Source organism: Rattus norvegicus, chromosome Y (assembly GCF_021556685.1).
Source record: "Rattus norvegicus strain SHRSP/BbbUtx chromosome Y, alternate assembly SHRSP_T2T, whole genome shotgun sequence".
Lineage (NCBI taxonomy): Eukaryota > Metazoa > Chordata > Mammalia > Rodentia > Muridae > Rattus > Rattus norvegicus.
In genome coordinates this window covers 43,118,100-43,190,188 of record NC_141555.1, presented here as the reverse complement: position 1 = coordinate 43,190,188, position 72,089 = coordinate 43,118,100, and the positions used below count along the sequence as shown (strand labels likewise).

At 39.5% G+C, this 72,089-nt stretch overlaps 1 pseudogene; it reads left to right on the top strand.

Annotated features, from left to right (window-relative positions):
• Positions 49,082 to 58,217, top strand: LOC103694777 (Y-linked testis-specific protein 1-like; annotated as a pseudogene).

The window sequence follows — 72,089 nt, the reverse complement described above, 5'->3', positions numbered from 1 at the left end:
TGTGTATAAAGCTCTCTCTAAATGCCCATGTTCAAATCAGAAACAGTGACAGTCACCTTCTCTGTGTAATAAACTCAATGATTCCCCCCTGTGGTTTAGTAGGGGATCCAGCTTTACCTGAATGGAGGTCTCTGAGTGGTACAGGAAATGCTCAGGCTCTGACTGCAGTATCCAGTGTCCCCTCCACTGCTGACAAAGGACAGGTCCCTCCCCACTGGTACCACAGACCCCAGATGCTGGTGCAATAATCGAGCCTCTTGATTTCCCTCTCTGTGAGGTAAAGGTATCCATTCACCTGGAATTCATCCAGAACCTTCAAGAGTCAGAAACATCCTGCAGAACAAAGTAGCTTCTCTGGCCCTCTCCAAGGTCCTGAGAACATACCTGAAGTCCAGTTCACTGAGAAGATGAGGGCACCCTGCCATTGCCACATCCTCCTTGCTAACAGAGAGGATGGGGAGAGGAGGCAAACACTCTCTTTTCCCCATTCCTCATGGTTCCCATTCCTTACATATTAAAAATGCAACTTGCAGACTCATCAGTCAAAACACCAGGGCCTGGGAGATGGCTCATTATGTTAGGGATTCAATAATCAGAATTTAAATTCTCAGCAATGGGCACTCTGTCTGGAGCCACAGTCATTCCATTGTGGGCTCTGCCAACAGGAAGACGTCCGGCTGCATTGTACAGGGCAATACCGTAGCCCCACCTCCTTTCAGTCTTTCATTCACTCACTAACCAATAATCATGTGGCTCAGTACAGAGGCCACTGGCTTGAAGTAGAGCATGAGAACATTGAGTGTGTGTTAATTCTGCCTGATCACACGATGTTTCTGTGATGTCAGAGCCACGGTCTCCAGGATACCACCTGGACCCATTCTCACTCTGATTTAACACCTTTATTGGAAAGAACATAAAGGGAGGATACTTGAGAAAGTCCAGGGTAGACAAAGTCTTGCCACGTCCCCTGTAGTGAAGAGGTTCCCCCGCCACAAACCCATTTCACTGCTCCTTCCAATTAAGCCTGTGATTCCTGAATGATATTAATACAAACCAACCAGGCATGGCCATGCCTAGGTGCCATGTCCAGAAACAAATGTTTCCTATAGTGGTTGTATTACAATAACCATAACCCAAGAATGCAGCCCAATCATCAGTGCCAGATCACCTTCACTAACAAGGGTGGTGGTGGCGCTGGAAATGGCAGCTGGAACTTAGGCTGTGCTTAAGCTGGTCCTGACTGTAATTGATCTGTTTCTTGCAGAGGGGAAAATGAGGAATGTGAATAGTTTCAGATGTGGATCTCTAAGCTCTGATATTGATGACTTTGTTAGGCAGTGTCTGAGATGGCCCAGAGGCCCTGGGGAATCTGGCTTGGGACAGGACAGATGCTTTTCATCCCAATTCACCATGGTTCCCCCAAGTTATGACAACATGGTTTGCCTGTTCACTTGATGCTGTCCTGGCCAGTCTGCTGGCTAACAGAGGAGCAGCACCTCTTCCTCTGCATCCAGCAAGGTCTATTCAACCCACTTCCAGCCCCAGACATGCTTCTCCCATTTCCTCTGATCACAATGAATCTGTAAAGAATTTTAGGGCCACTAAAATGAGGGAAACCATGTGGTATATGGCCATTTAGCTTGGGATGGGCCCTCCCAATGTAAGCACTTCTCTATATAAAAGATCAGATACCAAACAGACCCACACAGCCATATCTCTACCCAGAAGCTCAGGAAAATACTCAAGTTTGAGAGAATCTTGAAACCAATCTCACCACCCTGTTACCTGCTATGACCCAACACGTGAACACACACACACACACAGACACACAGACACACACACACACACACACACACACACACAATCTGGGTGCCCTTTCTTCTCCTAGCATAGAAATTGTAGGTAATAAGTTTTGCTTTACATGTTCCCAAGGATCCCTGTGCCATATTCTATCTGACCACTGACATGACCTGATGACTTAGAAAACATGACTTGCAAGAGCTCTGGTTCTTGGTGTGGGGGACATGGAGTGGGCACAGTGGCCAAGCTCACTGTCCCCAATGCTATCTGCTTTGGTCCTAGTTTCCTTGTACAAAGACAGTCTGGTGTCTACTCCTCTCCTGGCAAACCATGCCCACAACTGCACCTCTGAAATTCTTTCTCTTCCTCCAACGAAAGGACTTCTTGGTATTTGGAAGGCTGAAGCAGGGGAATCATTGCAAGCATGAGGCTAGCCTAGGCTATATAGTGAGACACTGTCTCGAAACGGTGAGTGGAGGTAAAAGGGGAAGGAAAAGGTGCAGAGGAAGCAGAGGGGTAAGGAGGGATAGAGGGATGGGGTGCTGTAAACATCTATCTCCAATGCTCACCAACACAGCTACGGCTTTCATAAACTCCATGAAGAATCCCAATGTAAGGGTGCACAGTCATTCACCAAACACACACACACACACACACACACACACACACCACACACACACACACACACACACACACACACACACACACACACACAGTCATCTAATGCAAAGCCTCCATCCAAAGAGAGAGCACACAGCTTAGGCTCAGAGCCTCTCGGTGAATGGCAGTCAGCCTGAGCATTTGGCAACCATACCCATGGGACTCAGAGGCAACACATCAGAGGACACCTGCACACCATGCTTACTGTGGCACTATTCTCAGTAGCCAAGATGTGGAATCTGCCTGTACCTCCATCCATAGACCATTGAATAAGTCCTGGTACACATACACAATGGAATTTTATCTAGCCACATAAGGGATTGAATTAGGTCTTTGGTAGGAAAACTGGAGACCACAGCATTAAGCAAAATCAACCAGACGCCGAAAATCAAATACTGTAATTTTTGTCTCCTTTGTGAGTCCTGTAATTCTTCACAGAATCTTTATGGGTTCTTAACAGATCCGAAAAAAAAAATATGTCCATATGTCACGAAGGCAGACAAAGGCCTGGAGAAAGAAAGAGATAGGCATGGGGATGGGGGATGGGGGTGAGCAGGAAGGTCAAATAGGGTAAAGCACATGACATGGTTAAAGGAAGTGGTCTTGATGCAACCCAGCACTGTGGATAATGAATAGACACTGATATAAAAAAAACATGAAGAAGGAAAAAGAAAAAGAAAAGGTTACAATTTCAGCGTCAGAGACACTGATGAGGCTGAGGACCGCCACCTACATGCAAAATGCACCAAGAGCCATGGCCCCCTGGCCTGAAATGGTTTAGGAATCTTTCCTTTGCAATTTCAAAACACTTGTTCAGTCAAATATGAGCATTCGACATACACTACAGAAGCCAGGGAAATGGATCCACAACTAAAGCAGTTTCCATGGAAACACAGAGACAGAGGTACAACTCCCCTCCCCTGGAAACCCACATAAATGGGGGAGGGGTCAAAGGGGGTGGGTGTGGAGGTTGCCTATAATTAAAGCCTGGGACAGCAGAGTTAGGGAATCCAGAGAGGAAAGTTGCAATCATAACTCGTCATATCAATGAGTCTGCTTTTGACTGAAAGACCTTGCTGCAGAGAATCTGAAAGGAAAACAATGAAAATCTATAACATCATATCACACATACACACATGTCTGCACAATACACATTCAAACACATGAGTACACATACATATCTCTCTCACACACACACACAAAGAAAGAAAGAAGGAGAGAAAGAAAAGAGGAAGGGAGAAAGAAAGGAGTAAATGGATAGATAAAATACAGAAGTAGAAACTGAAGTTAGGCTCCTTTTATCCGTTTTTGATGTAAAAAGAAAGGGGTTGGTTGAAATACCCTGTTTTGTTCTTTAAGTAGCGCTGAAGACCAAATCCAAGACCTTGTGCAGCTAAACTGTCTTCCTGTAGCCCTATTAGTCGCACACGAACCTACAAAAGGGCAGGTGGCCCTCTCAAATTGGAGGGATATGTCTGTGCCCAAGTCAGAGGTGGATGCAGGTCTCCCAGGTGAGATCTCACGGAGATATCGTCCCTCTGACTGGCGCTAGAGGGCGCATGTGGCCTGGAGCCCCACTGTGTCTTCTTGGATCTCGGATAGTCCAGGCAGGGCTCTCCAAACCCCCACCCTCAACCCACCCTAAACCCGGAAGGTGTGGACAGAGCCTGAAACAGCCTTGCAAATGTCAAGATGGGGGGACCCTGCCTGCTCCCTCTCCCGCCACCCCAGAGCTGGTGGGAGGGACTGGAGGAAGGTTTTCCTTGTGCACCCTAGAAGAGACCTCAACTCGTACAGAAGTTTTTTCTACGTGCACAGTGGAAGTCAAGTCTTAGATATCTTGATGATCACTTTTGCTTTGCTATCAATGGGTGGGGGTGGAGATTTGGAACAGTGTCTCTGAGGATGTCTTAAAGCATCAGACATACCGAGAGTGAATTTCTCTCTGCCCTGTCCTTTGCTGTGTGGACCTGAACAAAGACATCTCTGAATTTCAGTTCTTTCTAGCCTGGAGACAGGATGAGTACCTCTTAACTGTAGGCTTGGGACAAAGACTGTATACCATCCTATACCTACAGGTGGCTCAGAGAGCACCTTTAGAGACAGGAGCCTACAGCTACGCACAAGCAGCTCCAGTGTTGATTTTTCTGCTTAGGAAAAGAAATGCTTACTTTTCATTCATCCATCTAATGGCATTGTGTGGCTAATCAGCCTGATCTCCATCCTATTGTTTGTCTGCAGTTAGATCTAACTGTTGATCTAATTACCCAGGTCTAGAATTAGACACTCACCCGGAGCTGAGAGAACTGCTTCAACCATCTACTCCTTCTAATGAAAACCTTTCTGAGACTGACAGCGTTCTCCCTGAAGCCTCAAAGTTGCCTTGAGCTAAAATGGCAGGTAGCAAAAGAAATCTTATTTCCCCCCCAAGCCGTAACTAATTACCGGATGTCATCACAGCCCGATTAGTATTTACCCAACAATGTGCTGATTCCTGATCCTGCCAGCTTAACTGCGTTTAAATGGAGCACAATATTTAAATCTTAATTTCATTACTTGCTGGTAATAATCTTCCAATTATAAATGCAAAGTATCACTCGGAATACATTTTCATACATAAAAGAATCTGTCCTCATTTTTGTTCCATGGCACACATGGCTGTTGTTTTGACTTTCAAACCAGAGCTGAATATCCTTTTATGTAGAAAGAGATAAAGGAATTTTTCCCTGAATCGAAGACTGCTTAGAGAGGGAGAGGAACACATCCACATCATAAAAGCGCATCTGGGCAAGCACAAGTGCCATGACTGTAACCTGTGAGATATGTTCTACCTCTGTGTGGTTTACTGATTCTCTCATATTTCTGCTGTCAAGTCAGTCAATACAACAAAAGCCACTTCAGAATTCCCAGACATTTAACACTAATTGTCACAGAAGGGGCAGTGGAGACTGTCAGCCTCTGCAGAACTCCCAGGCTGCCATGGCCTTGATGCCTATATTCTGGCTGTTACATCTCTAGGGCAATTTTCTCCCAGAGGAATAGAGGGTTTGCGGGCTTATCAGCACACGTGTGTGCACATGCACAGAAAAGAACCATCTCGGCAGCTGGGAGTCCTGCACCTGTGGAAGGGGAAGTCTCTGGTCCTGCCAAAACTGAACTCCCCAGGAAATGGGATTGTTGGGAAAGGGCAGAATGTGGGGATGCATCAGGATAGGAACACCCCAAAAAAAGGGAGTGGGAGGTGCTATGGAGATGTTAGCCTGAAACCAGGAAAGGGAATAACATTTGAAATGTAAATAAGAAATACCCAATTTAATAAAGATGGAATAAAAAAGACACTCCTTCTGGAAGAGGAGAATGTATGATTTCTTTTCAGGATCTGTGGGAAGACTTTGGACACCTGGGCAAATGTGGAATGACCTATAGATCCTTGGAAACATTTGGATAGTTCCAGAAACTCCTGGAAAAGTGGAAGATCCAAGATCTCTATGGCAAGAGAGGAAGGCTTATGTGAACCTGGAATGTGTGGGGAAATTGCCTGTCCAAGTTTGTCCATAGAAGAGTCAGCAGGAGGTGGGCCAGGCACAGTGTGATCTTCTTTGAATCTTTCACTGTTCTCTCCAGTACTGTGTTTTGTAGCTGAGGCAGGCACTCTGAATACCAACTCTTCAAAGTCCACATATTCTTCAAACCCAGTAGACATAACAGGGCTTTTTTTTTTTTTTTCACCTTCCCAAGAATGGGCACTAAAGGTGTGGCCTCTCTTTTTCTAGTAGCTGGATGTAAGCAGATGTTCTGGTATCCCTGGTCCTCAGCATCAAAAAGTATTTAAAAAATTAAAGCACTTGTTTTATGTGTTCCCACCACACCTGGTATTTACAATATGTGTCAAAGAATCCAGACTCATCCCTAGTTAAATACTTCTTTAGTTGTAATAATACGTACCTGTGGAATCTTTTATTTCCAATTACTCCTTCCCATGTGCTCTAACTTGCTGTCTTATTTATATTTACTTCAGATGTGAACATATATTGATATTATTTCATGTTACAGAGCAATCATGACTGAAAATGTTAATTTTAGTCCTGTTTTAAATACCATGTCCCTCATGCACTGATTTCTGTGTATGGATATGAATTTCTGACTCATTATTTCGTCTCCTTAATTGATTCTTCTGTAACATTCTTTTTTTTTTTTTTTGATTCTTTTTTTCGGGGCTGGGGACCGAACCCAGGGCCTTGCTCTTCCTAGGCAAGCGCTCTATAACTGAGCTAAATCCCCAGCCCAACATTCTTTTTCAAAGTCTACTTTTTAATTTTTAATTATCTCTATGTGTTTTGGTGTATATGTGTGTGTGTGGTGTGTGTGTGTGTGTGTGTGTGTGTGTGTGTGTGTGTGTTTGTGTGTGTGTATACACATAAGAGCATGATGTCCAAGAAAGCCAGTAGGGGGCTGTCGATCCCCTGGAGCTGAAATAACTAGGGGTTGTGTGTCACAGGGCACTGGAGCCTGAAATCAAACTCAGATCTTCTGTAAAAGATGTGTGCATTGTTAATTACTATGTTGTCTCTGTTGCACCATTTTATCATTTCTTCAATTAGCCCAGTTTTTTAGCAATTCCATTAGATGTTGTCTGGGAATAAACAAAACTTTTTAAAAGTTTTATCTTTAATAGGAACTTTATTTCTTCTGAGCACAGAATTGGAACTTTAGGGTTATTTATTTGTGCCATCCTCCCTATTTTGCAGTGGGCATGATTTCCAGTATAACCACATCTGTATCTTCTGTTTTGATTCTCTGTTCTTTCCTTGTTTTCTTTTTCTGTCTTTCAAACTTTTTCCACTACCAAATATTTACTATATTAACATATGATCGTATTAATTATGTATCTCTCCCAGCTCAGCTTTTAACTCTCAAGAGCACTGAATGCTGTGTCCGGCTGTACCCTGTGTTCAGAACCTAGGAGTGCTCCCGGGTCTCAGCAACATTAAGTGTTTGTTAAACAAAGGGGCTTTTTATTCTTATTTTACAGATGAGATACCTAAGGCACAGAAAGGCTATGGTAGCGGAACACAGTGAGATTCCTAACGTGGTTTCTGAGAGACTTAATGAGTTGAAGACAGATCAGGAGAGCCTAGGTTAGTTAGGGTTTTTCATACAAGGTCTCAGCCACAGAGGATGAAAGGTAACACGTTCAGTATGGCGAGAACAGTTCAGATTTAGGTTACTACAACTCACTGTGCATCTGCTCACATCAGCACTTCCCTGGATGTGTGGGTTGCCTGGAAGAGTGTTAAGACAATTGTACATGGAATCCATTTCTGACATGCAAGCATAAATGTTGAGGACAAATAATCTTTCTATGATTATAGCTATAAATTTTATTTTTCTTGTGTTTATTATATTTTATTGTATTTATTGTATTATTTGGCACTTTATGTTTGAGACAAGATCTTACAATGTAACATTTGCTGCCCTGGATCTTATTTTGTAGACCATGCTAATTAGAAGAGAATCTTTAAAAAACATTCTTAGGAACAAGTAAAAGCTAGCCTGGTTATTGCCCTGCCATGATCTACATTGCCCTGGAGACCCATGTTAAAAAGTAATGTGTCAAAAATACTGATTAACTGTTATTGATCCTCCTCTATGACTCTGCTGGGAAGTAGGCAATAGAAAGCTCACAGCCACCATACAGCCAGGTAGAAGAAAGGACTGAAATTGAAATCTTGAAAGAAGAGCGTAGGGACAAGGGCTTCTATCCTGAGTCCATGTGCATATTCCAGGAAGCAAAAACTAGCCCATAGTGATAAAGGCATCATCATGGTTTGAATATGCTTGTCCCAGGCTTGTCCCATGCCTGGCAATCTAAGTTTGATACCCAGGACCCACATGATGGAATGAGAGAGCTGACCCTCACAAGTTGCCTGTGGACTCCCGTGTTTGTGTGTGTGTGTGTGTGTGCACTTACAGATTAAAAATCGACTATTTCCTAGACAAATACCAGGCACCAAAGTTAAATCAGGAACAGATAAACCAATTAAACAACCCCATAACTCCTAAGGAAATAGAAGCAGTCATTAAAGGTCTCCCAACCAAAAAGAGCCCATGTCCAGACGGGTTTAGTGCAGAATTCTATCAGACCTCCATAGAAGACCTCATACCAATTCTATCCAAACTATTCCACAAAATTGAAACAGATGGAGCACTACCGAATTCCTTCTATGAAGCCACAATTACTCTTATAACTAAACCACACAATGACCCAACAAAGAAAGCGAACTTCAGACCAATTTCCCTTTTGAATATCGATGCAAAAATATTCAATAAAATTCTGGCAAACCGAATCCAAGAGCACATCAAAAAAATCATCCACCATGATCAAGTAGGCTTCATCCCAGGCATGCAGGGATGGATAAATATATGGAAAATCATCAATGTGATCCATTATATAAACAAACTGAAAGAAAAAATCCACATGATCATTTCATTAGACACTGAGGAAGCATTTGAAAAAATTTATCACCTCTTCATGATAAAAGTCCTGGAAAGAATAGGAATTCAAGGCCCATACCTAAACATAGTAAAAGCCATATACAGCAAACCAGTTGCTAACATTACACTAAATGGAGAGAAACATGAAACAATGCCACTAAAATCAGGGACTAAACAAAGTTGCCCACTCTCTCCCTACTTATTCAATATAGTTCTTGAAGTTCTAGCCAGAGCAATCAGACAACAAAAGGATATCAAGGGGATTCAGATTGGTAAAGAAGAAGTCAAAATATCACTATTTGCAAATGATATGATAGTATATTTAAGTAATTCCAAAAGTTCTACCAGAGAACTACGTCATTTAATTGACTGGGTATAAAATTAATTCAAATCAATCAGTAGCCTTCCTCGACACAAAAGAGAAATAAGCCAAGAAACAAATTGGTGAAATGACAGCATTCATAATAGAACCAAATAATATAAAGTACTTTGGTGTGACTTTAACCAAGCAAGTAAAAATTTTGTACAATAAGAACTTTAAGACTCTGAAGAAAGAAATTGAAGGAGACTTCAGATGATGGAAAGATCTCCCATGCTCATGGATTGACAGGATTAATATAGTAAAAATGGCCAATTTACCAAAAGCGATCTACAGATTCAATGCAATACCCATCAAAATACCAATCCAATTCTTCAAAGACATAGAGAGAAAAATTTGCAAATTCACCTGGAATAACAAAAAACCCAGGATAGCTAAACGTATTCTCAACAATAAAAGGACTTCAGGGGAAACACTATCTCTGAACTAAAGCAATATTACAGACCAAAAGTGATAAAAACTGCATGGTATTGGTACAGAGACAGAAAGACCAATGGAACAGAATTGAAGACCCAGAAATGAAACCACACACCCACGGGCACCTGATTTTTGACAATGCAGCCAAAACCATTCAATGGAAAAAAGATAGCATTTTCAGTAAATGATGCTGGTTCAAATGGAGTCAACATGAAGAAGAATGCAGATTGATCCATACTTATCACCCTGTACAAAGCTTAAGTCCAAGTGGATCAAGGACCTCCACATCAAACCAGATACACTCAAACTAATAGAAGAAAAACTAGCGCAGCATCTCAAACATATGGGCACTGGAAAAAATTTCCAGAACAAAACATCAATGGCTTATGCTCTAAGATCAAGAGTCGACAAATGGGATCTCACAAAACTGCAAAGGTTCTGTACGGCAAAAGACACTGTGGTTAGGAAAAAATGGCAACCAACAGATTTGGAAAAGATCTTTACGATCCTACAACAGATAGAGTGCTTATATCCAAAATATACAAAGAACTCAAAAGTTAGATTAAAGGGAGACAAATAACCCTAGTAAAAAATGAGGTTCAGAACTAAACAAAGAATTCACAGCTGAAGAATGCCAAATGGTGAGAAACACCTAAAGAAATGTTCAACATCTTTAGTCATAAGGGAAATGCAAATCAAAACAACCCTGAGATGTCACCTCACAACAGTGAGAATGGGTAAGATCAAAAACACAGGTGACAACAAATGCTTGCGAGGATGTGGAGAAAGAGGAACACTCCTCCATTGTTGGTGGGATTGCAGACTGGTAAAACCATTCTGGAAATCAGTCTCGAGGTTCCTCAGAAATTTGGACATTGAACTACCTGAGGATCCAACTATATCTCTCTTGGGCATATACCCACAAGATGCCCCAACATATAAAAGAGACATGTGCTCCACTATGTTCATAGCAGCCTTGTTTATAATAGCCAGAAGCTAGAAAGAACTGAGATTCCCTTCAAAAGAGGAATGGATACAGAAAAGTGGTACATCTACACAATGGAATACTAGTCAGCTATCAAATCAATGCCTTTATGAAATTCATAAACATAGGGTTGTTACTGGAAAATATCATCCTGAGTGAGGTAACACAACTACAGAAAAGCACACATGGTATGCACTCATTGATAAGTTTCTAGTACCCCAAATGCTTGAATTACCATAGATGCATAGAACACATGAAACTCAAGATGGATGATCAAAATGTGAATGCTTCACTCTTTCTTTAATAGGGGGAACAAGAATAACCTTGTCAGGGGATAGAGAAGCAAAGATTAAAACAAAGACAAAAGGAACACCCATTCATAGCCTGCCCCACATGTGGCCCATACATATACAGCCACCCAATTAGACAAGATGGATGAAGCAAAGAAGTGCAGGCCGACAGGATCCAGATGTAGATTTCTCCTGAGAGACTCAGCCAGAATACAGGAAATACATAGGTGAATGCCAGCAGCAAACCACTGAACTGAGAATAGGACCCCCGTTGAAGGAATCGGAGAAAGAACGGGAAGTGCTTGAAGGAGCTCGAGACCCCTTATGAAGAGCAATGGCAAGCAATCAGAGCTTCCAGGGACTAAACCACTACCTAAAGACTATACATGGACTGACCCTGGACTCTGAACTCATACGTACCAATGAATATCCTAGCAAGATCACCAGTGGAAGGGGAAGACCTTGTTCCTGCTAAGACTGAAGCCCAGTGAACGTGATTGTTGGGAGGGGGGGCTTTAATGGAAGAGGATGGTGAGGGACACACCCATATAGAAGGGGAGGGGGAGTTGCTAGGGGGATGTTGACTGTGAAAACCAGAAAGGATATAACAATCGAAATGTAAATGAGAAATACTCAAGTTAATAAAGAAAAAAGGAAAAAAAATTCTAACATAATTATGCATATCATTCATTCTACACTCGAGGGGTAGTGAATTTCAGTGGGATCAGGTTATGGGTTGTTTTCTTTCTGAAAATGTGTCTGCAAGTGGGTTAAAACAAAAGGCTTTTACATGTCCTTATTTAAATTAAAAGAAATTAGTAGTCTATTAAGAGATATTTTGACAGAGCTTGACAGTAATAAAGAGGGTCTAACTTCAGCACACAGCCAAAGGGATACAGGGAGAGGGTAATTGAAAGTGATGGGTACTCAAAAAAAAAATTGGAGAGAATTGCTTTGTCAGTTGTCAACTGGTTTTTGAAATTACATTGGCAGAACAATGGAATGGAGATGGGGTATTGGAGGAGACACATTAATGAATCAACTTACCAAAGTTTTGGAATTAATTCATCTCAAGTATATATTTAAGATAGAGAAATAGATCGCACCTGCAATAGTCTTAAAGTACTTCTAGAAATTTTAAAAACAAAATGTTGGAAATCATCTAGAATCTTTCCCCAAACTGAACAATGATGATTTGCATCCTTTCTCTCTTACAAAGAAAATGTTTATGGAATGGGTTTTGGGAAGGCTTCATTTCCAAACAAAGGAGACTCACTGAGATGCAGGCCTAGGCTATGATGAGGTTCGTTTGCATGTGTTCCATTACACATTCAGACATAGTTACTGTGTTTCTATGACTCTTCAAATGTAGGCTTGATTAGTCTAGATACACTGTTAATTGAGGACATTTTCTCATCTGTGACATAGACGAAGTACATTGATAATTGTGGATATTATCTCATCGGTAACATAGACTAGGTACACTGATAATTGAGGACCCTTTCTGATCTGTGACATACACAATGTACACTGATAATTGAAGACCCTTTCTGAGGACAATTTTTCATCTGTGACATAGACTAGGTACAATGATAATTGGAGGACATTTTCTCATCTGTGACATAGTCTAGGGAAACTGATAATAGGAAGAATTTTTTTTTGATCTGTGACATACTGTAATTCTGTCTCTTGCCAGAGTATGTCCTGTGCAATGGGAACCTCTCTCACTTATTTTTCTTCATTTCAGGAAGGCAGTTGCCCTATTATGTTTAGACATAGCACCTCCTCTGGCGTGTGATGTGCAGTGAACCATTTCCAAAGAGGGTCACTGAGATTGGGTTGAAAAGCAATCACCTTCTGCTACAGTAAACCATTCCTCATCATGCTGGTCACCTCGGCTCTTCCAATGCAATTCCGAGTGTGGAATTTATTTTTATACAAATGGCTAGCACTGTAACTACATTTCAGGACGTTCTTTATTCTGTCATTAGACTCAGGACAAGATTTTAGATTTATAAGGTATGTTTAAGTCTGGGTCTCAGAAACTTTTTTTTGTCAACTATAACATCAGAAACTTCCAAATCTACCCCTAAAACATGCATTGGGTTAAGGAACCCAATGAGCTTTTTATTATTTTGATCATTCGTACAAAGAATTTCTCTTCCATCTAACTGATACATACATGAATTGCACTGTTATAGTGTTGCCTCAGTGTCCCCTACTGCATTGCACCTGGACAGAGGATTCACAATAGTCCAGCTCTGTAGCAAATCACAATGTTCCATCTCCAAATACAAAAGTATCCCCATCCCCTCTCCTTGAGTTTCTCACTATCAAACATTCTGTTCTATTCTTCAAATCAAAATTTATTATAGGCCACATAATTACTGAAGTCATCTTGAACATTTCAGCATTTAAAATATAAAATTTATAACAAAGAAACAGAAGGGCAGGGGATGTTACCATTTGGTAATTAAAAAAACAACAAACTTAAAAATATACATGATGAAAAACGGGACATAACTATTTAAACATGCAACTTAGCTCTGATATGTCCTGAAATGATCACCACTATTTTTATATCAAATATTCATGTTTATTTATTTCTCAATATTTTATGCCATGTTTTAATTTCTGATTATGTGTAATCAGAAAAAGAATGTATTATTCTTTAAGTCCAAGGAAATTAAATAACTTACCTTCTGATACATAACACTGAAATTCTACATTTTCATGAGGAATAATATAGCGTATAGGTAAAATTATTGTGTCTGTATGTAGATTAGAAATTAAGTCTGTTATAAATATAAAGTTGGGACAAGAACTTACCTTACTGTGAAAGGCAAACTAAACTTGAGTATCTACTCTGAACAAAGATGCATTATCATCCTTTCTCATGTGTAGGTCTGATTTATCGACACCCTTGCTAGTTTTTTCATGTAGGGACATGAAAAAAAGTGAAATTAGTGTCTCAAGTTATTATTTTATGTTAATATAAACTATGTAGACATCCTGGAAAAATATACTGATACATTTATACTTCACATCATTTCTTTAGTGGTACATTAATATGATTTTAAAAGAGATGTTGGAAGGGAGTTAAAAATGGAATTAAGATAAGAGTAACTGCAGGTCAAGTTCCATGACATGATTGGGTCCATGATTCGAGGCTGGAAAGTTGAAGTCTATTTATCCACCTGCGAACTGTGACATATACATGTGCAGACATATATGCAAATAAACATAGAGATGTACACACATTCATATATGAAGGCACACACATTACAAAAAACAAAGACTTTCAAAGGTGGTTTTGTTTCATTTTCGTTGCTTTGCTTTGCTTTCATTTACAAGTAATGACTCATGCCATTAATTATACCATAAAATCTGAGAAGGGCTGACAAATAGGACGTCAGAGCTTCACAGGTGAGAGCTTCAGATCAGTTAGTACAAGGCTAACATGAAAAACGTGAGAACTTTTCTCAAAATCCTAATCGCTTGAAATATAGATCAGGGCCTGCCTGGCACACAGTAGGTTATGGCTTTGATCTTCACAACTGAATTTTTTCATTCAAATTTCAGGTATTTCTCTATTGAATGATTTTCAAATAACTTAATTGTGATTAATTTTTAGAATTCGTTTTGTGTTGAAATGCAAATCTCCTAACTCTAACTTTATCTCTGACTTTCTAAACCAGAAAAAGAATAGGAACATTCAATATATCTGGCCTTATATGTTGTATATTTTAATTTTAAATAGCTTTCTTTGTAGCATTATAGTGTTCCTGGGATTTACAGATAACCTCCTTGGAATATTAGGGGATACAGATTTAGAACCATTGGGTGAGACCTTCACTGGTTCTTTCACACAATTTATCATTCCTCTTTCAGGAGACATGAGGAGCTATTTCTGAGCTGTGGCTAAGACTGAGTGTGGATTACCATAGTGTCGACACCCTTCTCCAATGTGAAGCCATACATGTTCCTTAAACACATTCTTGAACGATAATTTCCATAATTCATGGAGTTTTCATTAGATAGCTACATTGTTTCATTTTTGGAGGATGTTTTTGAAGACTATTCTGGCAGTTATGTCAATTGCTATCCCTCCTTCGTGGGAAATTTCTGTTTCTTTTCTGGATGCTTCTAGGAACTCTATTTCTGCTGTTTGCCGGGTTCAGTTTGATCACCTGGGTTCAGATTTCTTTTTATTTATCATACCTGACATTTGTTTGGTTGAGAACTATATTGTTCTCATTCTACAATACCTTCATTGTTATGCCTGCATACTTTTCTCTTCTTATTTTGACTTTTCCTCCTTTTAGTCTACTGTAGATCCATGGCTCTTCCACCTGCATGAAGCCTGGCTATTGCTTATCACTGTTTCTCATGTGTGAGCTGTTCTATAGAGTTATTAGTTTTCAATTTCTAAGATTATAGATTCTAGTTTTTGGTATTTATGAAATTTGCAGAGATCATAACTTCTAGAATACCATGATATCCTTACCTTTTCATTTTTTAGTTTTTCTGGAATGATTAAAATTAACAATTATAGAGAATAACAAGCATAAGAAAAATGTATATTGTGAACATATTTTTGCAAGAGTTCTCATGTATTGATGCAGCTGAAATAACGGGATATGCCATGCTCTCTGTGACTGCCCCCACATCTCCCTTCTCCTTTCCCAAAGGTGATAGTATTTACTCATTTACTTTTCTTCTCCACTTAAATTTGTTTATTCAATTGTTGTGTGCTCAAATGATACAGTATTCTAGTTAGGTGAAAGGACAATTTTCAGAAGTGACTTAGTAGCTTTTGCCATGTGGGTCACAGGGATTGATCTCAGCAGGTCAAGCTCAGGTTGGCAAACAACCACCCTTAGCCAGGGAACCTTTATGCAATCCCAAAATTTAATATATCCTAATGCTATCTGAGAGCATTTCTATGACTTCAGAATTAGTATCTGGATTATTTTTGTGGAAAGTGATTATTTGGGATTAATTTTGTACATTATAGCCACAGTGCTATAATGCTACCCATTCTTCTATTTTATGCACTACTCATTATATTTGTTTTAAAAAACCCTGCTTAGACAACAATCACAACCTCTGCTGATAATAGTATTTAGCTTCCTTATGTTGATGGCTATGTCTCTACATCATTTTAAGCTCACTGTTTTGGCAACTGATTTCTCTTTAATTTATATTTATGATGCACATCATGGAGACCCTTTTGTTTTGGCTCTTTGGATGATAGTATTTTCCCTGGTATTATTTCAATGAGGACACAAACACTTACTGAACATTCACATAATTAAATTTATAGTGTACATTTTTGTCTGGTGATTTGACTATACTATTTATGGTGAAGCAGAAAGTAATCTCTAGTGAAGTCAAACAGTGTTTAAAAAATTGACTACCTGTATTCTTTTTATCTATAACTTATTTTCATAGTAAGATACAAAGTAGCCTCTCTCATCCTAGTATTTACACTTACTTATGTAAAAAATTATTTAGCAAATTAATTAAAATTATTTTAGAACAGTAATTTTTCTATGCTTATAATACCTAGATGTAATACTTTAGCCATGAGCTTTCTGAACTCTCCTGCATTCTATAGTGTAAATACATTTAGTGTGCATGTGAACTCCACATAAGAGGCTACAAAAATACCTCAGCTTTTAAAGGCTTGTGACCCAACCAAAATGTCAATGAAACTGAAATTAGTCACTGTATATTAGGTATTTGTATTGAAATAGTCACATATTAGCTCTTTGTAATTCTCTACATCATATCAGGTCTAATTATAATGATAGTGAATCCATCCAATTACAAAATTCACCATTTTAGGTAATAACTTATTTGAATTATTTAACATGTGTTTTGGTTTTATCTTCCTATCCTATACCAAAGGAAGCATAGTTCATGCTCTCTTATAATCAAATCGCCACATCGTCTGCGGTAATCTGTTATGTTAGTAAAATATCAAAATCGGTTTCTTTAGTTCATTTACTTTGGAGATATCTAATCTCAGCAGAAATGCTGAAATGGAATATAAATAAAATAAACAAACTGAATAAATATACATCTTTATAAAAGATAAATGATATAGTAAAGTAAGTTATAAAACACAGAAATAAATTACAAAATTCAAACTCAGATTACCCCCACCGAAATCCAGCTCTATGAAAATAAAGACCATGAACCCATTAGATAAGTAAATACCTGTGAGCACATGCTTGACAACACTGTAAGTTCTTTCTCTCCCTTTACAATACGGGAGCAGAGGTAATGATTTCCCCTATGTTCTCTGAATTATCCATGATTCTGGTTAAGACACAACCAAAAATCTAAAATGCCTGTTTATGGAAGATTAGTTTTTTTTTTTTATTTGCATCCTTAATGTATCATAATCAATGAAATTCTAGATTCCTAGTGAAGATGGGTTATATAAATAAATGATGAATTAGATTCGATTTAAAATGATATTATGTTTATTAGAAGAATTTTTCCTCTCAATTTCATAATCCATTTTACATCATACAGACTCTGTCATTCTTCTCCACAGATTCCAGTCAGGATGTATGTTAATACACTTTGCTTATTCAAGTGTATTTTGTATCTATTTGTATCCACCTCCCCATGTCAATGCCCTCAATATATATTTCATATACTGGAAATGCCTATCCTGATATTTCCATTTATTAGGAATAATAAATATCTTGTATCAAGAAGACACAAGCTTCCTGTTTCTGGTTGCGCCCAGAGATGACATAGCACAATAGCTCTCTGTACCCAAATTCGGTGGGGGAGAAAGCTGGACTCCCAGAATCATGGACAATTCTGAGAACTTAGAGGAAACCATTTCCTCTGCTCACATTCCTGTGCTGTGAGGAAACTGCTTAGAGCCCTATGGATAAAGGAACCTTGGGAGAGTAAGGGAGGGGATCCATCCAGTATCTACCTGTGTCCAGAGATTAAAGACAGTGGCCAGGAAAAGTAACACAACTGAGAACACAAGCGAGACCAACCCTTCTGTTCCAAGCAACCAGGCTGGAGGCCTCAGGACACAGGAAACAAGAGCAGTCTGGGACAGGACACTTCCTGTTTCTGCCTGCACCCATTACTGATCTGGTCCTACATATCTCTGTACCCACATCTTGGTGGGAGAAAAGAAGTCTATAGGAACAGTGACATAGAATTTTACAGGATGGTCATGCCACTGTCAGAGACAGCAAGACCACAAAACACCAGAGAAAACCTGATGACAAGAGTCAATCACAGAAACCTAAGCAACAGAAACTAAAACTACTTGGCATCATCAGATCTCCCTTATCCCAAGAAAGCAAATATTGGATATCCCAACAAACTGAAAACGCAAGATGTGGATTCAAAATCATTTTTCATGATGATGATAGAGGACATTGAGTAGGGAACATATAAAACTCTTCAAGAAATACAGGACAAAAAAGGTAAAAAGTAGAAGCCCTTAAAGGGGAAACACACAATTCCTTCAAGAATCACAGGAAAAGACAAACAGATGAAGGAATTTATAAAATCTAGGATCAATAAGTGGAATTAGAAGCAATAAATAATGCACAAAGGGAGACAACCCTGGAGGTGGAAAACCTAGGGAAGAAATCAGAAGTCATAGACAGAAGCATCAGAAAGAGAATACAAGAGATAAAAGATAAAAATCTCAGGGGCAGAAGATACTGTAGAAAATATTTAAACAACCATCAAAGAAAATGTAAAGCTCAAAGAGCTCCTAATGGAAAACAACCAGGAAATCCTGGACACAATTAGAATATCAAACCAAAGGATAATGGGTATAAAAGAGAACGAAGAATCCCATATAAAAGGGCCAGTAAATATCATCAAAAATTATAGGGGAAAACTTCCCTACCTAAAGGGAGAAATGAATATAATAATAAAAGAATCATATATTTCTCCAAATAGATTGAACCAAAAATAAATTTCTCCCTCCACATAATAGTCTAAACACCAAATCACAGAACAAAGAAAGTATATTAAAGGCAGTAAGCGAAAAAGTCAGGTAACATATATAGGCATATCTATAAGTTTTAAACCAAACTTCTCACCAGAGACTATGAAAGTCAGATCCAGAGTGGATTTTATAATACTCTAAGAGAAAATAAATGCCATCCCAGGCTACTATCCCCTGCAAAACTTTCAATCAGCGCAGCTGGAGAAATCAAGATATTTTATGATAAGCTAAATTTACACAGTATATTTTCACAAATCCTGCCCTATGAAAGATAATAGATGGGAAACTCCAACACACGGAGGGAAATTACACCTTATAAAAAGCAAGAAAGTAATCCTCTTTCAACAAACCATAAAGAAGACAGTCACACAAACATAATTCCACCTCTACCATAAAATAATAACAGAAAACCACAAACACTATTCCTTAATATCTCTTAGCATCAAGGCAAATTTCTCCAATAAAAAGACATAGACTAACAGACCGTATACATAAATAAGAACTAGAATTGTGTTGCATTAAGGAAACACAGCTAAGTGACAAAGACAGATAGTATCTCAGAATAAAAGGCTGGAAAACATTTTCCAAGAATATGATCTGTTGAAACATCTTGAAGCATAGATTCCAGTATCTAATTCAACCAAAGTTATCAAAAAAAAAAAAAAAGATAAGGACGGACACTTCATTTTCATCAGAGAAAAAAATACCACCAGGGTCAATTCTCTATCCTGAATATCTATACCCTACATCCAACGACACCTAAATTTGTAAAGGAAACAGTACTAAAGCTCAGGCGAACGAAATAGTCGTGGGAGACTTCAACAACCCACACTCAGCAATGGCCAGATCATGGAATGGGAAACCGGAGACACAGAGATATTAATAGATTTTGAACGAAATGGATTTAAGAAATATCTTTAGAATATTTCATCCTTGAACAAAAGGATATACCTTATTCTCAGAATTTATGGCACATTCTCCAAAACAGATCATAGAGTGGGGCATAAAAGAGGCATCAACAGATACAAAAGACTGAAATAATCCCATGCATTTTCTCATACTACCATGACTTAAGGCTGGACTTCGATAACAAAAAAAATGTAAGAAAGGCCAAATACACATGAACGTTGAATAATATTTTACTCAGTGATATCTTGGTAGAGGAAGAGATAGAGAAAATATTTAAAAAATGTTTTAGAATTTAAGGAAAAGTAAGGCACAACAAACTCAAATTTGTGGGACACAATGATAGTATAGCTAAGAGGAAAACTCAAAGATCTGAGAGTATGCAAAGTGAAACTAGAGAGAGCATACATTAGCAGCTTGACAACAAATATAAAAGCTCAAAAACAAAAAGAAGCAGATACACCAAAGAGGAGCAGAAGGCAGGAAATAATCAAACTCAAGGCTGAAATCAACTAAAGAGAAACAAAAAGAACTCTACAAAGACTCAATAAAACCAGGAGCTGGATCCAAGGGTAAATCAACATGATAGATAAATCGGAGCTAGAATAACAAAAGGGCATAGAGAAAGTATCCAAATAAGAAAATAAGAAATGAGAGGGAAACAAAACAACAGAATCTGCAGTAATTCAAAACATCATCATACCTAGTATTACTGAAATTTATATTCAAGAAAAGTAGAAAATCTGGATAAAATGATTAATTTTCTCTACAGTGAACAGTTACCAAAGTAAAGTCAGGGTCAGATAAAATATCTAAACTGTACCATGAATCCTATAAAATTAGAAACAATTATTAAAAGGCTCCCAATTGGGAAAAGATCCCAGGACCAGATGATTTTAGTGGAAAATTCTATCAACACTTCCTAGAACCTAATACAAAATATTCCACAAAATACCAACAGAGGAACATTACCCAATTCAAACGATGAAGCCACAGTTATGCTTTTACCTAAAGCAAACAAAGACACAATAAAGAAAGTGAACTTCAAACCAATTTCCCTTATGATTATTAACAAAAAATAGTCAATCAAATCATTGGAAACCAAATCCGTGAACACATCAAAATGATCATCCATCACTATCAAGGAAACTTCTTAACAGGAATGCAAGGATAGTTCAACATGGAATTCCATCAACATATTCCACTAGATAATCAAACTGAAAGAAAAAAATACATTTTGATCTCACTAGATGCTGGGAAAGAATTTGACAAAATAAAACATCCCTTCATAGCCAAAGTCTTACAATGATAGGAATTCAAGGCCCATACTCAACAACAGTAACGTAATGTACAGCAATCCAGTAGACAAAAATCAAACTAAATGAAGAGAAACTTGAAGCTCTCCCTCTAAAATCAGGGACAAGAGAAGGCTATGCATTCTCTCTCTACTTATTCAACATAGTACCCAATTTGCTAGGCTGACCAATTAGACAACAAAAGGAGTACAAAGGGCTACAAATAATAAAGGAAGAAGTCAATATATCTCTATTTGCAGGTGATATGATAGTATACTTAAGTGACTTCACAATTTCCACCAGAGAACTGCTGCAGTGATAAACAACTTCAGCAAAGTCTTGGATATAGAATTAATTCAGGCATATCAGTAACCTTCCATGAATAAACAGAAAAAAGAAAGAAATTAGGGAAATGACACACTTCACAATAATCAGAAATAACAAAAAATAACTCCAGTAACTCAAACCAGGCAAGGGAGAGTGCCATATGAAGAAAACTTAATTTCTCTAAAAGAAGAAAATCTCAGAAGATGGAAAGACTTTTTCATGTTCATAGATTGGCAGTATTGATATAGCAAAAATTGCCCTTTGCCAAAAGCAATTTACAGATTCAACACAATCCCCAAGAAATTTTCAACAAAATTCTTCATACAGTTAGAAAGAGAAATGTGCTAGTTCATTTAGAATAAGAAAAAAAAAAAACAAGGAAGTTGAAACTATTCTCAATATAAAGAAATTCTGTGGAAATCAACATCCCTAACCTCAAGTTAAATACCCAGGAATAGTAATACAAATTATATGGTTTTGGTACAGAGACAGACAAGTAGAACACTTGTGTTGGATCATCTAGATGTCAGCATGTAAATTAATGTAAATCCATCCATTCTTATCACGCTGTACAAAGCTGAAGTCCAAGTGGATTAAGGGCATCCAGAAAAAAGAGATATACACAAACCAATAGAAGAAATAGTGGGGAAAAGCTTGAACACATGATAACAATGGAAAATTACTTGAACAGAACACCAAACCAGTGGCTTATGCTTTATGATGAAGAGTTGACAGATTGGATCTTGTAAAAATGCAAAGTGTCTGTAAGGCAAGGAACATTGTCTTTATGACAAAATGGCAACTAATATCTTGAAAAAAGATCTTTGCCTTCCTTTATCTGAAAGAGAATTAAAATTCAATATGTACAAAGAACTCAAGAAGTTATACTCCAGAAAGTCAAATAACCCTATTTTAAATGGGGTACAGATCTAAACAAATAATTTTCAGCAGAAGAATTTTGAATGGCTGAGAAATACATAAAGAAATGTTCAAAGTCATTGTTCTCAGGGTAATGCAAATCAAAAATAAACCAGGCAGAATGGCTAGGATAAAAAATTCAGTTAACAGCAAATGCTGGTCACAATGTGGAGAAAGAGGAAGACTCCTATATTATTGGTGGGATTGAAATATGGTACAATATTCCGGATATTACTCTGGGCTTTCCTCAGAAAATTGGCCATAGAATATGCTGAGAACTTAGCTATCCCTCTCCTGGGTATATTCCCATATGATGCCCCAACATATAACTAGGACACATGTTGTACTATGTTTATAGCAGGTGTAGTCATGATACCCAGAAGCTAGGAAGAACCCAGACAATTTGACCACATAAATTGATACAGAAAATGTGGTTCATCTACATAATTGAGTTCAACTCAGTAATCAAATACAATGACATCATGAAATTCATAAGCAAATGAAGGAAACTATAAAATACAATCCTGAATGAGGCAACAAAATAACACACACACAAAAAAAAGAAAAATAAAACACACACACACACACGCACAAACACACACACACACACACAACCCCAAAACCTTGTATTACAAAACATACAATTCACATACCGTTTAAGTTCAAGAAGAAGGATGAAACAAGTGAGGATGGTCGGTCTTAAAAGGGGAAACAAAAATATTCATAGGACATGATATGGAGATTAAGTTTAGAGCAGAGATTGAAGGAATAGCCATTCTGAGCCTAAACCACCTGGTGATCCAGCCCACATACATACAACCCCCAAACCTAAACAATATTCCTGATGCCAACAAGTGCATGCTTACAGGAGCCTGATATAGCTGTCTCCTGAGAGTCTCTTCCAGATCATGACAAATACCGAGGGTGAATCTTCCAGTCAACCATTGAACTGAGAACAGGGTCCCCTTTGGAGAAGATAGAGATAGTGTTAAAGGAGCTGAAGTGCCTTGCAACCCAGTAAGGACAACAGTGGTCACAAACCAGATCTCCGCGGGACTAATGCACTTCCTTAAGACTGAACATGGACAGACTGGTGGCTCTAGCTGCATATGTAGCAAAGTATGACCATGTTCTATACCAATGGGAGAAGCCCTTGGTCATGACAAGGCTGGACCTTCCAGGAAATAGAATGTCATGCTGGGGAGGCAGCAAGGGGATGTTTTTGCTGAGTGGAAACACCTTTGAAGAAGACAGGGCAGCGGAAGAAGATAGGGATAGGGGGCTTATGGATGGAGTCCACACACATACAGCCTTTATATTTTTCTATGCCTTTAATAGCTCAATGGCAAGGACACTTCCTAACCTCCAAGTAGCTAAGCTATCCCACACTGATATTCCCACGTTATTATTTGCTAAAATCTATATCACATCTTTCTTGCCCTGGACACCATTGGGCAGCTCTCCTGGGCCTGCTTATTCTCATCCTCTTCTATGTCAGCTGCTTCTCTGTCCTGAAAGTCTGTCCTGGAGATTCTCCATGTCTTCTTCCTCTCTGGACCTTTGTCCAAGCATCCTGAAACTCCTGCTCTGTCTGCCCTGCCTAGACACTGCCTATCAATATTTCTATTTTCCAATCAGAACGAACTGAGGCAGGGTCCCTAATTCATAAGTTCAGGACACTATGAAAAGCATGAGAATAAAATCAGCTGCAATAACTATTTGTATGTGATTTTATGGGAACAATATTCCCCAAACAAGAAAGAGATACCTGTTAAAGTACAAGAATCATAGAAATTATCAAGTAGACACATAATAATAATATATACATTTAAATAATTTAATATATTATAATAAAAGTGATGAAAACAATAATAAATATAATAATTATAAAAATAAATTATAATAAAAATAAAGTAATCATCATCATCATCCTCACACTCATCATCATCATCAAAGCATAACTGAATAGAGAAATAAAAATAAAAAACTGTGAAGGAAAAAGACTAAGTCACATGTAAAGCTGATCAAATGAGACTAACACCTGGATCTTCAATGGACATTCTAAAATATAAATGGGCTTGGTTCACCTTTTAACATGTCTTCAAAGAATACAGATACTAGCCTAGAATTTATTACTGAGCAAATGTATCATTCACATCAACAAAGAGGAGAAACTTTACATAGCCTAATCATTAGAAATCCATGTCTCTTCAGCAATCTTAGTCTAAAAATGGTAAACCGCGTTCTGAAAACAAGGGATAGTCTCAAGAGGACAGAAATGGTAAATAACCCTGTAGTAATTCATCGGAATAGGGAAAAAGAATATGGCAAAAACAAAATAAAAAAGACCCATAACTACTCCTCATTAATAACGCTAAGAATTAACTGTCCCACACTAATAATATACAGGCTTTCAGTTTGTATAAGAAAACAGGTTTACTTCTCCTGCATCCAAAAAGTAAATTTATTTTAGATGCAATTGCATACTCATGTTTAGAATGCAATTGCCCAAATTTCTTTTTTTCTTTTTTTCTTTTTCTTTGTTTTTCTTACGTATATTTTTTGTTCATTAGTTTTTTATAATAATCTAGTAGACTTTCATTTTAATTTTAAGTATAGAATTTTCATTAAATGTATTTCTTTTTTTTTTCTTTTTTATGGAAGGGTGTTCCCCTACTCATTTCCCCCCCTCTTTACCGCCCTTCCCGCAACAATCACGTTCACTGGGTGTTCAGTCATAGCATGACAAAGGCCTTCCCCTTCCACATATTTATATATATGTATATATATATATATATATATATATATATATATGAAAATATGTTCTGTATATTTTTTCAAAGCATTGTTTAGATATGTATACTAGATTAAGCATTCTAATTTAATTTTTAGCTTTTTCCAACAATAATTTTTATCATATTAGGTGTCTGGACAGAAATACATGGTAGCATGAATCATCTCAACTTCAAATGTTGGTACACTCAATGTTATATCTTCCTTTTAAACATGATTGTTCATCGTTGGTCATATATATACATATATATATAATTTATTTGCTCTATTTATATTAGAAATGTGTGCTACATTGTATATATGTATTCGTTGATAACTTCCCCCTTTGAACAAATTTTAAGAATAAATGACTTATGTACATTATTATAAAATCTAAGATCATTGAGTTTTTTCCGAAATCAAATATCATAATGCATAAATATAAGAAGCATTTCCTGACTGAGGCTATTAACAAAAAATATTTGATATACAATTCTTAAAAATTTATTTTGATATTATCTATTCAAGTTTCTTCAAGGAGTTGTCCAACTTTTAATAAAGGGAAGTCAGCAATTATGTCAATAAGTTTTTCATTCCATATTCCTTTAAATTATAAAATATATTTTTATTTAAATAAGTCATAACAAAAAGGGAACTATTAAATAGACAGCAAAAGAGACCAAAGGAAATTAGTACCAAACTCTAATATTTGTGTCAATATCAGAAATGGCGAATGATAATTACTGTATTATTAATTAAATGAGACAAGATATCATTTTTATTTAATAATTTTTCCTGAATATTTTATGTATTTACATTTCAAATGTTATTTCCTTTCTTTTTCTCCCATAACATCCCTGCCCGTCTTCTGTGAGGATTTTTTAATTCCCACCAATCTACTTCAACCTCAATGCTCTGGCATTACCCTACATCGGGGATACAAGCCTTCACAAGATTAAGGGCTTTTCCTTCCAATGATGTTAGACAGAGCAATCCTCTGCCACATATGTGGCTGGAGAAGTCATAAGTTCAGTACACTTATGACTCAGTACTCACTAGTGGATGGTTTAATCCCTCGAATTTCTTGTGGGTCTGGTTAGTTGATATTGTTGTTCTTCCTGGGGATTTGGAAAGCCCTTCATCTCATTAAGTATACTCTCTAAGAACTTCATTGAACTCCCCTTGTTCAATCCAATGATTAGCTACAATCATCCTCACCAGACTCAGTAGGGTTCTGTCAGTGTCTCTCAGGAGATATCCATATCTGACTCCTGTCAACAAGGACTTGGTGGCATCAGCAATAGTGACTGGTTTATGAGACTGCATATGGGACAGATCCCCACATGGGGCAGTCTCTGGTTGACCCTCTTTTCAGTCCCTGCTTAACTCTTTATCCTTGAATTTCCTCCCATGAAAATTTTTTTTTAATCCCTTCAAAGAAGGAATGTAACATCTACATTTTGGTCTTCTTCCATCTTTAGCTTCATATAACCTGTGAATTCTTTCTTATGTATTCCAAACTTTTGGGCTGATACACAATTCCAAGAAATGTATACCATTTGTGTTCTTTTGTGACTGAGTTACCTCACACAGAATGATAATTTCTAGTCTATCCTATGAATTTTATGCAAACATTGTTTTTGATAGGTTAGAAGAACACAGGTGTGCAAATGTACCATATTTCATTTATCCATTATTATGTTGAGGGACATCTGGTTTCTTTTCAGCTTCTGGCTGTTATAAAAATAAAGGTTGCTCTCAATCGGTAGCATCATGTGTCCTTCTTATATATTGGACCATCTTTTGGATATATATCAAAGAAATGGGAATGTTGTATCCTCAGTTAGTACTATATCCACCTTTGTGAGAAAATTCCAGACTGATTTCCAGAATGGTTATAGCAGCTTGCAATCTGACCAACAATGGAGGAGAGTTCCTGTTTCTCCACCTCTTTGCCAGAATCTGTTGTGAATTTCTTTTCTTAGCCATTATGAGTAGTATTCTGTGTAACCTCAGAATTTGTTGACTTGCATTTATCTGATTGGTTAGGATGTTAATATTCCTCAGTAGAGAATTCTTTGTTTAGTGCTATTCACCATTTTTGAAAGGACTATTTGATTTTCTGGAGTCTAACTCCTTGAGTCTTTGTATAGATTGATTTTAGCTCTATATCAGATGAAAGATTGGTAATGATCTTTTCTTAACCTATTGATTTTACCTTTTTCCAAATTCCAGTGACCTATGCCTTACAAAAGCTTTATGAAGTCCCATTTGTCAATTCTCGATCTTGGATCAAAGCCATTGATGTTCTGTTCAGTAAATTTCCCGACTTTTTCTTCTATGAGTTTAAGATTATATGTTTCTTGTGGAGAGACTTGATTCACTTCAACTTGAGCTTTGTACAGGCTGATAAGAATTGATTGATGTCCATTCTTCTACATGCTAACCTCCAGTCGAATGAGAACCGTTTTTGGAAAATGTTATCGTTCCATTTGATTGTTTCGGTTCACTATCAAATATCAAGTGGCCATAGGTGTGTGCCTTCATTTCTGGGCCTTCAATTATATTCCATTGATCTATCTGACTGTCTCTGTAGCATTCCCATTCAGTTTTTATTATTTTTTTTTATTAACTTGAGTATTTCTTATATACATTTCGAGTGTTATTCCCTTTCCCGGTTTCCGGGCAAACATCCCCCTCCCCCCTCCCCTTCCTTATGGGTGTTCCCCTCCCAACCCTCCCACCATTGCCGCCCTCCCCCCATAGACTAGTTCACTGGGGGTTCAGTCTTAGCAGGACCCAGGGCTTCCCCTTCCACTGGTGCTCTTACTAGGATATTCATTGCTACCTATGGGGTCAGAGTCCAGGGTCAGTCCACGTATAGTCTTTAGGTAGGGGCTTATTCCCTGGAAGCTCTGGTTGCTTGGCATTGTTGTACTTTTGGGGTCTCGAGCCCCTTCAAGCTCTTCCAGTTCTTTCTCTGATTCCTTCAATAGGGGACCTATTCTCAGTTCAGTGGTTTGCTGCTGGCATTCGCCTCTGTATTTGCTGTCAGTTTTTATTATTATTGTTCTGTAATACAGTTTGAAATCATCGATAGTGATTGCCCCAGAAGTTCTTATACTGTTGATGTACGTTTTCCCTATCATGGGGTTCTTGTTATTCCAAATGAATTTTCAAACTGCTCTTTCTAACTCTGTGAATATTTGAGTTGGAATTTTGATGGTGATTGCCTTGAATCTCTTGATTTATTTTGGCAAGATGGCCATTTTTACAATATAAACCCTGCACATGCATGACCATGGGAAATTATTCCATCTTCTCACGTCTTCTTCAATATTTTTCTTCAAAGACTTGAAATTCCTGTCATACAGAAATTTCACTTGCTTGTTTAGAGTCAACCTGAGGTATTTATGATTTTTTGTGACTATTTTGAAGGCTGTCATTTCCTTAATTCCTCCTCAAACTGTTTATCCTTGAAGTAGATTGCTACTGATTTGTTTGATTTAAGTTTACATCCAGCCACTTTGCTGAAGTTGTTTATCAGCTGAAGGAGTTCTCTGGTGGAATTTTTGGAGTCACTAAAATATAAAATCACATCATCTAAAATCATGATATTTTAACTTCTTGGTTTCTAAATTTTTCCATTTTGCCTCGTGTTTTTGTCTAATTTTTGTGGATAAGACTCCCAGTACTATATTGATGGAGTAAGTAGAGATTAGGCAATCTTTTCTTGTTCGTGATTTTTTTGGTATTACTTCAAGTTTCTCTCCAGTAAGTTTGATGTTTGCAACTGTTTTGTTTTTTTTGTTTTTTTTATTTTGTTTTGTTATTTTTTTGTTTTTTTTTAATATTGCTCTTATTATGTTTAAGTATGGGCGTTTAATTCCTAATATTTTCCAAGACTTCTAACATGAAGAAATATTTATTTTTTTTAATTTTTTTATCAGCATCTGAAAAGATGATCATTTGCCCCCCCCCGCGAGTTTATTTACATAATTGATTCTTCTATATGGTGACATAGAGTTGAACCACAATTTCTTGAAAATTCTGTCTTTTTTCCATTTCATGGTTTTAGCACCATTGTCAAAGAAAAAGAGACCATAGGTGTGTGCATTCATTTCTCTATCTTCTGGCTAGGATATCTGGTGAAATTTTCAATTACCATGGATCGAGAAACCAAGATATTCCATGACAAAGCCGAATGTCACAATATCTTTCCACAAATCCAACCCTACAAATGATAATACATGGAAACTTCCCACACAAGGTGGGGAACTACACCTTAGCAAAAAGTAGGAAATTAATCTTTCAACAACCCAAAAGATGATAGCCACACAATTTTAATTACATTTCTAACAACAAAAATAACAGGAAGCAACCGTCCATTTCATTTAATATCTCTTATCATCAATGGACAAAATTCCCCAAAGAAAAAGACATAAACTAAGAGACTGAAAACATAAAGAGGATGCAAGATTTTGCTGTATACAGGAAATACACCTTAGAGACAAAGACAGAGAATCTCAGGGTAAAAGGATGGAGAAAAATGCTAAGCAAATGTCCCCAAGGAACAAGTTGGAGTATCCTTTCTAATATTGAACAACTTTGACTTTCAAAAAAAAGTTATCAAAAATGATAAGGAAGGGAACCATACCTGTCAACGAAAAAATAATACTAAGATGAACTTTCAATTCTGAACAACTATTTTTCAAATGCAAGGACACCTAAATTCATTAAAGAAACATAACTATATCTCAAAGCAAATATTGCACCACACAGAATAAATTGTTGGAGACTTCAATTCTGCACTCTCATCAATGGACAATTTATGGAAACTGTAACTAAACAGATATGGTTAAAATAACAGAAGTTATTTTAGTATCTTAAAAAATCCAAATGAATTTAACAGATATTTAGGTAACATTTCATCCTAAATCAGAACAATATACCTTTTCCTATGCACCTCATTGTAACTTCTCCCAATTTGTCCAAATACTCATTCACATAAGAGCACTCAATTGATACCAGAATATTGAAGTAATCCTACGCATCCTATCAGATCACTATGGACTAGGGCTGCTCTTCTTTATTTTATTATTTTATGTATTTGTTTAAATTATCGATGACTTATTTATGTGTTTTTTGAAACATCATCTTTCTTGATAGTTTGTCACTTGGTAGTTCTTCCATTTTTGTCTCTTCAATAGCAAGAGTGATTTTTCCATTTCAATCGTGGTTTATATACTATATTTTGAGTTAACTCTTTGTGCATATATTGCATTTAATGTTTGCCTCTTTGTTTGAAAATATATTTGTATTATCTACTCTAACAAATTTGTAATCTTATAAAGAAATTTTTAATTTCATAACTTCAAACTCTAACTTTTGATCTCATTTTGCTTATATATTTCTCCATTATTATGCATTTTTTCATTGTGAACACTTTTCCCTCTTCATGTATGTTCGTGATTTACTGGGATTTTGTTATTGTTTATCAATGGAAAAATGCAATTTATTCACAGCAGCAGCCATATTTGAAGGAGAATATAAGAGTTAATTAGCTATTTCAATAGGATGGATTACTTATTAAAATAAGAATCTCTGAAACGAGCAGTATTACAGAGCAATAGTGATAAAAACTGCATGGTATTGGTACAGAGACAGACAGATAGACCAATGGAATAGAATTGAAGACCCAGAAATGAACCCACACACCTATGGTCACTTGATTTTTGACAAAGGAGCCAAAACCATCCAATGGAAAAAAGATAGTATTTTCAGCAAATGGTGCTGGTTCAACTGGAGGGCAACATGTAGAAGAATGCAGATCGATCCATCCTTATCACCCTGTACAAAGCTTAAGTCCAAGTGGATCAAGGACCTCCACATCAAACCAGACACACTCAAACTAATAGAAGAAAAACTAGGGAAGCATCTGGAACACATGGGCACTGGAAAAAATTTCCTGAACAAAACACCAATGGCTTATGCTCTAAGATCAAGAATCGACAAATGGGATCTCATAAAACTGCAAAGCTTCTGTAAGGCAAAGGACACTGTGGTTAGGACAAAACGGCAACCAACAGATTGGGAAAAGATCTTTACCAATCCTACAACAGATAGAGGCCTTATTTCCAAAATATACAAAGAACTCAAGAAGTTAGACCGCAGGGAAACAAATAACCCTATTAAAAAATGGGGTTCAGAGCTAAACAAAGAATTCACAGCTGAGGAATGCCGAATGGCTGAGAAACACCTAAAGAAATGTTCAACATCTTTAGTCATAAGGGAAATGCAAATCAAAACAACCCTGAGATTTCACCTCACACCAGTGCGATTGGCTAAGATCAAAAACTCAGGTGACAGCAGATGCTGGCGAGGATGTGGAGAAAGAGGAACACTCCTCCATTGTTGGTGGGATTGCAGACTGGTAAAACCATTCTGGAAATCAGTCTGGAGGTTCCTCAGAAAATTGGACATTGAACTGCCTGATGATCCAGCTATACCACTTTTGGGCATATACCCAAAAGATGCCTCAACATATAAAAGAGACACGTGCTCCACTATGTTCATCGCAGCCTTATTTATAATAGCCAGAAGCTGGAAAGAACCCAGATGCCCTTCAACAGAGGAATGGATACAGAAAATGTGGTACATCTACACAATGGAATATTACTCAGCTATCAAAAACAACGAGTTTATGAAATTCGTAGGCAAATGGTTGGAACTGGAAAATATCATCCTGAGTGAGCTAACCCAATCACAGAAAGACATACATGGTATGCACTCATTGATAAGTGGCTATTAGCCCAAATGCTTGAATTACGCTAGATCCCTAGAACAAACGAAACTCAAGACGGATGATCAAAATGTGAATGCTTCACTCCTTCTTTAAATGAGGAAAAAGAATACCCTTGGCAGGGAAGGGAGAGGCAAAGATTAAAACAGAGACTGAAGGAACACCCATTCAGAGCCTGCCCCACATGTGGCCCATACATATACAGCCACCCAATTAGACAAGATGGATGAAGCAAAGAAGTGCAGACCGACAGGAGCCGGATGTAGATCGCTCCTGAGAGACACAGCCAGAATACAGCAAATATAGAGGCGAATGCCAGCAGCAAACCACTGAACTGAGAATAGGTCCCCTATTGAAGGAATCAGAGAAAGAACTGGAAGAGCTTGAAGGGGCTCGAGACCCCAAAAGTACAACAATGCCAAGCAACCAGAGCTTCCAGGGACTAAGCCACTACCTAAAGACTATACATGGACTGACCCTGGACTCTGACCCCATAGGTAGCAATGAATATCCTAGTAAGAGCACCAGTGGAAGGGGTAGCCCTGGGTCCTGCTAAGACTGAACCCACAGTGAACTAGTCTATGGGGGGAGGGCGGCAATGGGGGGAGGGTTGGGAGGGGAACACCCATAAGGAAGGGGAGGGGGGAGGGGGATGTTTGCCCGGAAACCGGGAAAGGGAATAACACTCGAAATGTATATAAGAAATACTCAAGTTAATAAAAAAAATGTGAAATAAAAAGTATTCTTTAAAAAAAAAAAAAAAGAATCTCTGAAACGAAGAACAGTGCTGTATTTCACACTACTCTTCCACAGTGATCCCAGCATGCAATAATGCCAGGTAGTATGCTGTGCTCATGTGGTGGTGGGAAATAATTTATGGAAGAATAAAAGCACAAAACAGAGAAAATTGAAAGAATCCCTTTCCCCCTACACACAGATACATAATGGTATTATAGGGTGATCAATACAATTAAGTGAAGCAGAAGTAAGCATTTATGTTGCTACAAGAATTTGAAGTCAAGGAAGGATTTTAAACCACAGTCAACTATATAATTGTGAACATTTTTTTCCCAAACTTGTGGGTTGTAACCCAGGACAGTAATAGCTGGACTGAACCCACCTTTTATCTATACAAAGTGGGGATCCCTGCCCTAATGGGAATGATGAAGACAAAAATCAAAAACAATAACAAAAGAGTATATTAATAGAAGCAAACCATTACCACAAACTACCAGAAACAACTGTATGTTCTAACCAGAAAAGGCACCAAAACTAAAGTCACGTTTGAGCACCCTATGTTAAGACAAAAGTGAGTGGGCCATGGACTTTCCCCCCTTTCATATTTTTCAAGTACTTAACAGAAACAAGAAACTCAGACTGCTTTTCCATGATTTATTAAAGATTTTTATAGCCCTCATGTACTAAAATACCATTTGAAAGTATTGATATTTTCTGTCTAGGTTTTTTCCAAGTTCACAAACTTCTTGGAGTAAAGTTTCAAAATGTAACTAGGCCCAACCCTGATCTGTAAAACTATGACAAGGCAATAATAATAAATATTTTCAAGGCCCAATCACTATAGTACTATACTACTGAGTACAGTGTTGCAAATTAATTCAAATAGCTCAAGACAGCAAGAAGATACATCTAAAAAAGGGTTACAAAAGTGTAGAAGAATCAACTCCTTCCTCGTGTATGCCAGCATTTACGGATCTGCAGTAAATCCTAAAGACAGTATTCAAGTAGCAATGGGAAGAAAGAATTCAGGACAAGACAGGGAGATAAACTAGCATGGTGGGTTTATATAAGAGAAATACTTAGAAATGAAAATGTCTTGTAAAATTAAAAAACTGTTTTTTTCATTATTTTCTACTTCCAATCAAAACAAACAGCCTTCAATAATTCTCCTCTAAGGCTTCCCTAAAACAGGTTAAACAAAAATTAACATAAACATTTAAAAGTTTGAAAATGAAACAAAAGAAAAAAATTTTGCGTATGTTTCAGAGCAGGATCACAGGGAGATGATATGAATCTGGTCAAGATTAAAACTAGAGTGGCAAGTAGGATCTAGAATTAAGAACTACATGAGAAAGGCAGTGGAGTAATGACAGGAACATGGCCAGGCCTGACAGATAAGTCTGGGCCCTTTACAGTGGCACAGAATGAGGTAAGAAAATATTTCAAATAAAGCAGCACCTTTCCTTTTTTTTCACCTCAAGTATCCCATCCCCGAAAAAAAACCCATTTTGATAATAATATAGAAGAGTTATGGTATGGCACTCACTTCCCATTTGCATTTAACCCTCTCTCCGAACTCAGGATAAGAAAATTTCGAATTTCCAAGAACAAAAATTCATTGCCAGGTATATGGATGTCCTGAGAACCAAGTGACAAAGTGAAATATGTGAGGGCAGAGAAGGTGGAGACTGTCTCATTCCACAGAGCAGAAATGTGACTGGGCAAGTTAAGAAGGGATAAGGCAGCCATAACAGGTAAACTGGTTCTCATACCATTAAACTTATTTACATTATTCTTCACTGTACTTAGTACAAAACACTTTCCAGCTCAATCTTTATTTTGAATGATGCTGAATTATCCTGCAATGTGTCTGTACTATCTTCTCTTCCTAGTATTGGCTTTCATCATGGGGATAATAGATGATTGTGGCTGCATAGGTGATGTTTTCTTATTTCTACATATCAGTCCCGTTACGTACTATATGTGTAGTAACATTTAATGAGTTTCATTTGGAGAAGTTATGAATGATTGATCTAATATATATATGGTTTAATCCTCTATTGAGATTATTTAGAAATTATCAGGTATCCATTCTCTGTAAATAATTGCTTCTCTCGGGGTTGGGGATTTAGCTCAGTGGTAGAGCGCTTGCCTAGGAAGCACAAGACCCTGGGTTCCATCCCCAGCTCCGAAAAAAAAAAAAAGAACAATAATTGCTTCTCTCATATGATAAAGAAACAGTAAAATTTTTTCTAGTCAAAATAATTCTCTATAATTTTAATGTATAATGATACAGAAAAACATTGAGATAATGTGGAATATTAGATCAGCTAAACTGCATGTTCATTTATTTAAGAATAACCAGAATCATTGAGATGTTTCTGGAACATATAGGAACAAAAAACAAAGCATTGAATAAGTAGTGGCAGAACAACAGGGTCATTTTGTTAAATGTAGCTTACCTTCAGATCCACTGTTTTATTTTATTTAGTAAAAATTCAATTTAAATACTATTCTTCAGTGTTTCTCATCCTGTCATTGACTCTATTTTCAAAGCTCTATCCCATAACTAGCATGATAATTAAATTTAAAACCACGAATTTAGCATGTGTCACTCACTTTCGGCATTTCCTTAATTGTGGTTTATTCTTTTCCCAATGGCCATGTTGTGTTGAAGTCAGGAAGAATTTCTGCTCATTTGATGAAAATTTTCTGAAAGCATATATTATTAATAGTTTTAAAATGCTGTGCATATGTTTCATAGAACTGGATATTATAGTTAAAAATCATCTGGATAAAGAATTTTTGGATGAATATCAGAACACGCTAAAAAACTAAAGAGAAAAGGTAGAAGTAGATATTTATTAAATATTTTTACTCTTTTAGAGTTTGTAGCTTTACAAAATATGAGCAAATCACTTCTTTTTGTGAAATTCACATTCATGAGCTATTACATTCTAATCAAACTCCTGTGTCAGCTCCCATAAAGTTAAATTAAATGCTAATTGCAATCCAAAATATTTGCAGAAAGTAAATGGCAAATTATTTGTCCACATGTACTAAACAAGCATCTAACGTAAGCATAGGTTTGCTCTTAATGAAATAAGAACTACCAGATATAATGGGGAAAAATACATCTTTTAAAGTAAATTTTTTGTTATATAACAGCTATTAATTCATGGTCTGAGTAATGGCTTAAATCACCAAACCTTGAAGTAGGAATTTTTAGTGAGTTAGAGGTTCTCTCAAGCATCTTCAAATAAATCGATCTAAAATATTTCCTTGAAAATTCTCCTAAATACACTTATCATGAAATATTCCACATCACAGTAAATAACTCCAACATATTTTCATTTGCTCAAAACAAGACATTGTCTTTCTTTCTATCGGCCCTCACCATAATCAGTCTACTACCAAACAACATAAATTTCCAACATAGCTGTCTGATATGAATCTTTTTCTTTATCACTGACTCTACTTCCAGATTGACTTCAAAAAACATCCTTCTAATCACTCTGTGTATCATTTCATAATACATAAGTAACCAGAGTACCTTAGTATGTACATAGAGAGTTAAAAAACTTATTTCAAACTATTTCATGATTTATTAGACAATTTCCATGAATAAAAATTTATATCTCTCATATTGTTTCTGTAAGCCCATATGTGATATCTAAGCTTCAGCTTTATTTGGTCCTCTCTTCCATCACTTACTCTATAAAAAATCCTTTCAAATTTACTTTTTGTATATGTCAAGATCTTTTCCTTTTATTTGCCTCATATTTATAGTAATATTGCCCGAAATATAGTTCAATTATTTTTCATCTAATTTAACTTAGGTGTCACTTCCTTAGGACAATCTGCATAACCTTATTTCTAAGATAGATTCTTCAGTTATTTGCATACAATAAACTCCAACACACTGATTTATGCATTCATTTCTTTCTTTTTTTATATCATAATTCAATTTTTAGAAGATAAAGCTCATAATACTTTTTTTTTCATTCCTAATCAACAGCGTTATTATGGAGCCTGGTACATTAATGAAGATTATTATTTATTACATGATTCAGTAAGTTGTAAAAATAAACTTCATACTATTCTTCGTTTTAATGAATATGGATTCCATGCATTGGTTAAACCATCATGAATTATTTATGTGAGTTTTTCAATATATTACACTTCAATGAACTAGATGACATTGCCTAAACATTTTAATTTGTCAACGATAGTCTATTTCATATTCAACAGCAATGCTTTGTTGGCTTAGCAATTATCTCAGCTAGGAATACTTTTGACATGAAAGAAAAAGATACCTAATTTTAATTGATAGCACCCATGTAAAAATGCCAGGTGCCAATCATTTGTGGTCCCATCTCTGAAAATACAAAGAGATGATTATTCTTAGGGGCTTACTGTTCACGGAGTCAAAGATTATTTGTGAGCTGTTTCAGTGAAAGATTAAAAACCAAGAGGACCCAATGCTGTATTTACAGAGCTGAACCTGTTCCTCATCTCTCTCTCCCCAGATCCCACCAGGAAATGGCTGGAGGTACAGGAGTGCTTACACATTCAAGATCACAGGACAGACTACCACTTTTTAGGGTGAACTGCCTGCAGCCCTCAGAACCCAGGAACAAAGGGGCAATCTGTTACAGGATACTTCTGGTTTCTATCTTTTCTAGATCGCTGAACCTGATCCACAGCTCTTGGTATACAAGATCATTCAGGAGAGAAGTAGTGTCCCTGGAGTCCTGATACATAGGCTTACAGGAGGATCAATCCATTGTCAGAGACAGTAATACCAGCTAACCCCAGAGAAAACGAGATGGCAAGAGGGAAGTATAATAGCCTAAGCAATATAAACCAAGGTTATATGACTTCATCAGATCCCAGATCTCACACCAACACAAGGCTAGGATACCCTCAACACAACAGAAAAGAAAAAGAAATGTTTGTACTTCAAATCACTTAACATGATGAGGTTAAAGGATTTTAAGAAGGAAATAAAGAATTCCATCAAAGAAATACTGGACAACAGATGTAAAGAGAAAGAAGCCCTTACAGAGCAAACACAAAAATCCCTTAAACAATTACATGAGACTTTAAAGAGACCATATCAAATGGATAAAACTAGAAAATATCATCCTGATGGAAGTATCAAAAACACAAATAAAGGCACAAAGAATGCATTCACTTGTAAGTGGAAATTAGCCTAAGACCTCAGAATATCCATAAAAAACTCATATATACTCTGCAGCTCAACAAGAAAGGACAGAGAGGGACTGCTTCAATCCCAATTAGAAGGGGGAAGAAAATTATCATGGGAGGCACATGGAGGAAGGACCCTGTGAGGGAGAAGGGAGTTAAATGGAAAAACAGGAGAGCAGGATAAGATGTGGGAAGAGACAGGAGAGAAGCACAGAGGACCAGGAGAATGAGCATAGAAAGAAGGAACATTGGAGGATGGGGGTATCCTCTAGGATGTCCCAGATACTAAGGATGCAACAGGTTCTCTGGACTCAACAGTGATGACATTAGCCAACATCAACAACAACAGTGAAATTGAACCTGAAGGCACCACCTGCAGTAGATAGACATGGCCCCCAGTGTAAGGATGGGACCACTCACCCATCTCTTATTAAATCAGAGGTATCCGTGTCTATTGAAATGCAGGAGTAAATATGTAGCAGAGGTTGTAAGAAAGGCCATTCAGACATCTGCAGACACCAAAATGGGAACTGTTGCTGATGCTGAGACATGCTTGCGAACAGGAGTCTGATATGGCTGTCCTCTGAGAGGCTCTGACAGCACCTGACTGATACAGATTCAGATATTCACAGCCACAATTCAAATGAGCCTACAGATACCAATGTAAGATGTAGGGGAAGGGATGATGGAGCTGAAAGAAACTATAATTAACAACAATATCAATTAACCAGACCCCTCAGGGCTCCCATGGACCTAACCACCAACCATAGATTATTCGTAGTCTGCTATCCTACATATGTAGGAGAGGACTGCCGAATCTCACATCAGTGGAAGGGGAAGCACTTGTTCCTTTGGATTCTTGATGTCCCAGAGAAGAGTGATTCTAGAGGGGTGAGGAAAGAATGCATGGGGCTTATGGAGTCACCTTCTTAGAGACAAAGAGGAGGAATATGTGGAGATGGGGTTTATGGAAAATGGGTAATATTTGAAATATAAACAAATACAGTGGTAGATAATACTACTAAAAGAGGAGTGGTATTTCCCATACATTACTTTACTGTACAGGTTTGCTTGGAATATTTATTGTTGCCTAGATGGATATTTCTTCCTACAATACCTGACACCTTGTTTCTCTGAGGAGTGTAGCCTTAGATCTTCCTCCTCATTCAAAGAAGGCATAACACTTAACTCCTTTCTCCAAGCAAGGGTGGTTGTAGAAATGTCTGTGAAAGGCAGAGGGCATTTGTACAATCTAAATGGGGGTCACCAAAAGAATTATTTACAAGCAAAGGTTGTAACACAAACAGTGTGTGTTCAATCAACTTACCAGTATTGAAAGCATCCCAGGACTCCTGGCTAGGCAACTGCATACAATGACAAGAGACATTTAGAATTTAAATATATATGACAAGAGAAAATACTTGACATGGTGTAGCATACTCAATATTTCAAAAATATCATCACGGAAGGAATATTAAGGGTTTTAGGAAAAAAAATAGTGAGACATCAAGGTGGAAGCGTCACAGTAACACCTGAAACTCACATGGAATTCTAATAGCAACACGATGTACTCTATGCTCTATTCAAATCCTTTCATATGTTCATTCCCTAACACAGTCAACCAGTGATTTTCTAGTCCCTGCAGTCTCTGAAGAGCAAGGGTCTGGATCAGCCTTTCTCATTGGTTTATGAGGTTCCAAGACACATCACTGAACCAATGCTGGTGTAAGCGGCGCTTGACTGCACAGACTCCTAAGCACTCTTTGCCCTTTCCATTCATGTTGCTCCTTCAGGAATCAGTTGTCAATACGTCTGACAGTGTGTAGAAAACAGGTGGCATTCCGGATTCAAAGGAAGAGAGTCGACATGGTTCCTCCTCATTCAGAAAGCTTGGATGATCGCACCGCTACTACAAGCAGAACTGACAAGTGAGGCATATCCTGGCTGGGCCGTGCAGACCTCACGACTGCCCCGTGCAGAACTCGCGACTGCCCCGTGCAGACCTGGCGATGGCCCATTCAGATCTCGCAACTGCCCCGTGCAGACCTCAAGACTGCCCTATGCAGTCCTCGCTACTGACTCGTGCAAACTCGAGGACAGCCCCTCTCGAGCTTTGGTTGTTTCCGGAGTTCAATAGTCACTCGAAATTTACTTGCTTTGCCTTACAGACTTGCCCACAGTTCTCGGGAGAGAGAGAGAGAGACAGAAATACTCAAAGGATAAAGCTCACGTGATGCTCACCAAGACTCACAACTGCCAAGTACTCTCACTGCCCCTTCACGTGGTAGTGTTTAGAGAGGACAGAAAGCCTCATCCCGGACTTTACCCTCTGTCAATGCACCAACAATTTCCCAGCCTCATTGGTCTGGGAACCCCTTCAGAGTCCCTCAAGATGATTATAAAACCGGAGTGCAACGGGGGAATCAGTTGAAGGATTCCCAGCCTCCACATACTGGAAGCCCATTCAGTGTCCCCCAAGCGGATTATCACACCAGACTCCAATGGGGGAAGAACTTGAAGGGTTCCCAGCCTCTGCCGCTTGAGAATGCCTTCAGTGTATCTCAACCGGATTATAACATCCTACCCCAATGGGGGAAGCACTTGAACAGCAGAGACCCGAGCGACTTTCCACCCCCGGGACTACTTAGATGGACTCGGCACAAGTTCAGATGCTCAAAACCCTATGAAGACCAGATATTCAAAAAACCTGATGCTCGTGTTACAGAAATGCTTCAGAAACTCAAAGATCATACAATGGCTTCAGTCAATTAGAGGGCCCTAGACCCCAGAAGGGAACTGACAGAGAAGAAGAAATGGACAGTTCCACTTCCTCTGAGGGTTCCTGAGGGCATGAGTAATCCACTGACCAAGGATAGTATTTACTGAGTAACCCACTGGCATAATATATATGTGTATGTATGTAGTATGTGTATAGTATGTATGTGTGTATATATTTGTAGTATGTATGTATGTATGTATGTATGTATGTATGTCTGTATGTATGTATGTACACACATGTGCAGTGACCCACTGAGATCAGAAGAGTGCATCAGACTCCCTAGAGTTGTGGACCATCTGATACAGTTGCTGGGAACTGAACCCGGGTACTCTAAGAGGAATGCAAACCATCTTAACTGACATTATTTTAGTTTCCCATCATTGTGAAACATCTTACCATCCATTGTGTCTCGTACTATACAGTGTTCGTTTCTTAGTGCAATGGTGTCCCTTCACTCAGATAGGATTTTGACGGTCTGTTGTACATGTAAGTCAAGCATGGCAGAAAGATAGTGTGTGGGGGGGGTCTGCTCTGATGCAAAGAGGGACATTGCACTAACTGCCTCAGTCACTGTCTCTGCTGGCCTGCACTCTGCAGCATATGCCTTTTGCAATGCCAACAGCTTTCAATGTTGCTTGAGCTGACAGCCCTTGCAGCCTCCTCTAGGTCCTCATCTGTACATCCACAGGGGATCATCTTGAGGGATCCCTGAAAGGAAATCCCTGATAAAAATTCTGCAGTGCTTACTAGAACCTCAGGCTAAAGCCCAAACTCGTGGTTGGGAAATAAAGCCAGCTCCCATTCAACCACACCCTGTCATCGGGTCCCATTCATCCTGACTGCCATTCAGCCCAATAACACTTCTATTCTGATAGGGTCGATGATCATATTTGATTAAGGGACCAGCACATTCCAGTGCAGACTTCATTATAACCACTTACATCTGCAGTGACTCTACTTCCAATGGATATCACAGCCTGAGCAGCCAGGAGTTAGGATAAAAAGAGAGGGTGGTGCATAACCAGACACTCATCCTGTCTGGGATACTGACTTACTTTATTAAATGATTAAAAATATGTATAAAAAGTTAGAGAAGTTCGCACCCGAAGAATGGATTAGCACTTTCATGTTTATAATTCCTTCACCTGCACTCTATAAGTACCTACTACCTCCAGGGACTCAGATAAGCCAGAATTAATTCCCTTTTTCCACTCTAGATAAGGCACAGGTAATCCGGCAAAAACTGCTAAACTTAGACTTTAGTAAACATGTTGGAGACATCAGTTCAGGAAGCCAGATGCCCTGGCCAAGATCTTCTAGATGGGTCTTCCCAGATATGGCAGATATGGAAAGAGAACAAGGTTGAATACATGATGCCTTTCTTGCTAAGGAATTGGAGACCTGCCCTTCAAAGAAGATGGCTTCAAAGAATGAAGTCTTCAAGCACCTCTCCTTGGAACAAGTGCTTGTTCCTATGGGCGTGGTGGGGGGGCAGCTTCATTTCAACCTTAGGCACAGGAGAGTCTACGGGTCCAGAACTTCACAAGCAGGCTCAGTGTGGGATGACTTAGGTTGATAACCACTAGCTTCCTCACTTCAACTAGACCAAGGAAGGGTGCTCTGCTCTGTCTCCCTGCCTTGGAAAGACACCTTCATCCCTGTTGTTCATGCTCAAGGCTTCCTATGGTCCTCACCTGTTTGCTTCTGAGTCAGCTGAGGTATATTGTTATACCTCACTTTTTGCGAGCTTTCCTTAAGAGCACTAAACCCCCAACCCATCCTGTACACTCCATCTCTTTTGTTCTATTTAGCTTGATTATTTTCTTCTTCAACAAAACATGAGCAGTAAGTGGATTTTCAAATGGCTAATGCTTGCAGTATTCTAAAGTTGAGGGCCAGGTGAACAAAATGAATTGTGGGCAGTACCTCACACAGACATATCTGTGTGCCTATTTTCTTTGCTTTCGATGATTTTTAAAATGTGGGGTTTTGAGGAAGGAAATTACAAGATGGTAGCAACAACGAACCATCATGTGTCTCCGTTAAGGTGTGTTTTATTCAATGTGACAAACTCTCCTTCTTTGACTCCATATTTAAGGAGGTGAAGAGGTAAGCTAGGTCAATGAAACTATGCCCTTAGGACCCAGGGATGGTGGTTGTCTTCCCCAGTTTGTCCTTCAAATATATCTTGCTACCAATCGGTTATAGCTGCGGTTCACAACCTGTGTGTGGTCATGTTTCCTTTGACAAATTTCAGTCTCCAAAATGATTACCTACTACAATTCATAACAGTGGGAAAACTATAACTATGAAGTAGCAACAAGAATAATTTTGTCATCAAGGGTGGTAACAACATAGGAAATGTCTTAAAGGGTGGCAGCTTTAGGAAGGTAGATCACTGACTTATAGTTCAAGAAAGAGGGTCTAGCTATGGGCCAACTAAACAAAATACAGGATCTCCAGCATGCCAGTAACATGGGATAAAATGCAAGCTGGTTAGATAGTTTTTTGGGAAGCAGTGCCTGCTGTGAAATTACCAGCACCTGCATGACAACCCATAACCCATGATTGGAGGGATAATGACAGGACACATGGAGGGTCCCATGGCTCCAGCCACATATATAGCAGAGGATGGCATTGTCTGGCATCAATAGGAGGAGAATACCTTGGTCCTGTGAAGGCTCATTTCCCCAGTGTGGGGGAATGCCAGGGTGTTGAGGTGGGAGTGGGTGGGAGGTAGTTCATCCTCATAATAGCAAGGGGAGAGGGAAATGGGAAAGTGGAGAAGCAGAAAAAGGGATAACATTTGTGGGGTGCCTATGATAGCCAGGATCAGTGAGTTTTGGGTTCAGTAAGAGACTTTGTCTCAAAAACTAAAGAGGAGGAAGATGAATGAAGAGATGTGCAGGGTCTGCCTCTGTTCTCCTCATGCACATACACAGAAATATGTGTACACACACACACAAACACACACACACAAACACACACACACACACACAAACACACACACACACAGCTGCATTAGGACAACACTCAAAGAATTTGAATTTAGGATTTAGGTTGTCTTTTGTGTGTCTGATCACACCTTTCCTTCCATAAATTTCACTTGGAAAAGTATATCGAAGGCATGCATGTCAGATACATTTCCCATTAATATGAGGCCATTTTTCTCCCAAACCTATAGGTTTTGATTCATGTTATAAGTCATAGACCCAAGACACAGCTACACCTGAAAGGAAGAGCTAGATATTTGAGCTAAGAATTTGCATTCCAGGACCAAGTTCTATGATGTCATGGAATGCAGAATGTGGTTCATAGAACTGAGATGTTTTGGCGCCTCACACTGTCCCTGACTCCCAACGAGGGCTGCTGAGAATAAGTATACAAAAAAATAGACTCTAGGATAATTACATGCGATACCCTCCTTGATTGTATTTATCAATGACATGAAGTTTTGTTTCTCACAAAGAGAATACATCATCAAAAGTCAATGTTGACCATGTCCGTTTGAGGGTCCATGCCCACTCCAGGCTCTGTGGATGGAGCCAAGAGAACCCTACTGGGCTCAGTGAAGCACTGACTCTAATTCACATGGCCCGGATATGAAGAGGGAGCATATTGATTCTTCTTGTTGTTGCTATGAAAAAATACAAAGCAAAAACTTAACGAAGACAGGAGTACTTGTTGACTGGAGTCTGATATGGATGTCTCCTGATAGGCTTTGCCAGAGACTTGCTGATACAGATGAGGATGCTTACAGCTAATCATTAGACCAAGCAGCAAGACCCCAATGGAGGAGGAGTTAAAGAATGGACTGGAGGAGCTGAAGGGGGTTGCATCCCCATGGGAAGAGCAATGGTATCAACCAACCAGACCCCCACAGAGCTCCCAGAGTCTAATCCACCAACCGAAGAGTACACATGGATGGTCCAAAGGCTCCAGCCACATATATAGCAGAGGATGGCATTGTCTGTCATCAATAGGAGGAGAAGCCCTTGGTCCTCTGAAGGCTCATTTCCCCAATGTGAGGGAATGGCAGAGTGTTGAGATGGGAGTAGGTGTTAAGAAAAGCAACATCACTGAAGCAGTGGGAGAGAGAATGGGAGAGAGGGGATCCAGGAAAAAGGATACAATTTGAAATTTAAATACATAAAATTACAATAAAAAAAGAGACAGGAAGTGTTTACTTTGACTCATTGTTTGAGCTGGTACCATCCATCATGATGGGGAAAGCATAGCAACTGGAGTGTGATGGTCACATTGCAGACCTGGAGGGTGTTCAGCTTTCTTTCTTTCTTTGTTTCTTTGTTTCCTTGTTTTAAATAACATATATAGGTGTTTCCCTTAGTTTTATGTATCTGTATAAAAGATACATATACAGAAGCCACAAGAAACTTAGGGAAGAAAAGCAGGTATAGCTGTCAATAAGACATGGGAGGCCACAGGACTCAAGTCAGTTTCCCTCACGACCACATGTGTATTCATCAAAACAAGAGAGAGCAGCAGGGCACAGAACTAAACAAGAGTAATCCATGCTTGTGAGCCACCATGTTTTTGCCAGGGTCTGAACTCAAGTCCTCTGCAAGAGCAATAACGGTTCTCAACTTCCAAGCCACCTCTCCAGTCACACACAATCATTGTTTATACAACCCCCCAAACAGAGCAACACTTGATGTGTGCAAATATGCATACAAGACTTGTGGTGTGATTTATTTGTGTGATGGTTCAGTCAGTGTGATACAAATGCTCTTGTATTCATGAAATTTGGCATAGCTGTTTTCACTGGGAGGTTCTCTTCATTCTCACCTTTGGTGTTTACATACATCTTCAAAAGAGGAAAAGCCCTGACAGCCTAACCCGGCCTACTCCCCATATTCGGCTATTCCTGCCTTTCTTCACTAAGTTAAACACCACCTCAGACTCTACTCTTTAATTTTATTCAGTGTAGTAGACTCTCCAAAACCATAAAATGGAATCCCAGATGCCGAGGGAAGAAGTTTTGCTCCTTGTTACTTTGTTTGCTTTTAGTTGTTCTTCCCACTACCACTGGTTTGAACTTGTGTCCCATTCAGTGGTAGGTACTTAATTCAGGCAGCATTTTGAGAAGGGCTGTGGGTGGAGTGTGATAAAAAGAATATTACTAAAGAAAACTCACTGGGATTTTGACGATAAATACAAAGTGTTTATTGACTTGATTTTTCATTTACACAGAACCCTGGAGGGCACTAACTCGAACTAAAACTTCACATCTGACAATTTGCACGAAGGAAAAAAAAAGCCATAAGACAAAATTGATCCAACAAAATGAGCCCAAAGTTGTAATGATTGACCCTCTATAAAGAGAACCATTAACCTTTTTTTTTTTTTTAAAGACAATTTTGATGTTTTTGTTTAACAATTTCCTATACTTATATAATGAGTTTTAGAAATTTACTTTCTGGATTTCCCTTCCCAATTCCCCTCCCTCATCCTCCTCAATCATTCTCCCATCCTATCCTTCATTTCACCCTTGCTTCCTTCCTAATCATCCTCTGTCATCCCCTAGGTCAACCCCTTCTCTCACTCCATTCCCTCTCCAATTGGCTCCGATATTTTGAATAAGTCCCCCCTCCTATTTCATGTCTCTATTATGCGTGTAATCCCTAAGTTTAATTAATTACATGAGCACAGAGGAATTCGACAGAACAACTTATCTATGTGTACAGGAATGAAGAAGGTAGTGAAGGAGAAAATTCTGGTTTCTTTGCAGACTCAACTGTGTCATGTATGTTGTTCTGGAAACTGTCTTCGGAGAGGATGTTTTGCTGAGAACAAACACATGGTGTTTCTGGTAGCTGCCTGGGAAAAGGGCATGTGATGTTTAGAAAGGGTACGAGTATAACCCTGGACAACAGTGGGCAACACCATGGAATTGGCTTGCCTTGCCATTCTTCGCTGATGCTCAATGGACTTTGATGAATCTGGTCTTCATTGACCACGCTTTGGAATTGGTTCACCTTTCTTTCTCCACTGACCATTGTTTGCCATGGCTTTGTAGAGAGAAAAGCACCAGGGAACTTCTTGTGGTGATAAATCAATGGCTTCTTGCTGCCTCCTAGAACCCAGGCCAATTGGAAGAGCTCAGCAATTTTTTCTGGGTTGAACTGTCCTTGGTGATTCGTGAATGGTGTTTGCAAGTAGATCGACCCACCTCTGCTGACTCACGTCAACTGAACTGATATCCTGATGATGAAGGTTTAAATTGCCCCAGAGAACCATTTTCGAAGCAGGTCCACATTGTCCATTGTTTGCCCTATTGTCATTTCCTTTTCACTACCACTGGTGGATGGTGGGCTAAAAGAAGGTTAAAGCGTTTAAGAACTCTTACTAAAGTAGGTCTTGAAAAATCTAAGCCTGCAGGATAGAACCCCTCCTCCAATAGATGTTGATTGCCAAGGGAGTGGATGGACTTTATGGCCTCTCCCATCTGTAATGAAGTATTGAGTGGCCTAGTCTTGTGCCCATGACCATAGCCACAATAAGTTGAAGAGTTCAATGACTAGGTCCAATCTAAAGGATATCCTTTTTCTGTCCCCTTCCCCATCTTCTGGTTCATATATTCCTTCTACCCACTCTTTCATGATGTTCTCTGAGCTGTGGAGGAGAAGAATTAGCTGTCCTATTTCCACCTGAACAGTTCAACACCACTGATTCCCAGCACATTGTCTAGCTGTATGTCTTTGCCCATGGTAGTCAGAGGCTTCTTCTCTGATGAGAGCTGAGTGCAACGCTGATCTGTAGATACAAATATGGATGTTTGGAAGGAAGTTCGACAATGTATTTAGCATTAGGTTCTTTCATATATCATATATCATATATCATATATATCATATATCACCCTAACCATAGGTTCTTGATAACTTTACAGAACCTGGTGTGTATTCCCTCGTGTGGAATATGACTTGTATCCAATTGGAAAGCCACTGGGTACTCCCATGTCTGTGATGGCACTAACAAATTAGGGGCACATCTTGGCTGACATTTTAGCTTGAATGGTTCACCCCCGAGTAAATTTGTAGATGATTTTCTCCCATGGAAGCCTACATAGCACTTTCTTGAATCATGAAGGCAAGCCATTATAGAGGATGCTTCCACCTCAGCTTTATATTGACCCTTCTGTGACTTGTGACCAAAAGGATTCAGTATCCTCAGCAATAGGGTCTTACCATCAAGTTCTGGAGTACTACAAAGAACTATGGCAACAACCTGTAAGGTTGTGAGGGCTTTTGTGATCTCGATGGTCAGCAAATTTCAGGAAGATATCCCACATCTGGCACTGTGATTTTTGCTTAATTTTGGTTCTCTGTTGCTCTGATAAATACAGTCACTCAAGCCAGCTTGGGAAGAGAAATCTTTATTTCATCTTATCTTTTCCAGCCCATCATCAAGGAAAACCAAGACTGGATTGGGAAACAGAAACTACAGAGACTTCTCACTGGCTTGCTTCTAAGCTCACATTCAACTACCTTTACAAAATCGAGACCCACCTGCATAGCGTGGTCCTGCCCACAGTAGAACAGGCTCTCCAACATCAGTTAACAGTCAAGGAAATGCCACCTAGACATAGTCAAGGCCAATCTGATGGAGGAAGCTCCTCAACCGAGGTTCTTTCTTCCAAAACTAGCCATCAAAAGAAATCAATGAAAATAAAAAAAGAAAAGAAATCAATAGCTTCAGGGATATCATGGCTTATCCATGGAGGGTGCCTCCATTTGAACTCAAAAGTTGATCTTGTAGATATATTCTGTAACACAACGTTTTATAACCCCTCTCACCAAACCCTGTTCTAACATACTCACCTAAGAGGAGATGGAGTGGAAAGTAACTTTTAAAAAAAATAATTGGATCAGAAAGAAATGCTTCTAGGAAATAAAGCAAAAAAGGACACATTTCTGCATCCTAGATGCTTTCCTCGCATCATCTGTGCAAAGGTAATGAAAACCGTTACGTTCCAGGTACCATAATTACCAATGTTACAAATCATATAAGTAATACTGCTTATCATTCATAAAACACACTGGCACTAATCATTTTGATATGTTTTATTAACTCACTCCTAATGTAGATCTGATGAACTGGAATTGTTCGCCTGCTCAATTTTACATGAGGGAAGTGAGATTTAAATGTTGAGCCAATTTCCCAATACTCTAATATAATAAATGGCAGAGTAAGAAAGCTGCACTTTCTCTGGCTTCATGCCATGGCCTCGTGTGAAATGCAAGTCAGGGTACTTATGCAGGGAATTCAAAGGATCAGTACATGTGGCAGCTGAAAGTTGTCTTGGATGCAAGAGTGGGAGTAAGGCTCAAGTCAGCCGAGCACCAGCTCAGGATTCCTGAAACCAAACAACAGAATATGTTAGAGAGCGAGGAGACTAAACTAAACATCTGGGATTCCTCAGCAGATTGTACAGATCCAGGGTTGAGGGTTCATAATTATGTTGGTCATTGTGGTGGTGGAAAGGTACACTTATTTAGATTCCCACCTCCTACTATGTGCTACTACAGTGGAGGAAATGCCTTAAGTCCAAGGATTTATGTTTTGTTCCTGTGTGTGTGTGTGAGTGTGTGTGTGTGTGTGTGTGTGTGTGTCTGTGTGTGTGTGTGTATCTGTGTCTGTGTTTGTGTGTACATGCATGCACGTGGAGTGTATAATGTAGGGACTAATCCATTTCTCTTCTACTTTATTCATTGAACCAATATTTCTCAGTCAAACCCAGAGTTCACCAATATGACTAGTCTTGACAGCTATCTTACCCTGGGAATCTGCCCTATCTCAAACTTCCTGGACTGGGATTCTATGTGGGCTACAAATCCTACCCATCATTTACCTGAGACCTCAGAGCCATCTCCTCAATTGTTAAGGGTCAAGTCCCGGTGTTGGACCCAACTCCTTTACTTTTGTTTTCTTATTTTTTTTCGTCTCTGTCATAATATCAGAACCAGGTTAAGGTATGACTGGATCACTCAAACAATCACTCAAATCCCTCCACACAAATCTGTTCTAATAAGGAGAAGGACCCTGCTTACTCTCTGTTCTGTAAATTCCGACCTTAACAGATGAGATAAGGATGGGATTATTCTAGTATGTGATTGTGGATGCTGTTGTTAATGTTGAGGGAGGCTGGCAAATGAGGGGCCACAGCTGTGTCACTTAAAATAACAGAGGCAAAGCTGAGTGTGGTAGTGCATACCTATATTCTCAATACTCACGAAGATCACAAGTTCAAATCCAGCATGGGCTACATAGTAAGGCCAAAGGAAGCCTGGGCTACATCGTAAATCCAAGGCCAGCCTGGGCTACAGAGCAAGTCCATGGCCAGCCTGGGCTACATAGTAAGGCCAAGGCCAACCTGGGCTACATAGGAAGTCCAAAATCTGCTTGGCCTACTTATATGACTCTTCCCCAAACAACAACATTTTTTTTTTCTTTTTGGTTTTTGTCTCTCCTATTTCCTCTACACAGATACCAGTGCTGTAGTTTGGGTGTGTGGGGGAGAACTTCTGTCATGTCTGATGTTCCAGGATCTCCAAAGTAGCAGGAAAACCAAACAGTGCAGCAAACAAGTCTGTTTCAATTGTTGAAGAAAAATGTGACACACGGGAAGTGCTGTCTTAAAGAAATGGCTCTAAGATGGGACAACACCTCGGAAGACTGGGCTTGGATCTTGTGCTAGTTCCCTCATGATAAAAACAATTATGTTCTCAACCAGAGTCCGTGTTGGGAAAACAATGCTGTGCTTCCATTTCAACACTGCATAATCTCCATATGGCAATCCTGGCAATCTTGTCTGATATTAAACAGATTATAGGACGAACAAGTTGAGTATAAACACTGTCAATAAAAAGGGTTTAAATGATGAATATATATATTTTTTTAAATTTTTGTCTGTGGTACCAGGTTCAGTGTTCTGCATAAACTCTAAAAAAAAGGCAATTTCTTTATTTTTTTTAAATCGCCAAAGAGAATGGACCTTATATTTTTCTATCTAGGTCTAACTGAGACGATGAAATACCATTATTTGCTTTAAAAAAGAAAACCATTGTGTGTAATTTTTAATTTGTAATTTTTAGTGTTTTGGGGTTCATTTTATCAATTATTTTTTCATTGAATTAATTATTTTCTTATTTTCTAGTGTAGATAAAAATTTAGGTTGCTGGTCTTGGTTTCTAATCTAAGAATTAGTGTTGTAAATAAAGTTTCCTCTTAGCACTGTCATAGTTATGTCTCGCACATTTTGATAATATTTTTCCTATCTTCTTTTTTTCTTACTGTTACATAGTTTCATTATTCCTTGACATATATTTACTTGTGAATGTGTAATTTAATGTTTCTGGACTGGGAGACTCCTGTTGTCTCTCATTGAAGACTTCTATTTTAGTTTTGTTGTATTAGCAGAATACATCCCGAGGGGCTGGAAATGCAGCTCACTGGACAGTGTGCTCACTTGGCTCTCACACAGCTCTGGGCTCAACCTACAGTACCTCATAAGCCTGATGTGGTGGTATATGCCCATAGTCCCATTACCAGAAGGAGAAACATGAGTTCAAAATCATCCTTGGGTGCATAGTGTGTTTGAGGTCAGCCTGGGCTACATGAAACCTGTATAAACAAATATATCCCACAGGACATCTTTTCTTAGGCATTTGCCACACTTTGTTCTATGGTTTCTGAGTGTCTGAAAAGTCCAGGGGTACTTGAAGGAAAAGAACATCCTGGTGATACTAGGGACTGTCAGTTCAGAGACATTGGCTGGTGAAGCCATCTCATCCTAGGTGGTTTTCTGCCTGCTTCTGTTGATGATGGGCTGATGCGTGTCCGCACCTTTACTCATAATCGCCCTGCATCATTTTTAGCTGTACCCATTCTTGTTCCCTCCTGAGGCTGAGTAGTTACACAAAGAATTGGGGTCTCCTTCCAGCCCACTGATTCTCTCAACAATAAGTTCTTTATCTGTAGAAATAGTTTCTCTGTTGCCTACATTATCAGAAATAAATAAAACACTCTTTTCTGTTTTATTTTGACACTCGGTTTCATTATGTTGGTAGGGCTGGCCTGAAACTCACTGTATAAACCAGGTAGGCATTGGACGAACAGAGATCAGCTTGTTTCTGAGAACTGGGATGAAAGAGACATACCTTTCTCCTTCTTTTTTTAATTTGTTTTTTAAATTTATCTCTATGATGAGTGTGTGTGTGTGTGTGTGTGTGTGTGTGTGTGTGTGTGTTTTGACCAAAGAGTCACTCATATGCTCTGAACCCTGATCCTCTGCAAGAGCAACCAGTGTTCCTAAGCAGTGAGCCATCTCCCCAGCCCCTTCTGTCAGTTTTGGAAGTTTCTCATTGACAACACTTGAATACTGGGTTTAAGATCCTTGCTGACAATTCTGACAATGGTTTTCTCTTGGTGCCACCACCAGGGAACTGTTTTTTCTCCTCTGCTTTTCATTTAGGGGGATGGTCATGGTGTGATGTAATTTCCATTTTGACATCCTTTGTCTAAGACGTGAGCAGTCCTAACACTGTGGATACAGTGGCTGTTTATCTTTCATAAGCTTATGGTGGTGTTTTGGTTTTTCTGGATTTGCCTGATTGAATAAAAGGGATTATACCTCCAGTTCATACCAACAGGCATATTTTATAGGGGCAGGAAGATCGGTCCTCAACCTTCCTAACATAACCTTTTAATATAGCTCCACCAACTGTAAAATTTTTTCATTGCAACTTCATAACTTTAATTTTGCTATAGATATGAATTGTAATGTAAATGCCTGGAATACAGGATATATGATATGTGATTCCTGTGCAAGTGTAATTTGAGCTCCCAAAGGGGTCTCAATCCAAGAGTTAAGAACCACTGATCTGGACTTAGTGGGATGCCCTTACCAACGTAGATGGGTTGCCCAGTGTTGGTGGGGAGAAGTCTCCAACTCTTGAAGGCAAAGGATCTTCCAAGATCAGGCTTTTTCCTGGGTCCCTCTGTAACAGTGGACACACTTTTGATGGTTACTGATGTATCAACTGACTCCAGGTAGTTTTATTTTACATCCTCGAAGATGAGGATTCTAAAAAGGGTTCTTCTAGACAAAAGCAGTGGCTGAAGCTATCCCTAGTGATCTGTCCCCTTACCTAATGGCTCCTTGTACACAAGGCCAACAATAGATGTTGGAGTCCCTTCTAAGTTGCACCTTTCCAATGTACACTCTTCCTCTGTGCTGTTTCTTTAACGAAGAGCACACATGCTAAACCTGAACCCATCTTGTCTTCAGTCAACACTAACAACCTAGTCCTCTCTGCCAGCTATGCTTTCACATATAACCCAGCTGCTCACAATTGTGAGGCATATTCATGCCTCCATGGACCAACAGAATGGCACCGATTGGCTAGTCTCTAATGACACAGATTCTGTATGATTCTGATTCAGAAGCCTGTAAATCCAAGATGAAGAAACCATCGGCCAAGGAAGGAGTTTTTGTGGGATGTTGACACCAAAGAAGGGATCCAATGTGCTAGGAATAAAAGAGAGGGAAACAAATGCCCTTTCATAATTTAACCTTTTTGCACAATAGCATCATTAATGGATCTTTATTTGTAGGTCGTATCCCTCTTGACCTAATCATTTCTTCACAACTAAATTCCCTCTGGGTATTAATCTTCAGAAAATTAATTTTGTGTGATCACATTCAAACCAGAGATGACGGTGAATATTTGGATATCTATAGTGGGGGTGGGTATTATTCTTCCCACGTGGTGTACCCTTAAGATCTCTAACCACCTCCTTCCCCACGGTAGCCTCACTGAATGATGTGAATTCCGGGTTATTAATGAGATACAGACACCAAAACTCATTGTCAAATCCTGTCACCAGTATCAAGCTCGAAACAGCAAGAGCCAACTGTGGGAAGAAAAATATGAATAAACTTTATGGTATCTCTAAACTGTAAACCTCCAATTTAATCAAAACATTGTTTTAGACTCAGTTCTCTTATACTGATGTTCTTTAAATGTACAAGCCAGTGGGCTTGCTTGTGACTACTTGTATAGTTTTATACTGTACATTAGCCATCTTCATCCTCACAACTTACCTCCATTTCCTCCTGCACACACACACACACACACACACACACACACACACACACCCTGCTTCTCCCCTTCCTCTTCCTAAATGCCCCCTTTAACTTAATATCCCATATTAAAATCTAAATTTCACAGTCATCTGTTTGAGTCTGGCTTGTTTCACTTAACATTGTATTTTACAGTTCCATCTGTTTTTCTGAGAAAAAAAAACCCTTTCCCCTTATACATAGATGAAAATCACATCAATGTATATCATATTTTTTAAGCCATTCATCCAGTGATCAATAGTTAAAGTTATTCCAATGGCTTGTCTATTGCACACAATGTGGCAAACAGAATGGATGTAAAGTGGTAAGAAATTCTTTTTTTTTTTTTTTGATCGTTGATGTGGAAGGGTCTAGCCCACTATGTGTAGTTTCATCCCCTATGAAGTTGGTCCCTGGGTTGTATGTGAAGGAGAGAAATCTGAGTAAGTCGTGGATAGCAATCCAGTACTCAGCATTTCTAAGTTGTCTTTGCTTCCATTCCTGCCTCTAGAGTCCTGCCTGAGTTCCTGCCCCAACTTCGCTCAGTAACAGACTGGTAACTAGAAGCCTAGAGTGAGAATCTTTCCTCCTCAAATTTATGGCTATGATGAGATTATTCTTCTTTTTGCCTACTAGGTCTTCCTTTTTTGAAAGTTGTCTCTGTTTACTGTTCTTAGAAAGATGATATTACATGTTTTCTCATGGGCTCTCTGTCTCTCACCATGTCTCTCTCTGTCTCTGTCTCTGTCTCAATCTCCCTCTGTATTTGTGTGTTTGAGTGTGTATATATGTATTTTTTGTGTGTTAGTGTGTGCATGTGTGTGTTTGTATGTGTATGTATGTGGGTGTTTGTGTTTTTATAAGTGTTTCTGTGAATATGTGCGTAATTGTGTATGTGTGTGCGTGTCTGTACGTGTGTGTGTGTGTGTGTATGTGTGTGTGTGTGTGTGTGTGTGTGTGTGTGTGTGTTTGCTTTCCAGGCTTAAAAGTTCCCCAAGGCTGTAAATCTCAGCAGGTGCCTAGAGAAGGAAGATGAAGGGGAGAAAAGGGGGAAAAAATCATGTCATTTGAGTCAACCGCACATTGAGGTCAGCCACATAGTAGACCAACAGTCACATAATGGCAGAGTAGTCATAAGAGCAGAGAGAGAGTAAAACTCAAAGTGTGAAGGAAAATGTGCTTAAAACTACGATAGAAGGGAGAAAAAGATGACGGTGCACTTAGAAAAGTGCACATATTTTTAAAAGTTGCCATAAGTGTTAAGCTCTAAGTACATTTTAAAAAATTATGTTAAAGAGGAAGGGAATTATTGGGAAGAGGGAAGGGATGGTCAGAGTGTAGTGGGGACAGGGGAGGGTTCTGAAAGAATCCCTTTGAAGATCTGGAGAACTATGTGACACAAAAAATTAAAGTGCGCTGTAATTTACAGGTAAATTCCATACTTAACCTGCATCCAGTATTCTGTCTACCCATATTTAAAAAAAAAATACCTCATCTATTTCATCCTGTTTTGGTGCATTTGATCTAATAAATTCCATGTAACCAGAAGTGCTGGTAAATTTTAAAGACATTTAAAATATGACTGGTCGATATCGGGTTTGTCATCAGTTTATCCCGACTTTGGAAGCAGGCCTAGGAGCTAATTTACCTCGCTTTCTGCAAAGAATCCATAATTCATGATTGCCATTTACTTCAATACAAGGTATTTAATCTTGTCAAATTCCAGTTTTGTTTGAATAAAAGTGGCCCTCCTCTAATTGTGGGTTTTGATAAAGCTAATTTTGGTGTGCTAACCTGTGGGCTGCCTCGAAGAGAGAGCCTAGCATTTTTTCTGATATGGAGAATGACTTAAAGATAACCAAAGGAAAGAAAGGAGCTGGGAAAATAACCACCAAGGATGTTGGTGACTCAGAAACCAAAGACTTTTTTCAGAAAAAAAAAATACATGAAAAGAGCTACTTGGGCAGACTGTGACTCGAGTCATCAGAATAATTGGGTGGGGACTTTATTTTGGGTCGTCAGGAGGATACACGAGAAGCTAAAACCTAGATGCTGGAAGTTTCTAAGCGGAACTAGGGAAGGAACTGGCCTGAGAGGGCTTCTGTAACATAAGAAGAGCCTGAATGATGTCACAGAGAGAAGGGGGGATGTTGCACATCTCTTCCACTTGGAGGCGCTAGACGACCTTGAAGGTGGGTTCACTATCTTCGCAACTTTGTGTGAAAGCCAGTTCAGCTCCTGAACCCCACAATTTTTCAACAGCCTTTTGGTGCCTGACCTGTTTCAGAAGACAGAATCTGGACGACTAGGATATTTTCTTTCGGTAAATGGGTTTATGAAGATAACTGGGACCCTTGTATCCCAGAAAGCTAAAAGTTTTCTCTCGTACAGAAAGTAACCTTATGTTCTAATGTCTTCCACGTTTGAGAGCTGGGTGGATGGTCTAGGCTAGTCAGTCTCCGGAGTTTATTATACTTTGATAACAATATCTAATTCATAACTCTACTAAAATGCCAAAGCTCCTCTCTGTGCCTGTGCATTTTAGGAGATAGTATTTCTTTGTTTTTTGTTGTTGTTGTTGTTGTTGTTGTTGTATTTTTTTTTGTTCTTGTTGTTTTTTTCGGAGCTGAGGACCGAACCCAGGGCCTTGTACTTGCTAGGCAACTGCTCTACCACTGAGTTAAAGCCCAACCCCAGGAGATATTATTTCTAAATGGCTGTTTTTGCCTACACAAAAGACTCTTGTTGCGGTTGAAGATGCAACAGCATCGCGGAATAAACCTGGGACTCGGTCAAGATGCACAGTACAGAAAGCCAGTGGACTGGTGTGCATTGTCTCTGGGCAGATACTTGTGGATGTTGCCACATAGCTCATATTTAGAGGGTAGAAGAGGGGTGTGGCCACCCTTCTGGCTCCTTTGCTATCCTTTCTCTTTTCTGCTTGATTAAAGTGGGGACAGGGATACTTAATCCCACACTGACCTAGGCATTCAAGTTGTTCCTCAGCAGAGGCAAAGTGCCTCGGGCTGAAGAATTGTGTCTGAATATGTTATTCTGAGCTGTAGAGAACCATTTTTTCATTTCCGTTTGAACTTTAGATTTTGATTTTTGGGAGAGGGTTTTTATGTGGGTAGCTTTGGCTACTCTGGAACTAATTCTGTAGACCAGCCTGGCCTTGATCTCACAGAGGTCTTCCTCCTTCTGCCTCTTGAGTGCTAGAATTAAAGGTGTGCTCCACCATTGCCCAGCCCTCCTACGAACTTCTGATTATGACAGAATTAGATTCAGATGCTCAAAAATGTTTATCATCGCCTTCCTCACCTTTTCCAAAGTTCTCTTAGATAAGAGACTTGGTTGAGCGCCCTCCCCCACCCCTCCCCAATCATTCTTGCAGGCACTCATATGACAGAGGCAACAGCACTGTGTGTGGTTTAAGCAGGTGAGCTCTTCAAACCCAGGCCATGGTAAAGTATGAAGCCTGAACACAGAACGATAGCCACAAGACAGTGGACAAGGAGTGCCTTGGCCTACCACACTAGGTCTTCAGCCAAGAAGAAGATGATTTCTCTGAGGAGGATGAGCACACCATCCTTCCAGTAGCAGAGGAGGAGGAGTCCTTCTTCCCAGGCCCTGGGGACAATTGTGGGCTGCAGATTTTCTCATGGATGGAAGAAATGTGATGACCCCATCACCCAATGGAAGGCCATCATTCTAGATCAACTGCCAACCAGTCCCTCCCTCTATCTGGTCAAGTATGATGGAATTGATTGTGTCTATTGACTGGCACTTCACAGTGATGAGAGGATATTAAAACATAAGATCTTGACTCACAAAGTAGTGTTTCCTCAAGTGAAAGAAGCCCATCTCGCAAGTGCCATGGTTGGCCGAGCTTTGGAGCATAAATTTGAGGGAAAACATAGCTCTAGGGACAACTGGAGAGTGGTGGTCCTAGCCCAGGTGCCGATCATGAAGGACTGGTTTTACATCACCTATGAGAAAAATCCCGTCCTATACATCTACCAGATCCTGGATGATTACACAGAAGGTAACCTCCATATCATTCCAGAGATTACTCCAGTAGAGGTAAACTCAGATGTTGACAGCGACATCTTAACAGGACAATGTGTGCAGTTCATCAGAAGTGACGGGTCCAAAAAGATCAGCAAAGTCATTTACCAAGTTCTAGCAAAGCCTTCCGTGTACTTCATCAAGTTTGATTGTGATGTCCACATCTATGTCTATAATCTGATGGAAAAGATCCGTAAAGGGGAAATTCACAAAGTGTGGGGGACATGGATGGGGAATTTATAGGGTTGGGGGAAATGTTTGTTTTTCTGTGTTTCAGATACACAAGGGCCTTTGACAACCCCAGTATCTTTTCCTGTGGAATTTGTTTTTGCTCTAAAATTAAAATGTGCGATGTGACCTTTTGTGTGTGAACACTTTGGAGGAGACTGACTGTGGTGGATGGAACATGGAGAGGAAGCCTGAAAGGTCAAGGCTGTGAATATTAAGTCTATTCTCACATAGGCTAAAACAAACAGGACAGAGCTGGTCTGGTCTTTAGGGAGAGAAAAGAGCTTGAGACCAGGCTTAGAGGAGCAGGGATGGCACAGGGAAAAAAATGGATGTTTAGGAAGCAGTGGAGAAGGGCCAGAAATAGATAAACTCTCTGAAGTGAAGTTTGAGGGAGAAACAGCCAGTTGGTGAAAGAGTGGCAGGTAACAGGGAGGTGGTCTTGGAACTCAAGGGGAAACCCAATAAACTGATCCAAGCAGACTCAGAATCAGAGAAGATCTGGGATTGTTTGACTAACAAAACCTAATGAAACCTGTTTCTCATCTGAAGATGTATTATTTTTAATTATGTGGTTAGGGGAAGGGATGAATACAGGAGACCACAGAGACAAGAATAGTCAGGTCCCCTGGAGCTGAAATTAAAGGTGGTTGGGAGCCATTGGACATCAGCTCAAAGAACAAATCCAAATCCTCTTTCAAAGCAGACGAGCTCTTAATCCATTGGTTATCTCTGCAGGACCCTAAAGTCATCTTTTTAAATAAATCAAACCTTCACATGCAGAGTAGAGACCAGGATGAGGGTAAGAAAGATTAAATTGATGGTGATGTGGAAGAAAGACTAAAGAACACATGGGGGAGTCAAGGACACTGAGGGACGAGGGAATTCCAAGATGGAGTTCTCAAAAAGTGAAGCAGGAGACCCAGGAAGAACAGAAAGGGTCTAGAATGAGTTGAACTTGGGCCACATCCATATTGGTCTCTTTGGTTCCTTAAAGAACAGCCAAGCCATCATTTCAGAAGGTGGATGTGAGGTGGAGGCTTCCCCAGAGGACATTTTAACGAGGATATCTCAGAGTAGTGAATGCCAAACTCAGTTTATATCTATCGATTCCTGAAAGTATCATAAAGCCCATTATTTTGTATGATCATTAAAAAGTAATTTAAAAAAGAATATGAGGATGCCGTGAGTTTATGTCAGGTGTTACCTGGATCCTGTGTATAGCTTCCCTGTGCACTGTTAGACTCTGTTGCATCCTGTAATATTTTTTGACGTCCCTTCTCAATGCCCCTAGATGACCACAAAGAGCTCCTGCACTGGCTTGTCTTGCCTGGCTCTTCTTCGACTGGATGGCTTCCTACACACCTGTGGGCCCTTTTACCCTATCTAGCCACAGGAAGTTCCCGTCTTTTATTCACATGTAAGCTTATCCTCAGGAAAATCGTGCTGGTGCCTCCAATGCAGAGGTGCTGAGCTCTTTCCTATGCCATTTGCCCTGACTTTAAAATGCTTTGTGGTTCCTGACCATGTAGCTCTCTCCTCCTTAGAAGCCCCTTTGCACTCCATGGGGTCTCCCTGAGCCACATCTACACTCCAAGAATGTCTTTGGAATCAACCTTATCTTGGACTCATTCATTGCTGTTTCTTCTCTCAAGAATAAGTTTCTCAGTGCAGGACTTGAAAATACTTTCTATCATTAATTATTTCTGCTATTTGGGAGTTTTTATACTGGCTGGTTGTCTGACGCTTTCATTGCTGCGAAAAGACACTATGACCAAGGCAACTTATAAGGGACAACATTGTTTTTTTGGGTTCTTTTCTTTTGGAAATGGGGAATGAACCCAGGGCCTTGCACTTCCTAGGCAAGCGCTCTACCACTGAGCTAAATCATCAACCCCAAGGAACAACATTTAATAAGGGCAGGCTTTCAGGTTCAGTAGTTCATTGTATTTTCATCAAGGCAGGAATCATGGAAGCTTCTAGATAGACATGGTGTTGGAGAAGAAGCATATAACCCCCACAGTGATATGCTTCCTCCAACAACGCCACACCTACTCCCACAAGGCCACACCTCCTACTTGTGCCACCCTTCCCATGGGACAATCACATTCTAACCACCACCATGATTTTATGCCAACTTGATACAAGCTAGAGTAATCAGAGAAGAGGGTGCCTCATTTGAGAACATGCCTCCATAAGATCTAAGTGTAGGGCATTGTCTTAGTTATTGGTTGGGGAGGGCCCAGCCCACTGTGAGTGGCACCATTACTAGGCTGGTGGTCCGGGTTCTATAAGAAAACAAGCTAAGCAAGACATGATGAGCAAGATAGTAAGCAGTGCCACTACATAGACAATGCCTCAGTTCCTGCCTCCAGAATACTGTCCTGTTTGAGTTCCTGTTCCAACTTCCTTTGCTGATGAGCAGCAATGTAGAAGTGTAAGCTGAATAAATCTTTTCCTTCCTAACGTGCTCTTTTGGTCATGATGTTTCCTTACAAAAATAGGAACCCTAAGTAAGACAATTTCTTATAGAAACAGTGAGTCTAGTAGAGCCACAGACTCTTACCTCATAACCAAAAATAGAAAAGTATAGACACTTTGTTTTAATTTAAAGGTAAGACTTGCTCATGTACTGACCTGTGAAGTTCTAGTTTGCTTCCTTCTCTCTGTGATGAATGCCATGATCAAAACTAACTTGCGTATGAAAGGGTTATTTGACTTACAGGTTACAGACCATCACTGAGGGAAACCAGAACAGGAGCTTGAAATGGTAACAAGGAGCACTGCATTTTGGCTTGCTCCCTGTCTCAGTCATTGTTCTGTTGCTGTGAAGAGACACCATGGTCAAGACAACTACTATAAGTGAAAGCATGTAATTGGAGGCTACCTTACAGTTTCAGAAGTCTGCTCCATCATGATGGCAGGGAGCATAAAACTGGAGCAATAGAGAGCTACTGCTCTGTAAGCAAAGAGAGAGAGAGAGAGAGAGAGAGAGAGAGAGAGAGAGAGAGAGAGAGAGAGAGAGAGAGAGAGAAAGTCTGGGAAAGCATGGGTCTCTTGAAAAAGCAAACCCACCCTTGTCGACACACCCACTTCCTCAAATGAGGCACAACTCTTAATCCTTCTAATCCTTGAAAATACTGTCACTCCCTGTTAACTAAATATTCAAATATATGACTGTGGGAGCCTTTCTTATTCAAACTGTCACACTCCCCATGGCTTGCTCCATTACTATTTCTTACAGCCTAAAATGCTATTCTTTTTATACATGACTACTGATGAACTTGCCCACAATGGTGGGCCCTCCCACATAATCATTAATAAAGAAAATGTTCCATGGACTTACCCAAAGTCTAATCTAATGGAGGCAGTTCTTGAATTGTTCTCTCTTCTCAGTTGACTCCAGATTGTCAAATTGGGAAAAAAAGAGAGAGAGAGAGACCCAGCACTGTAAAGTTTCTCTTATTCCATGCTACATACTCACCACCAGCCATTCTCTTCTCTCAGTGTATAGACCCACTTCCCTGTATGGCAGAACTGAAGAGTAACTACTGTCACCAACATGAATACGCGAGGATATGTGACAAGAAATGAATACATTCTAAAGCTCCCAATGCCAAGCAAAAGTGTTTTAGTGTGTGCTACACTTACTGGGAGACAGTCAGTCACTGGCCATTTAATGGGTCACAGTAGACCACAGAACCAAAAAGTCACAACCTACATATCATCTCCTCTCAGCAGGAGACATAGCCCTTCTCAAAACCCATGAATCTATCTGTATGCTTAGATTTTTTCAAAACCTACTTTATTTAGGGTTTTTAAACCTTCTAGCCCACCAACCAGAGGTAGCAGAGAGAGAAACTTGATAGGAAAATGGAGAGAGTTGTGGACCTATTTAGAAGTAATTCTTTGGGGTAACTTCAATCTTCATGGTGCAGTGTGGTCCAATAGCAAATGCAAAACACAAATCAGTAGCAGTGCCTTGATTTGGCAGAGACCTCAAGGCTCTAATAAACCAACAAGAAGCAGGAGAAGCAGCCAGAAGCAGCCCGAATAGCACAGGTTCTTTTGTGCATTTCTCATTACGAAATAAGACCAGCAAAGACCATCGAATCCTTGCAAGGTGTAGCAATGTAAATATGTCCTGTCCCTCTCTGTGGGATTACATTTATGTTCTCCATAAACATCCTGTCCCCCTACAAGCATGTGCTCTAGCTAAATATCATATGCCTTCTCACGTGTCTGCTTCAGCAAAACATCCTCTCCTAACATAGCTTCCAGAAAAACATCCTGTGACACAAATTAATTTCCAAAGAAACCAAAATTTTTTAACTTCATCTAGCCTTATCTCACACTCGGCCATGACATCACAAAACGTATAATGGCAGTCTTGCAAGGCTCCTAGGACTCAGCTCCATCAGCCACTGGAGCTTCTGCAATTGCACTCTATGAAACTCAGCCCCTTTCATGGGCACAACCTTCAGTTATCCCCGTAAACATTGTGCTCTCTCCATCTTTGCTCTCCCCTAATAGCTGTCCAACTTCTAGCCAACTCATCTGTGACCAGAAAACCCTCACCAAGAAAGCCAATGAATTTGACTTGATTTTTTTCCCTGTCAGATTGGAGTGTTCTCCCTGCATGGTTACACTGGTGTCTGATTCATCTGTAATAAAACCCACTACTATTAATATCAAAGTCACAGGAACTATGACAAATAGCAAATCACTGGACAAGCATCATAGTTATCCAAGCCTTTTCTGCAGCCTTATTGAAGTATAATTTACATAATTAAAAAATCCATTTATTTTAATTGTGTAATTTAATGATTTAACAGCAAAATTTATAGCTTCCTTCCCTTTTTTAGTACTCATTTCCCACTAGTTCATACGATATCGAAGTCTATTAAAAACACAGAAGTGAAATCAGGAGAAGGACCAGAGCGGGAAACAGGAGGTTCTTGATTTGCTAAGACAACAGATACATTGGCAGAATCGTCTGGATAAAACCACTTTGGAAACATTGGGCCTTCTCTTACCCTGCAGCCTCCAGACAAAGAGTTTAAAGGATTAAGTCATGGGTCTTCCTACATCAAATCCAGACCTGACCTGGTATAGTCGGCATCACTTTTGGACACTTTCATGTTAATCTCATTCATCACTCTTACAAGTTGCCTAGCAACTCACATAGTAAACAAACTTATTTTAGTTCATGGTTTCATAGGTTTCGGTCCATGGTCACATGACCATGAAAGAGGCGCGATAGAAATCAACTGCTAACCTCACTGACATCCAAGAAGCATCAACACAGGAAGAGACCAAGGACAAAAAAACACCCTCCAAGACATGTCCCAAATGAACAAATCCCTTAATTTCCTATCTCCTAGTTTCCCGCCACCTTCATACACATCCATCAACAGATGAACTCATTGATTACAGCACACAGGGTCCATTGATTTTCATAGTCCCACCTTTGAACATTGTACCGGGACAATGTGTATCTTAAACCCATAGGGTAGGGCCAGAAGGTTGTGTCAGACGTCTAAACTTCACCTCACACTAGAAACAACTGGGTAGGTTTCTCAGCATCTCCTATTTCTTTCTGGTACTGACCTACACCATGTCTGCATTGCAGCATTTTGTCTGGGGTGAGATACAAACAGCAGTCAATTGTAAAGACGCCCACCAACCATGTGTTGGTTTGAATGTAAAATGGGACATCTATAATATAGACACACAAGCATATACCCAGACTCACAGAGAGGTGCAAAAAGGGAAGGAGTTGAGTCTTAGGAACCCTCAAGGATGAGGGAGTGAAAATATAAGATACAGATGTTAGTGAGAACCAGAACAAAGCAGTGTCTTCTATACACGACAGGACCACTATTCCTCCGCCCTAGCTGACAGGAAAGGGAAAGTCAGTTTTCTGCACAGATATAGCTGGTGAAAAGCTGGCCAGGCTCTAGTGGCTTGCCCAATGCCCGTGAAATTATGGGCAGCATAAATGACTTCAGTAGGTTATTACAGAGGGAAGAAAGAGAGCTTGAATTAGGGAAAAAGGATTAGGTGTGGATGGATCTGGGAGGAGTTAGGAAGAGAAGAGAGAAGTAAATTCTATCATTATATAATGTACAAAGTTATCAAGGAACTAATATAAGTGGTTTTTAAAATATCATATCTGTACTGAACACAAACAAACCATTTTTCTTGTCATCTCCTAATTAATAGCCCCTCATGATTTCATTTCATTAAGTACAAAAGTAATTCAGAGATTATTTAAAATGTAGGAGGATCTGGGGAGATGGCACAGGGGTAAAGCCAAGTGAGTAGTTACACTTGCAAACACCAGTGCTTGGTATGGGAACAGGAGGAAGACGGGGGCTTCCTGACAGTGTGCCTCACCTCAGGTTCAGCAAGGGACCCTGTCACAAGGGAATAAAGTAGGTAGTGAAGGAGCAGAACACGCTCTACACTCCGCCATCCTCTGAACTTACATGTATCTATGAACACACGCCCACAAACACACACATAAATATGACTAGAGTATACAAGAGGCTTTCATAGGTTATATCCAAATGCAGTGTCATTTTATCCAAGGAACCTGAGGACTTTTAAATCATTGGGAGTCCTGGGGCCAACTCTCAGAGGACAGGATATATCTCCTTATTGTGAAAAACCAATCCTTTGCTGAGTGTGTGTCAGTGACTCCACACAATTCTCCTCCTCTGGGGTTCCTGTGTATCACAGAGAATGATCTGGAAATATTGAAACAAATATAAACTAAAGGCTTTGTTGGGGTTTCTAGTCTTGCGTTAAAATCATATTTATCACCTTTTATTAAATGGAAGGGAAATCTTCAGCTCCCAGCAACAATAGACTCAATCATGTTGGCTTCTGTTTTATCCCATTATGAATAGCAATTAATTGCACATCAATAGCGTCCCATGCTTTGAACTAAATCATTATGAAGGGATATGTTTCCATAACCCCTATGTGGATAATTAAGTAGAAAGGGGGAAGTATGATGCCTATTGCTTATGGGAGAGTTATGGCTTGATTGGATGCTTGTTATGCAAATAACCCTAACCTCTGAGAAATGAAATGCAATGATAAAATATACTACCAAATGGGATGGACACTCATTACTTAATTTCTTTTAAAAGAAAATAAAACATACTTTAGGATTTAGAATAAGTGTGACAATCAGAGGTTCAAATACTTGAATGTGTTTGGTTTCCAATTTGTGGACTGTTTAGAAAGGATTGGGAGTTGTGTTTTTGTTAAAAGAGATGGGTCAATGGGAGGTGGGGGCCTTGAGATTTCAAAAGCCCACCAGGCTTCTCCCTCTCCCTCTCCCTCTCCCTCTCCCTCTCCCTCTCCCTCTCCCTCTCCCTCTCCCTCTCCCTCTCCCCCTCCCTCTCCCTCTCCCTCTCCCTCTCTCCCTCTCCTTCTCTCTCTCATACGGGGAGCAGGATGAGAGCTCTCAGGAACTACTCCAGGCATGCCTACCTGCCTGCCAGCCTGCTGCCATAGTGTCTACCACGATGGTACATGGACTCACCCTCTGAAAGTGTAAGACCACAATTATATGTTTCCTGTCATAAATTGATTTGGTCACGGTGTCTCTTCACGGCAATAGAACAGTAACTAAGGCACACATCTTCCTGTGTATTTTTCTAATACTTCTGTATTTATTTCATTAAAGTTACCTGTTGTTCATTGAAAAGTTTTATGGATAAGTTTCAAGTTTAAAGACAAATAGTACCAAATAAGAGTGGCACTACTAGGAGGTTTGGCCTTGTTGGAGTGGGTGTGGCCTTGTTGGAGTAGGTGTGTCACTTCGGGAATGGGCTATAAGACCCTAACCCTAGCTGCCTGGAAGCCAGTCTTCTAGCAGCCTTCAGAGGACGATGTAGAACTCTCAGTTCCTCCTGCACCATGCCTGCCTAGATGCTGCCATGCTCTTGTCTTGATGATAATAGACTGAACCTATGCACCAATAACCCAGCCCCAACTAAATGTCCTTGTAAGACTTGCATTGGTCATGGTTTCTTTTTGTAGCAATAAAACCCTAAGACATACATACATATATACATATACATATACACCTAGGTTTACACACACACACACACACACACACACACACACACACACACACCATTTACAGAAATTTTAGATCTAGTCAGGGCCCCTGCAGTTTCATTGATCCATCTGATACACGTGTTCATGTAACATGTCTCTCTCTGTTTCTTGTTCTAGGAATTACGTGGACAACATCTGCAGACTCACTTCATTTTACTTTATTCTCCTCTTCAGCCTTAGAAATCTCAACTTACAGAGAGGGGAAGATGGGAACTTGGTTAGATAGCTCTTTTTTTCTGTGGGTAGCTTACATCTCAAGTCACAAAGGGAAAATAAATATAACAAGAAATAATAATACACATCCAAACCGTAATGGGAAGTTCATATCCGTTCCCCTTAATGAATGTCAACTTTGGAAATTGGAATCCTCAATGAGATTAGAGTTTTGAAAAATCCTAATTCTCAGGCAGGCTTTGGTAATTCTCTTTCACTGAAAAGGAACACCACTAGAAAAAGACAGAGGGTAGGCTGCTTTTGTTCACAAATCGAATCAGAAGCATTTGATAATGAGCATACAGGGGGCTCACCCCATGTTTACCAAACAATAAAGTATATGTGGGAGGGGGAGACATCAAGAAAACAGTTGGTGTCTTATTGGTATTTAAAAAAAAATCCAGAAGTGAAGAAATATTATTTGACAAAAGAAAAAACTAGGTTTTCATTAGGCAGAACTGCTTTTAAAGTAGACTTCCTTTTATTCATGGAAGGAGGGGGGTGGAGCAAGTCAGTTTGTAGATAACTAAAGTCATTACCATCAAAAAATTAAGAATAATGTGGATTTTTAATGGACTTGAATAAAATTAGAAATTTTAGCTTTCAAAGGGGAAAAGTTGTGTTCCAGAGAGAGAGAGACAAAGGAGTGTCCAAACTCATACATGATTCTTTCAATAAATCTACTGGTAACTCATGTGTTTGTTGATATTTGGATTAAAATAAGTTGGATATCTCGACTTAAGAGTTTAACGTGTATGAATAGCTGCCAGAGGAAAGACTTGTCCTCGGATTTATCAAAAGGCATGAAAAAGCCACCGTGGAGTTACAGAATTTTGTTTGAAAGACTTTAGCTCCTTGTCTGCAGGGATGCAGAACCTCAAAGGAATCTCCTGAGATCTCCAAAGAGGTAGCGTCCAACAAGTGAGGTCATGCGCACAGAGGGAAGTAGCCTTTCTCAGAAAATGGAGCTAGGAGATCTAAAAAATGAAGGCAACATATCGATCAAATCACTGTAAAAGAACGACGGCAGCCAGTTCACAGAGTGAGGCAGCTGTCACCGACTAGGCCAAGAACTAAGAGGATTTGAAAAGATAATAACAACCCAGAGTTCACAGAAGCCACTATAGACTCATGGTGTCTGCGAATTTAATCCCATGTACTTTGGGCAGAGAAAACAATCCACACCAGAGATCCCTCTTGCTCAGCCAAACGGAACGTTGTGCCGTGCCGAGGATGTCCCATGTCAAGGATTCAACCTAGATGCAGGAAGCCTGTGAGAAACCGGAACTAGGTCATTTACGTGCTGACACCGGAAATGGCTCGTCTGCACCTTCATTGAAAGGAGAAAAAATAAGTCACACACCACCGGAAGTAATCCTTGTCAGAGTCTGTGTGAGGTCGGAAGTGTACGGCGCCATGATCAATCAGTAAGCACTGCCTACACGTGTCGGGTGAGCCCACACAAATGAGGAAATGATTTTTAAATTTAAACAGAATTTCTAATAACTAGTAACTTTTAAGTGTCCAGTTTTAGCACTAGCTTCCAGATTCACAAGCTTCACTGAACCTGGTGAAACATTTCCTACTCTCCTAGGAATCATAGAAGTGAGAGGGAACCAAGGCAGCCTGGGCAGCACACTTCAGTCTCCATACAAAGTGCACTTTGCAGGCTAATACCCACATGGCTACTCTGCAGTTCACCAATCCTGGTCTTGAAGTCATCGAAAAACAGTAGACTCCCTACCTGGTAGAGCCACTGTCTCTGGTTCTTGCCTTCTGGAGGCTCCATGGTCATTCCACACTTAAGTCTCCACCATCCTTTTGACCAGTGTCTGGGCTTTATCTTTGACTTAGGAGTATATTTTAGTCCTTTAGATCGATCTCTCTCCCTCCCCCCTCCCTCCCCCTTTCCCTCCCCCCCTCTCTCTCTCTCTCACTCTGTCTCTGTCTGTCTGTCTGTCTCTCTCTCTTTCTCTCTCTTTGTGTGTGTGTGTGTTATTGTGTGTGTGTGTACATTTTATAAAGGTAAATAAAAAGAAAAAGTTTCAGGTTCCAGTTAAAATTTAAATAAAGATTCTTTTTTTTAAAGCTTTATTTATTCCATGAATGTGAGAACACTGTCACTGTCTTCAGACACTCCACCAAAAGAGGGCATCAGATCCCATTACAGATGGCTGTGAGCCACCATGTGGTTGCTGGGAATTGAACTCAGCCCCTTTGGAAGAGCAGTCAGTGCTCTTAACCACTGAGCCATCTCTCCAGCCCTAAAGTAAAGTTTCTTAAGAGAGCAGTTTAGCATGTGAAGCAGTAGATGCCCCATTTATGGATGAGCACACAGTCTCTTTTAACTCCTGGGACTCGGGAAGCATCTTGGACAAGGAGGTGGGAAGAGTGTAAGACCCAGAGGGTGGGAAGAAGGGCTGTGGTTTGCTGCCTTCAGGACAGGACATGACTGCTGCAATTGTGAGCTCACAGCAGCTGTGGTCACCTGCATACGTCTATAAAGGACAACCAGCAAGACAGAATCCCTTACTGAGGAAGCTTTCGGGTCCTGATGGCTGCTGGGGTAAAAGAATCATTCTTCTCTGAGGGTTTGGTCACTGGTATACTTCCCACATGCCTGTAGATGGTCACACACCCATAAGTACATAACCAATGCTAATTGGGCTTAGTGGTTATAGGTTGGGAAAGAGGATAGGAATTTTGAGGTATGGTTATTGTCAGGGAATTTGGGCAGAGCAGAGGGTGAAATGGAAGAGTTTATGGCCATGTTTCATTGTATACAGGTATGAAATTCTCAAGGATAATGACAATTTATTATTTAATAGAAAATTTATACTATAAGCTTTAGCTATGTATTATAAGGCTGTATGACTCTGAAGAATTCAAATACTGAACATAAATCAAACCAATTGACTGCCTTATGATTCAAGGAGCAAATTATGTGTACTTAATATAATGCACTTTCTCCGTCTTTTGGTCCCTTTCTCTCTCCTGTCTCTCTGTCTCTGTCTCTGTCTCTGTCTCTGGCTCTGGCTCTGTCTCTCTCTCTCTCAAACACACACACACACACTCACACATGCAGATGTACACTTACATTATTTTTATGTCAAAGTGTCAAAATTCATGACACAATCAAAATAAAGGAATAGAGGTTTGTTAAGGGCACACAGTCACAGTCATTGGGTTCAAACTGTCGTGGCAATGACTTCATGGCAACAGTGTATTGATCTGCGTCACTGAGAGCCTGTATGGCCCTGCTTATATTTGGGTGGATCAGACAGCCAAGAGTTTGGTTGAACCAGCCAGCTCCTTCCTTCTTGACCCAGTGACCTACTTCTGCTAGGGCACAGCCTGAAAGTTTCCTCCACCTTCCTAGACAGTGCCATCAGCTTGAGACAAAGTGTTCCCACAGCTGAGAACCTGAGGAAATGTCACACTCAAGCCCTAACAACAATGAGCCAGGCAAGTGTGAAATGTTTTGTGAAAAGTTTAATTTCAGTTCTGTAAACAGGTCAGGGAGGAACCCTTTGATATGGATTGATTTAGTCTTTAGCTTACAGAGTGCACCTCCAAAAGATACATAGTGTAGAAAATACACAGTTTTCTATGTAGCAATCATGGTGCTGAAAACAACACACTAATGAAAATAAAATGCAAAGAACTGGGATATATAGTAACAATTCCAATCGTCAGTGTCAAAGGCTCTTTTATTTATATATGTGAGCTGTCTTTATTAGTTCCCTACTGGGTTGATTTTACAAGAAAAGAAAATCGCAAGCTCTGCCTACACCATTGACCATGGTGTCATTCATCTCAATGTTAGGGGGCTTCCATCTAGGGATTAATCGTCAGGGCTTGAGAACAAAATCCATCGGCTCAATACATGAGGCTTTAGTGGAGAAAGTGAAGTTACAAGTATGTAATGCCCTTTAGTGTCTTCTCTGCCTGTCTCTTGCATGCATGCCTTGTTGTTGACTATTGTCGATGGTAGTGGTTGTTATTGTTTTTAAATATGAAATGTTGAATGCAAGGGCAAGTGGCAGGGGTCTGATAGATCTTTGCATCCTCATTTCTCCTTTCGATCTCTTGCTAAGATTCCCAGTCCTCAGCTATCATTCATATACACTGAAACAACTCAAATATACTGAAACAAGGTGAAATCAAGACACTGAAACAACTCAAATATACCAAAACAAGGAAAATTCAAGATGCACTTGCCATCTCTAATTTGTGTTTGCATGTTGACTGTAATCGTCTGATAAGCCTTAAAAACCACAGGATGGTTCTTAGGAGAATGGGTGGGTAAAACCACTTGCTTCCGTAGCAGACCCGAACTCAGATCCCAGTCATCATGAAACAGGCAAGGGAAAACTGTAACCGCAGGGACAGGAAGGGGGAACAGAATCACTAAGGTCTGCTGGCTTCCAGCCCGGATGAAAATATGAGAGATTCGGGTCAGGCAAAGACACCACCTGTCTTAGTTAGAGTTCCATTGCTGTGAGGAGACACCATGACCAATGCAAATCTTAATAAAGGAAACATTTAATTGGGCCTGGCTTACAGTTTCAGAGGTTCAGTCAGTTATCATCATGGTGGGAAGCATGGCAGAGTCCGGGTAGACATGGTGCTGGAGAGTGTTCTATATCTAAATCCGAAGGCAGACCAGAAAGAGACTTGCATGGTATCACCTTGTAGCAGGGTGCTGCAACCCCCCCCACACACACACATAAACCCATGCACATGTGCAAACATGAGCAGATTTATTTACTTATTTATTTACTTTGTTTTAATTTTTTTCCTTAAGAAATTGGTACATACACATAATGTGTTTGAGCAAATCCGTCCCCATCCCCTCCCCTTAAATCCCTCCCCTTTCCTCCCTCCTAATTCCATCTGCATTTTAATAGAAACTGCTGAGTCCATTTAGTGCTGACTAGATGTGTGGGCGTGGGTACAAACATCCAGGGGAGCATGGACAGCAGTCAGGGGCCAAATCAATGAAGAAATCCGGCCCTCTGCCCTGTAGTCATCAGTTGCCAGTAGTTCCTCAGTTGGGGGAGGGGATCTTCCAGAGTCTCCACCCGTCTATTCTGGGATTTATCTGTGCAGATTTTGTAGATGGGATCCTGGACTCTGTGAAACACATGAAGACACACACACCCACCCACCCACACACACACACACACACACACACACACACACGCACACATACACACACCAAAATTTAAAACCACAGAATGTTTTCTAAAAGGTTACACAATGTCCTAAATTCAGTTCCTAGGTGGCGAAATATTTAAATCCACACCAGATCATATTACAATCTATATAAAATAAATTATTCAAATGGTTATTTTAAAGTTCAGCCGATCTTTATCTGTTAAATAGCACAGGTTGAACGAAATCAGTTGGTGCCAAACCTCCCTAAGACTGCACTAGAAAAGTTGGAAATCAGTGTTCAAAAGCTTGAATCCACAAGGCTGAAGGGATCATCAGAGATCGAGGACCTACAGGATTG